Below are 72,089 nucleotides of genomic sequence, written 5' to 3'. Positions count from 1 at the left end.
AAGTTAGACAACATTTTAAACCGATTTATAATAAAAAATTAGAGAAGGGCATTGTTACACAAGTGGCCGTGATATACCATTGAACACGATGTACATAAAAATATTGTTATATTTTTGTATAGGGTAAATGGACTGCATTTATATAGCGGTTTATCAGTAACTGAGGACTTCCAAAATGCTTTACAATACACTTTGCCCATTCACACACACACACACACACACACACCGATAGCAGGGTCAGCCATGCAAGGCGGCAACTACCTGCATATCAGGGGGTTCAATGTCTTGCACAAGGACACTTTGACATTTAACCCGGAAGAGTCACAAATCAAACTTGCCAAAAGGACCACTTATAAATAAATAAATGTTTATGAGAATCTGAGCAATTAAACCCGATGACCCGCCAGAATCTATTCTAGAGGAAAGACTGCAATTCCACTCTGGCCCTTCACTAAGACATACCGGACTACAATTGCTCTCATCTGAGAGATTTCTGATTTTGGTACCCTGTGACGGTCCTAAAGCAAGTGCCGATAGTGCACAACCTCAAGATTGGCCCGACGGGGAGCGGTTGACTTTCTTCTAATGGGGGGGAGCATCGGGGGCTTTAAGGCTGTTAGCGGTAGAGAGATACAACATTACACGCTGACTGAGCATATGTCATCCAATCATCCGACCAGAGCTCAGCTAATAAAAAGGTATAATCCATGTTAGCGAGAACAGTGTGGGGTGGGGGCGGCTGCCCAAAATCGATCGGTGTCGACCCTTCCGCCGACCCATCGATCGAACGAACCTCCGCTATGTTCTTTAGAAGTGAGTTCGGATAAACTCGATGTCGAGGACATCATCATCGTGTGTGGGATTGAAAACGCTTGTGATCATCAGAGGGTGGATTGTTAACTGGTGGTGCAGTCACACTTGAGGCCAGAGGTGGCAGTTGTGAGTAAATGTAATGCGTCTTCATTATGTGGAGAACATAAATCATCATAAATTGGTAACTTTCTAATACTATTTAAAGCACATTGCACATGTTGAATATACAGGGTTCAGGTTATAGAGTTAGGGGGTTGGGTTAAGGTTATATGAGTTAGAGTATTAGAGGTCTGGGTTACGGTTACAGGGTTTAGGATTAAGGGGTTTAAGGTTAAGGTAAAGTAAGAGTAGGATTAGGAGGGTTAAGGTTAAGTAGTTTGAGAGTTTAGGGGTTTAGGTTAGAGGGTTAGGCACTTAGCAAGTTACGGCGTTGGGTAGGAGGTTGAGAGGTTAGAATCAATTGGTTTGTGGTTAGGATTAAGGAGTGAGGGTAGGAGTTAGGGTAGAGTAAGAATAGGTTTAGGAGGGTCAGGGTTAAGGGAACAGAGGGTTTAGGGTAAGAGGGTAAAGGGGTTAGGGTTAATGGGTTAGAGTTATAGAGTTAGCTTGTTAGGGGGTTAGGTTAAGGTTAGATAGTTAGAAGATTAGGGGGTCGGGTTAAGATTAAGGAGGTTAGGGTAGGGGTCAGGGTAGAATATGAGTAGGGTTAGGGCAAGGTTGGATTAGGGAAGGGTTAGTGTTAGAGGATTGGGGATAAGGGGTTAAGGTTTAGGGTTGAAGAGTTAGTTATTTAAGGGGTTAAAGGGTTGGGCTGGGGTTAGAGTTAGGGTGTTGTGGTAGGGTAAGAGAGATAGTTTAAATTGGGGTTAGAAGGGTTAAGTTAGGGAAGGGTCTAGGGATAGAGGGTTACAAAGTAGGATTTGTGGGTTAGGGCAGGGGTCGGTAACCTATGGCTCTTATCATAAGTACATCTGACTCAGTGTTAAAGTATAATTTACGCATTGATTTACTGTGTTGTTTTCATGAGGAGCAGATATATCATTTGCGAAGTCAAGGAAAATACAGTCAAAAGGAGCCTCAACACTTAAGTAACTAAGGGAGGGAGACAAATTGTAAGTGGGATATTCATATTGATATGGGACACAGGCTATGGCATTATCATTTTTATATAGACTTTATTAAATCAGTAAATGTCACACAGTGAAATAAAATGAAACGTTCTGAAAAATTAGCTTTTGTCTGGAGAGCAGTTTGGCATTTTTTGTTAAATTTTGTCTTAAAATATCTAGTGGGGCTCTCAAAGTAAATAAATAAAAATAGATATTTTTCCTTTTATGGCTCTTTGGGTCAAAAAGGTTCCCGACCCCTAGGTTAGGGGGTAGGGTTTCATGTTTATTTTTCAACCTTTTTTTTTTTTGCCAAAAATTGATGGTACAGTACTGTTTTTATTATTCTAACAATCATAGTAGAATTTTTCTTCCTTGTAAAATAAAAAAAAAACATTTTGCCATATTTTTAAAACCAGTGGTCAAATGAATTGATTCGATTGCCTGCTAGTGCTTCTCACTTCCAGACACAGATAAAAAAAATTGTCAAAGTACTTGATTACAACAGCCGTCAAAAGTCAATTTCATCCCTCCTTGAGCCATCGACCAGCGCTCGTGCCCTACGGCAAAACGCGGGGGGGCTAAAACGCTTCCGTGCAGGAAGCTAAGCCACTGCATGTGTACCCGGAATCATTTCCCTTCTTCTTGCCTTAGGCGCTAACTACAAGCACAACCTTCCCAAATAAATGCACACGCTCAAGCTGTTATGAAATTTCTCTGGTTGGAAGTGGGTTTTAAGAACACAATATATATTTTTCATACAGTAGACCCTCTTTTTACAAAATTGCTCTATAGCAGGGGATATAAACCTATGCTAATTACTTCCAAACCAGGTACGTTAGTTAAAAATAAGAAAATAGAAAACTAGTACATAGTCAGTACTACTTATATGTGATATATCCATCCATACATCCATTATCTGCACCGCTTATCCTCAGTAGGGTCACGGGGGGTGCTGGAGCCCATCCCAGCTATCTTCAGGCAGAGGGCAGGGGACACCCTGAACTGGTTGCCAGCCGGTTGCAGGGCATATATGTGATAAACGTGTCCTGTAATCCTTACTTCGCGCTTCGTACTTTGGAGCCTCAGTGCTAACGGGTTGTAAAATACTCCACGATCGATTATCCCCCATTACATATTGCTGCCAGCGGGAACAGACAGAGCACACTTCTGTTGTGATTGGCGGCGTTTTTTTAACATTCTGTTCAAAAATAAATGAAGTAAATTCATGCAGCTGAAATCCATTATCCCGAATAAACTATTGCTACAAGCCAGGACAGGCAGAGCACTTTTATTAAGCCTGATGGCTTGTTTTTTGTTTTTGTTCTGTTTTTTCCGTTACTGCATTACAACCAAAAATGAACTGCACTCATGTGGCCGTGATCCATTATCCCCAATCCCATACTACTGCAAGGGGGACCAACCGAAGGCACCTTTGTCGGGAGGCATGCCTTTCTGCCCCTCCTATAATAAAATGCACACCTATTATTTTCTTTTATTGATGTTCACCATGTTCTGTGTACTGTTACCCAATGCTAAATCTATTGCACCCTAGTCATCCTGGAAAGGCCCCTTCTCAAAGCTTCTTATTTTCCTTGTGCTGAGGTTTTGTGATTTTCCTTGCTCACATGTTGGTTCAAGATCAGGGGATGGTGTAATTGTAACCCCTTTGACACTTCTTGTGGTTAAGAGCTATACAAATAAATGTTACTTGACTTTACTATTTTTTTTACCAGTTCAGGGTGCTGAAGTTTACTACTGATGTCCACCCAAAATGGGCTGCACTGTTATAGTTGTGATCCATTATCCCCAGGGTATTGTTACTGAAAGCTGGTGCAAAACAGGCAAATTTGTGTAATGAGTCGTAGTTGTTTATCCCCTTAATTTCTACCCAAAATGAACAGCGCCAAAGCGGCTGCGATCCATTATCCTTTGTTGACTATTATTACGAGCAGGGGAAAGCAGAACCCTGGTTAAAAATAGGGGTGGGGGCGGGCACGGGCAGGGATGGGTGTAGTTTGTTTTTTTCACATGTCACAGTGGGTTCTGGTCCCCATGGAACACAGCAGACAAGGGACTACAGTATATGTTTAAATCTCAATATAATAAATATATATGTAAAAAGAAAAGAAAAATCCATGTACTTTTGGTGTAATGTACTCTTAGCGGTTACATTAGACCAGCTAAAATGATTAATATGAAAACTACCACTTGTGAGGATTGTCATGTCCTCGTAAGATTTCCTTGCTTTACTCGCCTCATTATATTTGATAAGAGTCCTGATCGCGATTGGTTACATGCCATTTAGCGACATTAGCAATTTGTGTGTCGTCTTTGTTTTTTTTTTTGTTTTTTTTTCCATGGTTATCATGTTTTTAATTCTCTATTTAGCATTGGAGCTAGCTACTAAATAGATCATAAATAGAATACGAAAACTAAAGTAATGCTAGTATTGTATCGCTTATTCACAAAGTCTTTACGAAGCTCATAAGATTCTGAAGCAAATGAAAAAAGGCATTATGAGAGGTATTTTAGCCAAAAGAAACTCAGCATTTGCCATGTTTTTGCTTCTCCCAGCGGACATTGGGCAGTGGGTAGTGGGTGATTCTGGATTGATTGCCAGACAATCACAGGGCACACATAAACACACATACAGCCTCTGCTACTGAGTAGGAAACTGAGATGGGAGTTAGCTCACACCTTGTAGAATGGATTACTGATGGGTGTAGTATGTGAAACAGGGGGGCTGTACATCGGACACTGTGGTTAGCAGCACAGGATCTCCGCAGGGGACCGTTCTCTCTCCGTTCCTATTCACTCTATATACATCGGACTTTAAGTACAACTCTGAGTCCTGCCATGTGCAAAAGTTTGCCGACGACACTGCGATCGTGGGATGTATCAGAAACGGGCAGGAGGAGGAGTACAGGACATTGATTCAGGACTTTGTCCGATGGAGCGACGCAAACCACCTGCACCTAAACACCACCAAGACCAGAGAGATGGTGGTGGACTTCAGGAGAACCAGAACTCACCCGGTTCCTGTAACCATCAAGGGAGAATGTGTAGAATTTGTCCAGACCTACAAATACCTGGGTGTGCAGCTAGACAACAAACTGGACTGGACTGCCAACACAGAAGCTTTATGTAGGAAAGGGCAAAGCCGACTTTACTTCCTCAGAAGGCTGGCCTCCTTCAACATCTGCCAAAAGCTCCTGAAAATATTCTATGAGACAGTAGTGGCAAGCGCCCTCTTCTGTGCGGCAGCGTGTTGGGGAGGCAGCGTCAAGAAGAAGGATGCCTCTCGTCTTAATAAACTGGCTAGGAAAGCGAGCTCTGTTGTGGGCAAAGAGCTGGACAGCCTAACAACAGTAGCTGAGCACTGAAAAAGCTGAGGTCAATCATGGACAATCCATCGCATCCACTACACAGCATTATCTCCAGACAGAAGAGCAGTTTCAGCGACAGACTGCTGTCACTGTCTTGTACTACGGACAGACTGAAGAGATCTTTTCTTCCTCATGCCATGAGGCTCTTTAACTCTACCCGGCAGAGTAAAAGCCCACATTAAACCACACCACCTACATTGGATATTACCGAATCTTACTGCAATATGTATTCTGTGTAGCACTATTTAGTTACTCTATATAACACGCTACAGTGGGCATTTGCACGTCACACTGGGTATTTGTATATTGTATTCTTTTGGCTTTATTATTGTACTGTTCTCAGCTCAGGGATGCTGCTGGAAATGTGAATTTCCCTTAGGGGATGAATAAAGTATCTATCTATCTATCTATCTATCTATCAATCATTCACACACCCAGGGACAATTTGGAATTACCAATTAACATTCCCTGGATGTTTTGGGAATTTAGGAGAAAACCGGACTGCTGATATTGAACAACATAGGAAGAAAAACGTTAGCATTATTTTTCAACTCAATACATCTATTTTAGGACGAGAAACTAAAGCAAAAGTTAACTTTATAGCACGCTCTAAAATTGAAAAAATAAATAAATAAATAAAATTGTCGGAAACATCCTCATCCAAATCTCCTTCTTCCATTAGCGAGTGATGGAAATTGTAGCGGAATTTTTGTCCGACAAAGAAGCTGTCCAGAGAAACCTTTGAGGTTGGATTGAACATACAAAAACGAGAGAGAAAAATGTCGCCGATTCCATCCGAAATCGAGTCTGACAATCAAAGTAGATGAAAGCGAGATGAGGACCCCGCCGTCTTCAAAAGGGTTATTAGATAGATGAATATTGACCGATTTCTCTCTCCTAGCTCCGAAGATATCTCGGCTAGCGCACTTCAGCCTCAAATGTTTAATTCAATATTTCAACGAAAATCGGACCTCGTTCCTGATCGGCTCAACCAGGAGAGGTTATATTTGCTTTAGCCTTCGAAAAAAAACATCCTTGGCTTTGTGTACGTATATGACCTGATATAAATGAAGAAATCCGCTAATAAATGTGGCGCAAAGAAAGGGGATGTACACATTTAATTGACAGTGATCAACAGCATTGAGTTATGAGTATAAACCAGGGGTGGGAAAACTACATCCTGTGGGCCATAAACGAACTACCAAGCTCATAAACCTGGCCTGCCAAACTAAAATGGAAGTCATTTATTTACCATTTAATACATAAGATATTCGTAATTTACCATTTTATATACATTAAATTGTAAATACAGAACTAATACTACACAAATTGTTGATCGTTTTTGTTTTTTCGTTTTTTTGCAGAATGGCCCGGGCATTCTACTTGGCCGAGATTGTCGGGGCCGTGGTTTGTTGGAAAAGCCCTCGGGAGCCACTTGGAATGCCAAAGAGCCACTTGGCCGCATGCACCACCTGAAAAAAGTGGGTTAAAAAATCAATACCTATTAGCAAAATTACCAGCAAATAAAAGGAAAACATTTCACTGAGTATTTGAATTATTTTACCTTTACTTTTTTAAGCTGGATAATTAAGAATTGCATGATGCCAAATGGACTTTTACATATATTTAAAAATTGTATTCTCTTGTAAATAGATTTTACTGAGTTTTGGTGATATAGAATAAAATAGAATAGAATAGACTTTAAAAAGAAAAAAAGAGAAAAGACTATCAGGATAAAAAGCAGAACAACATACAGTGGAACCTCGGTTTTCGAACGCCTCCCAGTTCGAACAAATCAGTGTTCGACCAAAAATTTTGAGAAATTCTTGCTTCGCTGTTCGGTCAAAAATTCGGAGTTCGAACGCCGGTAATGCGTGAGTGCGTACGCTAGAGTGCGATGCTGAGCGGCGTACGGGTGTAGATCATGTAGATCGCCCCCACCCCTCGTGACCAACTGTTATCACGTGCGCACTTGCCTCTTTTTGCTTTCGCTTTTAATATCGGTGAACAGAGTGTTTTAGCCCCTAATTATGCTTCCGAAGAAGGTCGGTGCAAGCAGGACAGGTGAAAAAAGAAAAGTTGTTCGTACAACTATTGCCTTTAAGAAAGACATAATAGCTAAATATGAAAGAGGTGTGCGAGTTTCCGATCTTGCTAGGGGGAATACAGCATGCGCCTTCTGCTGACCACCACAAAGGTAAGAAATCCTATTCATAATTCTTTTCTTTATCTTTTTTTTTACACGTTCGTGTTAGCGTAATCTTTCGTACGGAAGATTACGATAACGCGAACGTACGATTAGCCTGGGTTAGCTTTATGATTCGAGGTAAACATTCAGGGTGTTGGAACTGAGCCCAAAATTCAGGGTGTTGGAACGGAGCCCCCTTTCCAATAAAGCGCTAGCCACTTGTGGTGCTAAATGACTTGTAAACGACCTGATTTTTTTATTTTTACACGTTCATGTTAGCGTAATCTTTCCTACGGAAGATTACGACAACGCGAACGTCCGATTAGCCTGGGTTAGCTTCATGTTTACAATAAACGTTCATGGTAAACATTCAGGGTGTTGAAACGAAATAAAACGATTTACAATATTTTTAATGGAAAAAATGATTTCGGTGATTGAACAAATCGGTTCTCGAACAGGGTTCTGGAACGGATTATGGTCGAGAACCGAGGTTCCACTGTATTTACAATATAATGCTTAGAGTGTGGATTAAGTTGTAAAAGTGCTAGCCAATAAAATATTCAAAAATGAGAAAAATTCTGCAATTATTTTAAGCAAAAATAGGATTTTAGTGTTTATTTAAAGAGTGACTCTGAAAATAGCAAAATTATTTAATCTATTTTAATTATTTTGTATTATTTTTTCATTTTAAAATAAAAAATGTCTTCACTAAATTTAACTGATTATTGAAGTATTTCACTACATTTGATAACCTTAATTTCAATGCAATGCATATAGAAAACTTCACTTTTTATGATAGCATTTTGCTAACCAGACTGTATGTTTTTCCTCATTTTTATTGTCTTATAAATAATTATTCTACTCCCTCAGCTTTGGTGACCATTAGCAATTCATACAGCACACACACACACATAGACAAAGCCCTTTGTACCATCTTCCAACCCCCCGTGGCCCCCCATTCCTCCTCCGGGGCCCAATCCAAAGCCCTTAAGAGGGGCAGCAAGCCGGAAAATGAGCCCACGCTGTGAGCGCCGGCCGGGACCCAGCCCGTTTCCCAGGGACCGGCCGAGGGCCCCGAGGCCTCCCTCTCACGCCACGCTACCTCCTAGGGCCAAACGTTAAAGGACCCGGAACAATAGGGGCCGGGGAACGTGGGAAAGAAATGTCACGGGGGCTCTCTGACAAGCTGGTTCCGACCCGATGACCCCAGGACCCGGTCCCGCGGGGCCCCTTTATGTAAACATTAAACAAAGGCCTACTGCGCCTTAATCAGATTCATAACCCGGCTGATGATAACCCGTTCCTGACTCCCCAAAATTCTAAAACGGTCCTAAGCTGAATCAAGACAACAAAACGATTGAAATTCTTTCTAATAAACTGTCCTGGTCATGTAACCTTTGACCTACCGTCTTGTCCGGGGTCCGCAACAATTGGGGCGACATGTCCGCTGAGGTCAAGGGCCAGGGCACCCCTGACGGGCTCTAGCAATTTGTTACGAAGTAAGAGCTTAACGAGGTTACGATTAGCACGGAGCAACAAGTAGTTGACCTGAGCACTTGACTTGACCTGAGCACTTCTCTTGGTCAGTTTAACTCAAATCTCGTCTGAATTGTGTTTAAATCCAAAATGGTGACATGGAAGAAATCAAGTAAAGTTGAACAAACATCAGATTTTGCGGCGCTTTACAAGGTTACGATTAGCACGGAGCAACAAGTTGTTGACCCCGGCACTTATCTTGACCCGTCAGTTGGTCAGTTTAGCTCACATGTTGTCGTAATTGTGATAAATTCCCAATTTGTTAACAATAAAAATTAGGTAAAATTTTAAAGAAAACTCAGACTTTGTGGTACTAGCTACACTCTTCTTTGTAATTTGGTCAGAACCATAATCAATATGGTAATATTTTTGTGACCAATTTCCAATTACCGTAAATTTTGGACTATAAGGCGCACCTGATTATTAGCCGCACCCAGTACATTTTTCAAAGAAAAAACAGTTTGTTCCTACATAAACCGCACCTGGTTATAAGCCGGAGGTACCCACATTGAAACATAAGATATTTCAAAGAAATATTGTACACAGAAAGTTTTAATGATATACGGTACCTTAACCCCTTAAAACAAATACGTGTCTGTACAATGTCACTTTTTACTGAAATTCGTCATAACTACCATACTGGGAATAATTTTATCAGTTTGTCTATTTGTAAAAAGAAATAATGTGGCGAAAAAAACAGATTACAAGAAGCAACATCCAACAAAGCAGGAATATTTTAAACGGTTTTCTATTTATCTGTTGGCCTTATCGTGTGTTTTGAAGTAAATATTTTACACGATTGGATTCTATGATTTGTCCTTGATGTAACAAAGCTATTTTTGCAGTTATTCAAAGAAGTTGAAGAAGGCCAGGGGACGTTATGCTGGCTTTACAGTTTTTGGGTTACTTGTTTCCGACTGATCGTGATGTTTCTGTGATGGTCAGCATATTTTGAATCTCAAGAGTTTAAGCTTTCCAATGATAGGTTGCTCGATGTATTTCAGTGACAGGTGATATCGTACAGACACGTATGTGTTTACCTAAAGTCTGGCGGCCTGTCAGGATGTTAAGGAGTTAAGGTAACGTATACAGACGCTAACCTACTTACGAACGAGATAGGTTCCGGACGATCGTTCGGAATTTGTTTGTAAGTTGCTTCAGTGCTATATTTTGTATAGAATGCATGTCTAAGGTTTATAAGTATGTTTGAGGCTTGTATAAGTACCTGTATTGTTTTGTGCTAAAAACAACATAAACATTCTATAAATAATATGATCTATAAAGATAAATAAAGTACAGTTTAACTTACTTTTGGAAGATGAGCCTCAAGATGTCCTCCGTGGTACAGAGTGGCTGGAAAATAGCGATCCAACCATTTTCTCAACCGCATCAATATTTCAAAACTGCATTTTGTATTTCCTTGGGTTTTCGCTGTATCCCATTGCATACAAATATTCAAAATGTTGATATCCAAGACAATAAAGAAAATTTAGTTCCATTAAATTAAATATGAATTTTCATATATTTAATATTGTTTTGATTTTTACATTTTTTTTAAATTTGAATCAAAATATATACTAAATAAATTGAAATTGTATATATTTGATATTTTTATATTGAATTGATATTAAATATTTATTATGTATCTAAAATATGTTTTAAATATGTTGACATAATCTCTAATTCTTCTTAATACATTGAAATTCATTGTAGTTAATGTTGATATATACTGGACTGTCTCAGAAAATTAGAATATTGTGATAAAGTTCTTTATTTTCTGTAATGCAATTAAAAAAACAAAAATGTCATACATTCTGAATTCATTACACATCAACTGAACTATTTCAAGCCTTTTATTATTTGAATATTGCTGAATTTGGCTTACAGCTTAAGAAAACTCAAAAATCCTATCTCAAAATATTAGAATATCATGAAAAAGTATACAAGTAGGCTATTCAACTAATCACCTGAATCATCTAATTAACTCGAAACACCTTGCGAGGGTTTCCTGAGCCTTAAAAACACTCAGCTTGGTTCAGTAAACTAAATCACAAGTATGGGGAAGACTGCTGATCTGTCTGCTGTCCAGAGGACCATCATTGATACCCTCCATCAGGAGGGTAAGACACAAAAAGAAATTTCTCAAAGAGCAGGCTGTTCACAGAGTGCAGTTTCAAAGCATATCCACAAAAAGTCTGTTGGAAGGGAAAAATGTGGCCGGAAACGCTGCACAACCAAGAGAGATGACCGCAGCCTTAACAAAATTGTGAAGAAGAGCCGCTTCCAGAATTTGGGGGAGCTTCAAAGACAGTGGGCTGAAGCTGGAGTCCAGGTATCAAAATCCACAGTTCACAGACGTGTCAAGTCCAGAGTAAATGCAACTGTGTACCAAGAGATTTTAGAGCACTACATGCTTCCATCTGCTGAAAAGCTCTATGGAGATGAGGATTTCATTTTCCAGCATGATACGGCACCTGCCCACAGTGCCAAAACCACCAGTAACTGGTGCACTGACCATGGCATCACTGTCCTTGATTGGCCTGCTAATTCCCCTGACCTGAACCCAATCGAGAATTTGTGGGGTATAGTTAAGAAGAAGATGAAAGACACCAGACCTACAAATGCAAATGAGCTGAAGGCCGCTATCGAAGCATCCTGGGCATCAATAACACCTCAGCAATGCCACAGTCTGATTGCCTCCATGCCACGCCGGATTGATGCAGTAATCCGTGCAAAAGGATTCCCAACCAAGTACTGAGTGCATCAATGGACATTTTCAAATGTTTGATTTAGTTTTGCTGTTATAAAATTATTTTTTTTACTTGGTCTGAGGAAGTATTCTAATATTTTGAGATAGGATTTTTGAGTTTTTTTCAGCTGTAAGCCAAAATCAGCAATATTCAAACAATAAAAGGCTTGAAATAGTTCAGTGGATGTTTAATGAATCCAGAATGTATGACATTTTTGTTTTTTTAGTTGTATTACAGAAAATAAAGAACTTTATCACAATATTCTAATTTTCTGAGACAGTCCAGTATATATATATATATATATATATATATATATATATATATATATATATTACTGGATGATTAATTTAAAATATTGAATGAACACTATGAATTTATTTGTATATAACATCAATTTTATTATTATATATTTTATATTATTTATCTAAAATATTTATTAAACACTTTAAAACTCCTTGTATCCAATATTGTTTTTATATATCATTCAATTAGTCATTTTAAAAATTCATTTAATAAATTGAAATTATTTATTTTATTAACGATAAACTTAATTAATTAAACATTTTCATTTAATATGTTAAACTTCTATAATATTGATTTAATATTATTATTGCATAGTATGACATTGTTTGTACTTAGTATGGATTTGATTATTTATATATTTTTAAATAAAATGTTAATGGTAAATGGTCTGCATTTATTGATTTAGAATATAAATAATGAGGTTGCAAATTCTCATTATTTTTCCATTGATTTGATATTCAATTTTCAAAAAGTTCTCAATGCATTGAAATTATTATTTATTTTTTTAATTATTTATGTGTATCAATTAAATTAAATGTTATTTTGGTTGGTAGGATATTTTCAAATATCTTCTCACTAACAGTTTTTTTAAATTATAAAACATTTTTTTGCGATTTGACTGGAAACGTGTTTGAGCAATTACAATGTTTATCATGCGAGGAGTCCATCAGTGGCATCCCTCTGGGAACGAGGTCGTGCCCCCGGGTCGGCGAACTTTGACCTTGAGTGACCACAACGCTTTGACCCTCGCATGTCGCCCGTTTAGTCGTGAGGTCATCAAACCATTAAGTGCATTATTTGCTCAATGGGATGACCGTTATTAGGTCCATGCGTGACCGAGGGGGGAACCTCACGCTAGACCCTGCTAGCCTAAAAACATCAATAATCACTTCAAGTCAAGTCAAGTCATGCTTATTTGTATAGCCTTTAATCTCAAGGAGTCTCAAAGGGTTGCACAGACTATTGCAAAATTACAGACTATTATTACACCATCCCCTGATCTAAAACCTACGTGAGGGCAAGGAAAAACTCAAAAACATCAGAATGAGGAAAATGAAGAGCGTCAGGGAGCAACTAGGGATCGCCAAATACCAAGTTTAGCTAGTTGAGAAGTCCAACTTTGTTGGTGATAGATAGCATCTTCCCCTGCCTTTAGGGCCAAGCTGCGGTGTGTCTGAGCGTTTTGTGGAACTGATGGCTTTTACAGAAATTTAAAGTTGAAAAGATTTGAGTATGCATAATGCGGTCAAGCTGTTTTGCGTACGTGTGCAACTCAGACTGCAGCATCATTGACACGCAGCCAGACACAAGCAGAACAGGGGCGGGGCGAGTGTTTGGCCAATCAGGATGCAGAACACAATGCAGCATGAAAATTCGGTAAGTATCAAAACCGTAATAAGTAAACCACAATACAGCAAGGGATTGCTGTAATTTTTCTGTTGATGTTACAGTCTTCTACCTAAATTTAAATAATTTGTTATATTATGAAATAATAAAATTGTTTTATCTAATAAACAAATTCAAATTTTAAAAACTTCCAAATAATTTGACAGTAATCATTAAAATAGTATTTCCTTTTTATTAGAGTAATTTCAACGTTAAACTGCTGCCTCGCTACGGCAACATCATTAAAATGATGTAGACCGACTCTCTGTCACCTTTACATTTTCCTGCTCATTGCCAGGGTGACCATTGCCACGGTTACCATCGCCGGGCAACCCAAGCCTGTTTATGTGAGTTCAGATGAGATGCTCCCCACATCTCCTCTCTCATAAATCGGTCCTTTATGAGCACTTTGCATGAAGATGGTGCTCACAAACAACGCCCTTCAGGATGCTCCTCAAAGGCGCTCTAGAACATCAAAAAGGAAAACCGGTGTGATGCGAACAGCCGACACGAAGAAGAAAATACAAAAAAATCCAAGATGGAGTCCTAATATTATGGCCCTACCAATTATATATACATCCAAATGAGATTTTTTTACACAAATATTTAGAATGATGCTGAAATGCCACTAGGAAAAAGTAGAGTTTATCTTAATTAATTGTTCAAATTATCAATATATGCTATTTGAAAGAACTAGAACTCTGGCATGTTTCTTTATTTTAATTCAATTTCATAGATTTTTTTGCAAGAATTTTGTATTTATTTTAAGTATTAGGGAACTCAGTATGTTTGCATAAATATTTTAGAAATATTTAAAATTAAAAAGTATTTTACTTGATTCGTTAATCTGTTCATTTTCTTGAATATGGGATGTAAAAATAAATTGTGTATCGTTATTATTTTGTGATCAAGAAAAATCCAGAAAACATGAAATACCATTCAGTATAATAACCACAAGATTTTATTACATAGAAAGATTAACATTTGTTTTTACTTTTGGTTTTTATTTATAATACAATTCTTATTTTACAAAAATACTAATTAAAAAAAGAATTCAATATATTTTATCTCATGAGAAAAACATCTGAATCATGAAATTTTATATATATATATATATATATATATATATATATATATATATATATATATATATATATAATGTGTGTGTACTGTAAATATATGTGTACTGTATATATATATATATATATATATATATATATATATATATACATACACATCTTGTTTTTGACTTAATAGAGAGCCAAGATTTAATACCTAGCCGGTACCAGCACAGATCAACCAACCGGCCCCAGAATAAATCTTGTCACCGCTTTCATCTCCAGCCAGCACTCCAGGGGGGCCCCAGGGTGGCATTCAGGGACAAACTCGGTACCCTCCCCCCACCACTACCCCGTCCCCCGTCATTCCCTAAAAAAGTGGGAAGAAAAGAAGAAACGCAGATTGTACTTTTCAAATGGATGGGAAATGATTCGCTGGGATTTGCCGACAATTATACGGTGGGTTTTAATCAATTGGGCGCCATTCACAGCGTGGAGAGCCTGATCCCCCCGCCACAAAGAAAAGGACGGTAGGGGGGCGCTACCTGAGAAAGCAAAGGCCTGGTGTAAGTAACATGAGGCAACATTCCCCTCCCAACACATTGGACCAAGGCATATGGCCCCTTTCTCCACTTATTATCTGGCGGATTAAGGCCAATTGCAGGGACCTGAGGGCCCGGGGCCGCCTCCAAGGCCCCCCCAGGACCGGCCCTGACTGACAAGGGCCATTGTGGTCCCGCCCCGCCCCTCACTTACCCTGTCATGCCGCATAGCGTGATGAGGTTATTTGCTAGCCGGAACACGATCCGACCGTAGCGACAGAACTACAGTACACTGCACAGGTTATATCTTAACTCGGAATTTTTCAGTGCTGAATTTTAGCAACACTGTGGGTGTGACTTTTAATCTAGTGTAAGGATCGGTATCCAGATATGCCTCTTTTCATGGGCAGATCTGGCTCGTTGATATCTGGGGGGCCAAAGTAATCTCTTCTTTGAGTTTTCCTTTTTAGTGTATGCGAAGCTGAAGCAACTCAGTAGGATTGTTGTTCAGTCTGAAATATACTGTATAGGGAAACATTTCAATTTCAGTTTACACAAACGGTATTACAGATGCTGCCCTACTTACGAACGAGACATGTTCCAGACGATCATTCGTCAGTTGAATTTGTTCGTAAGTTGCTTCAGTGCTATATTTTGTATGGTTAAGGTTTATATAAGTATGTTTAAGGCTTGTATAAGTAACCTGTATTGTTTTGTACTAAAAAAATAAGCATTTCATAAAATAATATGCTCTATAAAGATAAATAAAGTTGAGTTTAACTTACATTAGGAAGATGCGCTTCAAGAGGTCCTCCGTGGTAAAAAGTGGCCGAAAAAAAGCGTTACGACCATTTTTTCGACCGCATCAAGCTTTCTTATTCCACTTTCATTTCAAAATTAACGGCTCGCCTCCACTTTACACTTCACATCAACCATGTTGAATGGATGCACGAGATATTAAACAATAGAAATGTTCTTAGCGCGCTGGAGACACAGTATAGAATGTTTACACACGAACTAAGAAGAGGATACAGATTTTTTTTTTCTTCGGGGTGGATGCTGGGTGATCTCTTACAGCGCCCTATAGCGGCGGAAAGTAGCACTACAGTAATATCCTGTCCTCGGAAAATGGTGCACTCAATACAAAATCTAACTTACAGCAACATTTTCCGACATCCCGAAAATATTTTTTGTATCTACCGTTTTGCATGAGTCGAATGGTCGTAAGCTTATTAAAGTATGTCTGTTCGCTGTTCAGACACTTTTTACTACTTGTGTGAAATGCACTTGTATATGTCCAATTAAAATTATCCCTAAATGTACATGAAAAGTAAAAATGGAATTTTATTTACCTTTAGTGTGACGTGATGTGAGCTGGTCGCGTGGAGTAATGGGGAGAAGGGGACTGCGGTTTAAAATTAAAACCAAATTCAAGACTTCTACTTGCGAAGATTCTCATGCCCTTTCCCTTGCTTTAGTTGACTATTTCACAATAGTCTCGATTGTCAATTGGCAATGGTTACGGACATACAACCTTGCAAGGTTAGCAATTTGTGTACTACCTTTGAATTATTTTGATAATCACAAGCTTCATTTCCATGGTTGACATGTTTTCGCTTCTCCCTTAGGGATTACTGCATGCCTTGGAACCCATTGTGAATAAATACAGTACAACAAAATACATTATTGTATCAATAAGTCTTTACAGACCACAGGATTGTTGGTCTGTTCAGCCCCTGGAGACTTTTTCTGATTTTGGGCTTTCAAAATAAACATGACATGACAAGATTCTGAACTGAATAAAAATATTGGGAAGGCATTGTGGGATGTACTTCAGCCAAGAGCATATCTGTGTTTTCATGATACTGTGATACAAACCAAAAGCAGACCAGAATTTTACATGACCAATAGCAGACAGGCTTCTTAGAGACATAATCCTCCATATGAATGAACGCCAAGTTTTAATTTTAGCCCAAGGGTCTATTGTACCGATGCCCAAAACATTTAGATTTTGAGCACGTGAGATAGTTTGCTGTTTATGTTGAATTGAGGGGCAAATGCCACAAACAGGGGCCGATTTTTTTTACTTCATACCATATCGTGTAAAGGTCCTAAGGCCATATCCCAAGGGTATACTGTACCGTTGTCCAAAACCTTTCAACCTGGTTTTGGGCACGTGGATTAAGTTGTAGCATATGTAGTATAGTGTCCAAAATTCCGTGGAGATGGGCTGAGGTCCATACTGTAAAGTAAAAATGTTGTTAGGCGGGGTTGCCGTATCTCAGTGGTCTACTGTACTGATGTCCAAAACCTTTCAATGAAGTCTTTTGGGCATGCAAAACAATTTGTTGTTTATGTTGTATAAAGGGGAAAATGCAGTAAAAATGCCCATAAAGTGGGGTCAACATAACCTGAGGTCTTACTGTACACATACGTAAAACAGTTTGTAAATTTTTGTTACATACCTGCAAATACTCTTGCAATTTTAAGTGTCTCTAAAACTCAAAAATGAAATACTAATTGTAAAAAACAATCAACGGTTTCTACTTCACTGATTGATCTGTTGGAAAGTAACCCACACGATAAACAAGGGTATACTCTCTACGAAACGGTTCAGAAAACCTCAACAACAATCGCGGTTTGCTAGCGTACGACCTTGCCGACTAAAATGGTTAATCCCAGGAAGAAGACCATGACGCGGGGCATAATAGCCGCAAATTAGCACGACGTTCAGCCGTGGAGTGGATTAAAAGCACCTGAATGCGAACACGCAGATTAGGCGCTAGGATACAAGGGCTAATTAGCATATCATTGCCACTCCGGTGCGGACATGCTGGGGGTAAGAACTCCAATGGTTGATTATGGAGCCATTATGCACACAGTGCTTGGCGAGGGGCTGAGAGTATGAATTAAGATCTTGATGACCACTGTGAAGGGGCCGAGGCAGGACTTGAGAATAAGCTCAGGGGTCCGCAGGAGGGCCTGCAGGCGTTCGTGGCCGTCCCGAGGGGTCGGACAAGAGGAGAGCCCCTCGTTAAGCTCTCATTTGATCCGGCGATGGGCAGGTGATCCTCCGCTTCCTTTTGTGAGCCACCGCAGGTGTCTGTCCACCCCTTGTGACCTGGCGTACCTGGCACCCTTCAGGGCAAGGGCTAAATTAGGCTTGGCCTCTGTCACCTGGTCCATCTGATCATAGGCCAGTAGGGAATCCTGCTGGGTCAGCAGAAAGGCCCGACACCTGTTTTGCTAATCCTTTCACATATTGGGAGGTGTTGGAGGGACAAAGTTCAGAGATGGAGCAGTGAAGCCATCTCCCAGGTCCTTTTAGACAAGATTAGCTGGCACAGTAGGGGTTTGTCCTCAGAGGTGATGTCTCTGGTCATTTTGAAACTAGTATTGCGAGGATGGATCTTACTTTGTCGTGTACCCACCGTTTTTGCACTTAGTACCAAAACGAAGATGGTACAGAAGACCTGATTGGCTAAAAGAATGGTAACCCCAAATAAGGTTTATGGCAGGATTGACAAAATGGTTCAAGCTTGCCTCGCCTCGACTTGTTTGGTTATCCATTATGAAAAAGTACCTGGTCCTTGGTACTTGGCAGCACCTTTTTTGTACCACCTCTGTCGGCATTCCAAAACACCGGGACTAAATCGTGACGTCAGTTACTCCCGACCACTGATTGGTCAGAGTGGATTGTCCCAAGAGCTGGAGCTAACACAAAGCCGCTTTCATCAAAAATTAACGAATTAACTAAACAAAAAACTATTTTTTCAAGTTCTGGCGACCTCTAACTATGCCCTGTGGTCAGTTCAGTTGACTAGTGCAGTTGAACGAATCCAGCAGCTCACCTTGAGAAACACATGAAAAGTTGTAGTTCAAAGAGTAAAAATGGAAGTGGTTCGACTAGCTGTATGGTAAATTTTATATACTTAAAAGTTTACAACTTTGTGCTTTTTACCTGAAAGCTTCCTTTTATGTAGTTGGATGTATATGTCAAAGTACATTTTTTTAAAAGAAAAGCTTCAGGCAGCAAGGCAAAATTATGAATCCGCTCAGACAACGCGACGGCTCCAATTGCTAGGCAACCCAATAGCTAACCTGGTAGCAAGTATGTTCATGGTTAACGAACACAAAAAGCAAATAGCTAAGAATTCATTTGTCGTTAAATGTTTGCCAGATGTTTTATTAATGTTTTTAAAGCGTATGTGTTGTGATGCAGTGTAAACTATTTTCCGTGGATAAATGGCCATTATATCTATAGTATGTGAGTGCTTATTATTAGATTAAATTTGCTAGAGTACTGTGACAATATTAGTCATCTACACTTGCAGTCTGTTACCAGAAACTGAGACTATGTGGATTTGAAAACATTTTAAAATCTATACAGAAAATGTTACACTGTGCACACAATTTGAAATGATCGAAAAACGTATAAAATAGGGGGGGGGACAATTTTTGTAGGACAAAACAGATGGGATATTGGGTCAAAAATAAGTATTGGTTTAGTTCATTTTTTTAACCAAACATGGGTTATTTTAACCCAATTTATTTTAGAGTGTATCGGTTTGAGAAGGCCTTAAAAGCCAAAGTGTGTTTCGAATGAAAATGAGTACTTTAATAATATTACAATTTGGTTGAAATGTAAAATACCACTCATACTAAAATGTGATTAGTTAATTACATTCAGCTCCTATGATTGTATATTAAAATGTTTATGCTATTTATGTATATTTCAGGTCTTTCATTCTTTGCACTGCTGCCGTAGAACTTAAGTCTGGCAACAGAGTAGCAGAACAATGTCCTGTGTTGTTTTGTGGTGTACAAAAACATTTTTACTCCGTTTTTTGATCATTTCAAATTGTGTACGCCATGTTTGTGACACAGAAAATATTTATGGTCACAGGTTTTTAATGTATTATTTTTTGTGTTGTTTTTATGAAAAATAAGCCAATTTGATGTCGTGTAGGTCCTGGATTTTACCAAATGTCGTCGGTGCATGGTGATGATGTCAAGTAACAGTACTATGTAGTATGACCTAGTAATAGAAAACAAAACTCGAAAAGGTACCTAGTAATTGTGGCGAGGCGAAGCGAGCTGGAACCATGTAGTGGAAAAGCGCCATTAGTGTAGAGTTTGAATGAATCCTCCAGATTCGCCCTCGGAGTTGAGGGTCAGGTCACTTTATAACTACAATCGCGAAGACTTTGCTGTAGGACCATCGGTTTAGGACGTACCAAAACATAAAGGTCAACAAGATGGCACAGAAGACTTTGATTGAAGGGTGGTAAACCAGAATCAAGAGTAGTTTAGTCTAGATTGTGTTGGCATAATGGATCATGCCGCCCGGTAGCGGTTTGTCCTCAGAGAAGATTTATCTGGTCATTTTAAAGCTACAATTGCAAGGACCGATTTCACTTTGCAGTAAAACTTCCGGTTTAAAACGTAGTACCTAAACATAAATGTCAGCAAGGTGGTACAAAAGACTTTAATTGGAGATAGGAACTGTAATCCCAAATCGAGTTGGTTTGGTCTAGAGTATGTTGGGGGAATGGATTATCCGGCCAGGTAAGGGTTCGTCCTGAGAGTTCAGGTCTCTGGTCATTTTGAAGCTACAATTGCGAGGACAAATCTTACTTTGCTGTAGAACCATCGGTTTAGGATTTGGTACCAAAACCAAAATCTCAACAAAGTGGTACAGAAAAGTTCAGTTTGCCACAGGTACAGCTCCATTAACATGAATCAAGTCTGAGCTTAAGAGTCTTTTGGAAGAATGGATCATCCAGACTGATATGGGTCAAACCTCAAAGGTCTTCCTTAAGCCAAACCTTTGTGGACAGATCCGTGGAAGTCTCAGTCTGATAATATACCACCAGTTCAGGACCTAAAACTTAAACCCAAATGTCGACTAGGTGATACAGAAGAGTTTGGCTGGTCAAAAGAATAATGAACCCGAATCAAGAGTAGGTGCAAAGTTTGTGGGGACACGGACCTGTCCGAGTTAGAGTTCACCCTCAGTTGTGAGTTATTTGGTCTTCGTGAAGCCACAATGTGGAGGAAACATCTGTGGAGGCCTGAATCTGATTTTAGACAAGCAGGTTAGGACCCACAACCGAAAACAACATGCCAACAAATTGCTAAAGAAGACTGGTCGGCCACAGGTAAGAATGGTAAACCTGAATTGAGAACGGGTTTAGAGTTCTTTAGGGCAATGGATCTTCCAGCCTGTTTGGGGAACCCCCTCAGAGCTGACGTCTGTTCTGGCATTGCGGCCAGACCACCAGTTAAGGTCCGAGCACTAAAATCAATATATCAACAAAGTGGTCCAGGAAAATTTGGTTAGACACAGGTTCCCTGTGGTAAATTTGTTGCACATTGGATGAGCCAAGTACAATCCAATTTTGGGGCAAAATCATGTCTAAAACACAGTTGACCAGATTTAGCCCTAAATCCAACATCCAAAAGACATCTTTTGGGGGTTTTAAAGCAAAACTCGAGAAACATTTTCAAAAACATTGTAAATATGAGTTTTTGGGGTCTAAATTTCAACCACATGGACCGGCTTACTACAACCTAAGATTTTACGTCTATATTTTTGACAAAATCATGTCACGGAGAGACCAGATTTAGCACAAAATCCAACGTCCTAAGGTTTACAAGATGTCGGAAAGAGGATTTTTTTCCCAATAAGCTCTTCCTATTTTTATTTCATATTAATTTCCTTGTATCATTTAAACACTTATTCATCCATTGTATTTGTTTCCGAAAATATCCCAGATGTATTTATTTTAAGATCTGCTCAGAGAGCTGGATCCTATTCAACGAAAACCTTATTTTAGACTGAAGCCGATACTACTTACTCAGTCCGACACCACTGGAATAAAAAATCCTCTAATGAAAAAGGAATACAAACGGTTTTTTTCTCTGAATCTCGGAAACAATTTACTTCCGAAAATAGAAGAACCAGCGTCCTTGTTAAAAATATTTTTTAGTGAAGACAGTCTGACATATCATTCCAGTTGCTTTTATTTCCTTTGGGGAATAAAGAAAGAGTCTCTCCATTCAACCTTAAACGTTCTCCGGTAAAAAAAAAAGATGGAGGCCGACACTCCGGCGCCGTTCTTTGTTCGGTATTCAATAAACGCCGTCTCCGAAGACTTGCTAATAAGCTCCCGTCGGTAAAAAAACATATCGAGGATTTTTTCCCTGCTCAATTCTGCAGAATTTCCGTCGCACAAGACAATTACCATCTCCTGCGAGAAGTGAGAACGAAGGTCAGCCTGACTCTTTGACGCCGGGGGGCGGAGTCTAAATGTGTAAGTGGGTGGAGCCTAATTGGATTTCGGAAAGTCAAAAAGTCGAGTTGGCACGGTGAACGGATGGTTAGCGTGCAGCCTCGCGGTGCGGAGGTAAGTCCAGTTCCCTCAGCCGTGTGCAGTTTGCATGTTCTCCCCGTGCCTGCGTGGGTTTCCTCTAGGTACTCTGGTTTCCTCCCACATTCCCCAAAAACATGCATTTCAGGTTATTTGCCGGTTCAAATTGTCCCTAGGAGTGAGTGGTCTGTCTCTATATGCCCTGCATCTGGCTGGCTCCAGCACCCCTGTGATCCTACTGTGGATAAGCGGTGGAGATAAAGTCAAGTTTTCGCTCTTCGTTCGTGTTTTCGTTGTTACTATTACAAAGGTTAATTTACTTGTATTCTACTATTTAATATTGCGCTGTATACACTACTGTTCAAAAGTTTAGGGTCGCTTAGAAATTTCCATTTTTGGTGAAAGCAAAGTTTGAAGGATACAATTAATGTTATTTTTTAAATAAAACTCATTATTTGTAACCTTCTCAATGTCTCGACTTTCATTTCTATTTATTCAACAGTTTGATTAATAAAAAAACTTTCATGCTTTTTTTCTTTTGTCCTTTCTTATGTACTTTCTTTAATACATCCTTTCCCTTTCTTTCGTACTTTCTTTCGTACTTTCTCTTTTGTTCTTTCATACTTTCCTTTTCGTTCATACTTTTCTCTTTCTTTTCTTCTTTCTTTCATATTTTCTCTCTCTCTTGTTCTTTCCTTTATCACTTCCTCTCACTTTAATTTAATTTAATTCTTCCTCTATTTTGTACTTTATCTCTCTTTTGTTCTTTATTTTATACTTTCTCTTTAGTTAGGACAAGTATCCGTGACTGGTATCATTCTCCTCAAAAACTGCCATCAAAAATCCCTCCTTGGACCCTCCCGTTTTCTTTTTTCTTTTGGACGGGAAATCCTTCTCCCGCTAACTCATTAACTCATTTGCTGTGTTGTGAGAGAACCGACCCGATCCGAACGTGCCGCGCTGCGCCAACACCAAGGAGGCGGACCGGGCTGGGCTACATTTTTCCTGTGTTTTCAATGCCCCCACTCTATTTTTGTCTATTCTCCCCGAAAGAGAGCCAATAGGGCCCAGCAGGTGAATGTAAAGAAACGCGCTCGGCGCCCCCGAACCGTTCGGGCCTTTGAGGTGCGGACAATGGTTCGGCCCACCTCTCGCACAGATGCATTAGAGGCCTGATTGAAGCTCCATTGATTGAGGACGGCTAGCTTAAACCAACAAAACGCGAAGGATAATGGTGCCGTCCCTCCCATCATTAGCGGCCCTTTGTTGTCTTTAGTGTGAGCGTGGGGGAGGGGGTCTGGGCGAGGCCTCCGAGCAGATTGCTCCAATTAAAGGCGGCTTAGATCTAAACTGCTTCCGTCCTGGCTTCCAATTAGGAGACTGGAATCCCTCACTACTTTGCGCTTCAAGGTCTCAGTGGAAAATATTCCGCAATCCATTATCTGGAAGAGTGCACTGTTGTCAGGCCTGGCATCTCTTTTTGGCCGTTTTGTCCACCAGAAAGTGAACTGCACTTGTGCATCCATTATCCTTGTTCGCATATTGCTGCAAGCAGGAACTCTCAGAGTGCGTTTTTGTTGGGCATTGGGCAACTTTTTTGCCATGCTGTTAACCAAATACTGAACTGAACTCAAGCGGCCGCGGTCCAATATTTCGTTCGCATAATGCTGTGGGCAGACCAGAAGAACGCATTTTTGTCAGGCCTGGCAGCTCTTTTTGCCATTCTGTCCACCTAGAAGGAGACTGCAATTGTTAGGCCAGTATCCATTATCCCGATCACACATTGCTTTAAGCGGGACCCGGCTGAGCGCATTTTTTTGTCATGCCTGGCAGCTCTTGTTTTTCCATTCTGTCCACCAAAAAGTGAACTGTACCTGTGTGGCCACGATACATTATCTTTGCTTTTTTTCCTTTCTTTTTCTTTCTCTTTCGTTCTGTCATTCATTTGCAAAGTCTGGAAAATGTTCATGAAGCACCATTCTCCAAACTGGGATTTCCAGTCCACAACAAAAAAGAGATATAACAAGATGGGAGTGCCCAACCTGAGATTTTTTATGGTCTTTTTTGTGGGGGGGAGAAGGACACTAGTCACCTATACTTGTCCTAATTACTAACAGCGCTAGAACATATGACCTCTACTTTCTATTTCATTTATCAATTTTTTGGGCCTTGTTTTTATCAAAAATAATCAATACATTTATATAGATTTGATTTTTAAATATATTGGATCGGTTTAACCACCAGGGTTATGGAGGCACCGTTTCCTGTGGTGCGTCTTGGGCAACCACAGCCTGGTGGCACCTATACCTATGATAAACTCACGTATATGTATATAATACATGTATTTACAGTACATATAGGATAAACTGGTATCGGTAATCGCCCATCCCTAATAATAATGATAATAATAATTGGATTTTTTTCACAAAAGAGGAAATACTAACATATTTTCCATACATGCTTTATACCCAGAACACAATACATTGATCAATTATTTTTGTGCTGAAACATTAGAAACATGTTAAAAATAAAAATAAAAAATAAGAATCATGATTTTGTGGAATAGAGGAAATAAAAAAACAAAGCCAAATTCAAACATCCTACACAATGATCTTCTTACTCCATCTAGTGAAGAAGCCGAGAAGTCCATGAGTGTGTGCGTGTGTGTGTGTGTGTGTTTGTGTGTGTGTGTGTGCGTGCGTCTGAGACCACTTCAAAATAAAATAGAAAAATAAGAAGTTATATCATTTTAGTCAAAACCTTAATATTCTCCTCGATTTCAATTTCACTTTAGAATATAATGATTCAAATTTTTGAAATCTATTTTCACTGTTGTTATTTTTTTACATTTAAAAATAGTGTCACAATGATCAGACCATGAAACATAATGCAGGTCCACTGACTAGTTATAACTGGTCCAAAACATAAAAGGAGGACACCAAAGGATATGTTAGAACAATAACTGAACAAAACATGAAAGGAATCTAAACGGTATCTGTAAGAATACTCATTCACTCCAACTAAAAATTGGGGGAAAATAGATAACTCAACAAAACATGAAAGTAAGACGCCACATGATGTGTTGGACAACTAACTCTAACTGAACATAAACATCAAAGGAAATCTACATGGGATATGTGAGAACAATCACTAACTTAACAAAACATGATAGGTGGGGAAAATAGGATAAGTTGAAAAACGTACTGTAACTTAACAGAACATGAAAGGCAACACGAGACATGTTGGAACAATAACAGAACAGAAACATTACAGAACACTGGCGAAATAACTGAACAAAACATTTAAGGAAAAATAACATGGTGTATGACGGAACAATAATTAACTCTTACTAGCAAAACATAAAAGTAAATACAGGTTATATTGGAACACTACTCAACCGTTACTGAACAAAACATGTAAGAGAAAATGCAGGATATCATGGAATGATAAACAAATCGAACTGAGCATAATAAGAAAATAAATCTACATGGAATATGTTAGAACACTCACTAACTCGAACTGAATAAAACATGAAATGAGACAGTAAAGAATATTTTGTGACACCGATTGCTCTAACTAAACAAAACGCATGATATGTTGGAACATTAACAAACTCTAACTGGAAAAAACATGAAGGGAAAGCAGGACATGTTTGAACACTAAATAACTGGACCTGAACAAAAACATGAAAGACACAACCCAAGATATGCCGCAACACTAATGTGCTCCAATTTAACAAAACATGAGAGAAAGCCAACATGGGATATGTTGTATTACCAACTCCAAATGAATTAAATGTGAAAAAAGTCAGCATGGGATGTTCAATTAGAACTAACTAACTGAACAAAACATGAAAATGACTCAAGAGGATATGTACTCGGGTGAGGATATAACAATAAAAAGAGTGCCAAGACGGGGAGACCAGAAACTGAATCTTGGAATGGACAACTAACCAACTGAATACAAAATGAAAGGAAAAAGACATTCAACAGGTCGATTCAAATGAAAGCATTAAAAAAAAAAATTGATTGTTCCATTACGTTCGTGCGTAATTAATTTTTCCTAGCTTGAATAAACTCTTCCTCTTTCATCTTTTTGGGCCTATGGGTTGGCACTTGGATTCTACTAGCAGCAGAGCTTTTCTTACTTTCACCATTTTCATGCTACACTGACAACTAAAAACAAATAATCTTCAGGGACGAACATGGCGTCACTCTTCAGCACTCCCGCCAGACCCCATTCTTCCGCTCCAAACAGCTTTTCTAAAAGTCCGATAAAAGCAACCAGGCACAATGAAAGATAAAGCATAAGGGCTCTTTGAACTCTGTTAGGCGTTGTTAAAACATACTTAATAGAGGAAATTTTCGACTTTTTTAGGGATGGCTAAAAACCCCGGCGGAGCCCCCTTTTAAGTTAATGAAATAAATGTCGTTTTTTTTGTTCCATTGTTCCTTTCTAGGAAACGTTGAAAGGACTGTTTAGTATTCGTCAGGCGTAAAGTGGGTCTCTGTTCCTCGTTTGGTTCCCTACTGTAGGGCTGGGGAGGGGGGGTTTATGTAAATGAGTCTGTGTTTGAATAGAGATGGAGCTAGACACAAAGCTCAATTAGAGAGTGGGGGTCTTGCGTTAAGTGTCTGCAGAGGAAGGGGGGGGTGGCGAAATAAAAAAAAAGATGCCAACCAGAGGAAAACAAAAGCACTCTGAAATCCTTATTTTGTGTGTGTGTATCAAATCAACACGCACTTCCTGCTTTGTTTCAAGCTCAAGTTAACATCCCCCCATGCGTCAAAATACACGAGGGCGTGGGCAAGGGAGGGTGGCAAGATGGCCACCGATGCCAGTGTCCTTGGAGGCGGTTGCTACGGTAACCGCAAAAAAGGGGGGTGGCAGGTGTTATCATAAAAGGAAGTAGAATTAATATGCACATGGGAGAAGTAAGGGGGGGTGATTCCAGCCTAAATTGTATTTGTTGGTGCGTGAAATCACAAGGACAAAATGATTTGCATGGCAGACAAGGTTATTTCTGAATGATTTGAGATTTGGACAAAAGAGTGAGGGGATCCCCCTAAATATGGTATATTGTGTCCACAAATTGTCTTTTTATTTTGGGTGGCACGTCTAATTGAGTGTTTCTCACAAAGCAACCTTTTCCTCGAAATTAAGAAAGTTCAATAAATGTCATTGCACAGCGTCGTAGGGAGACTCAGAAAGCAGACGGTAATGATAATAATAGTCATATATTCTTTATCCTCTGCGTCAGGCGATTTTCGGTTGAGAGCTTTGAGGGTGCTGAGGGGTGGATAAACTAGGGCCCGCCAAACAAAAAATGGTCAAAATACAATGAAGATATAAATATAATAGCAAACATAGAACTAGTCATTTTTATCTTGTGCCAACACTCCCATTTGTGTGTCTGCAGACAAATAATACAAAATACTACAAAATTACTACAAACCTAAGTGCTTAAAACAGGGTTATTTTTTCTTCATTGTAATTGTACAAAAATCCTACAAAAATATTACCTCAGTAATACTATTATATAGAAATACTAATACAAAATATTACAGTAGAAATACTACAAAAATCCCCCAAAAAGTAATATTAAATACACTTAAGAAATACTACAATGATTTTAGTACGGAAATACTCTAAAGTACGTCTAAAGAAATATTGTACTACAAAAATACCACAACAGTATCACTATAATACAGTTCTGAGGTAATGGGTTCAAATCCAGCTACCAACCTTCCTGTGCGGAGTTTGCATGTTCTCCCCGTGCTTGCGTGGGTTTCCTCTGGGCACTCCGGGTTCCTCCCACTTTCCAAATACATGCATGTCAGGGTTAATTGGCCAGTCCAAATTGTCCCTAGGTGTGAATGAGCAAGCGAATTGTCTGTCCCTGTGTGCCCTGCGACTGTCTGGCAACCAGTTCAGGGTGTCCCCTGCCCACTGCCCGTAGATGGCTCGGATGGGCTCCAGCGCTCCCGCGACCCTACTGAGGATAAGCGGTACAGATAATGGATAGATGGATGAATATTACGACAGAAATAGTACAAAAAATACACTATGGAAATACTGTACTACAAAAACAGTACTGTAAAAATACTACCAAATAATATAAAATAAAAGGACAGTAATACTTGAAAAATACTAGAAAAATACTACAAAAATTGTACTGTAGATGAAAATACCACCAAAAAGTACCTCAAGTAATAATACAAAAATACTGCTACATAAATATTACAACAGAAATACTAAAAAAAAATACTATGGAAATACTACAAAAACACTACTATAGAAATCCTACAAAAATACAACTTCAATAATACTATGATACAAAAATACTACTACAAACATATTACAGTAGAAATAACCAAAACAAACCAACAACAGTAATATTAAATATAGTTAAGAAATACTACAAAGATTTTAGTATGGAAATACTTTAAAATATGTTTAAAGAAATACTACAAAAGTACAACTACAGTAACACTATAATACAGAAATACTGCTACACAAATGTTACGACAGATACACGACAAAAAAATACACTATGGAAATACTACGAAAACACTGGTGGTGAAATACAACAAAATAAAATTACAGTAATACTACAGAAATACTACAAAAATCGTACTGTAGATGCATTACAAAAATACCACCAAAAAGTACCTCAAGTAAAAATACAGTTACATAAATCTTGCGACATCAATACTACAAAAAATACACTATGGAAAGACTACAAAAACACTACTGTAGGAATACAACAAAATACAAGCACAGTAATAATGTAAAAATTTAACAGAAATACTACAAAAATTGCACTGTAAAAATACTACAAAAATACCACCAAAAAGGTACCTCAAGTAGTAATACAAATCATACCACAAAGATTCTATGGAAATACTACAAAACTCATCTCATCTCATCAGCTGCACCGCTTATCCTCAGTAGGGTCGCGGGGGTGCTGGAGCCCATCCCAGCAATCATCGGGCAATGGGCAGGAGACACCCTGGACTGGTTGCCAGCCAATCGCAGGGCACACGGGGACAGACAACTCACTCGCTCAGTCACATCTAGGGACAATTTGGACCGGCCAATCCACCTGAAATGCATGTTTTTGGAATGTGGGAGGAAACCGGAGTGCCCGGAAACCGGAGTGCCCGGAGGAAACCCACGCTAGCACGGGGAGAACATACAAACTCCGCACAGTAAGGCCGGGAGCTGGATTGGAACCCACTCAGGAGGTTCCCACGACCTCAGAACTGTGCCGCACACGCGCTAACCACTGCGCCGCCATGCTGCCCTACTACAAAACTACAACTGCAAAAATACTAAAAAAATAAAACTACAGTAATTTTACACCAATACTACAAAATTATGATGACAGAAATACAATCAAAGTAAAACTACAGTAATACTACAGGTAGACTACAAACGTTTTACTATAGAAAATACTACAAAAATACTGTAGCAGAAAATCGACAATGCAGTGCTAGGAAAAATATGGACTCAACCATCTTAAGGCAGTGGAATATTTCCAACGCTTGAGCACCCCCCAAATGGTGGAGAGGGATGAGCGCCACCAGGCTGTACATGCTCAAGACACACCACAGGTGTCCCTACGACCCGAGTGGTTAAGGGATCCAACCAACCAGTAAGTGCTACGTTTATATCTGTAAGTCAGGTTTTTATAATGCCCCCAGGTGGCCATGGCACACACACACAAACACACCACAAGTATCTAAAAGCTTTAAAAAATGTGGGCAAATAAATAGATAAAATATCGTGTGGAAATAATTCAAACCGTTATAAGTATCACAGACAGACATAAAAAATTAAAAAACGGGGAAAATATCAATAGCCCCAGTCATGTATTCCTTATCCTCTGCATAGATTACAAAATACCAGCGAGGTTTACAAGAAGCAGAAGATTCCACGTTTTTATTGTATCTATATGTCAGGTTCCTATACTGCCCCCAGGTGGCCGTACCTCACACATACACCACAAGACTAATTTGTAAACTTTACATACATGGGTAAATATATCAAACAAATGTCGTGTGAAAATAAATTTGCATCGATATAAAAATTATAGAGCCTGGTGGGATAGATAACTCAAAAAAATGCAACAGTGTAGAATAATAATCACAGTAATCTATTCTTTATCTTCTGTAAAGATTACACAAGCACTGAGGTTTACAAGAAAAGACGCTGCTACTTCACATGGTCCTTATAATGCCCCCTGGTGGCCACGAGACGCCACAAAATATAGTTAACTCTAATCTCCACAAGCACAGTCTGAATTAGGTCAAAAATGGACCTGCACATGACTTATATCCATTTCAGAGTGTTTTGGTGTACAGAATAACATTTTTTTTTGTTTTATTCAACAGAAATATTCAGTTTAAGGGAGTTGCTTTAAAAAAATATTGTTCACTCTGTAGAAATGAAAACTGCAAACTAATAAATGGATAAATAATACCCTTTTGTTTGCATTCACTATATATTATATTTATCTCTATACTAGCTATCTAAATATTATACATCTATATACAGGGTTGGGTAGGGTTACTTTAACTGGATTACTTTCAATTACTTTTGGATTACTCCAATACCAAACATGCTAATAAAAGACAAAAAAAACTAAATATGAATAAAATTACTCAATTTTGTGCAGGCTTGAGGAGTAACGGAATACATGGAACGGCAAAAATGATGTTGGCAAGCTGTTTGGATTTATTTTCATTTTGTTTGTGTCGAATTTTATGTTAGTTTTGCCGGAGATCAAAGAGATCAAAGCCAGGAGAGAAAGCCTACCACGTGTTGTGAGTCATTATTTTATTCATATTTAGTTTCTTTTGTCTTTTATTAGCATATTTGGTATTGGAGTAATCCAAAAGTAATTGAAAGTAATCAAGTTAAAATAACCCTACCCAACCCTGTCTACATATATATATCTCACTGTAAATTTCTCTCTATCTTTCTCCTTCATGGGTACTACACCCCTATTTTGAGACCACGTAAAGAAAAAAAAGAGAAATGCAAGTATAGTTTCTAATTATTCTTTATAAATCAAACCTAATATGGAGCAAAAGGGGATAAGCTACAAACCAGCAAAATGGATCATTACAACAAATAAAACTACAGAAAAAAAACATTTTTAAAAAGCCCCAATACATTTCACTCAGTGATATGATAACAATAAACAACAGTTTCATCTTTTATTGTTTTCCCTCCGGCCCTATTTTTTTTACAATCCAAAATGGGTCCTAAACCAGGTTGTGAGCATTACCTCCCCCAATATGAATAATCCAAGACACTATATCATAACTCCGTTTATCACCCGAGATATTTTCCGTCCAGCAAAGTGATGACCCGCAATCATACTGTGCTTTCCCGTAAAACTTTGCCACGAATATAAAACACCCCTGAGCGAGGCCAGTTGGAGACACTGAGATTTCCAAGGCTTCCCAAACGCCTCGTAAAAAAAAACTGATGAGCAATTTCGTCTTTGACTGGGAGCAATAATTATCGTTTTTAATTTACATGCCTGCAATGGACAACACTTTCTTTCAGAGGTTGGTAAAGTAAAAAAAATGGCGTGGTTTGCAATTAAATCTATGATTTTTTTTATGCATGTATGACGCTCATGTTTCCTTTGGGTCACTGTGTCTTCTTTGTCTCATATCCTGCATTATCCTCTTTTAGCTTTTCCTCCAATACTTACCGTATTTTCCGCACTATAAGGTGCACCTAAAAGTCTTATTTTTTTTTCAAAAGCTGACCATGCGCCTTATAATACAGTGCGCCTTATATATGGATAAATATTAAGTCGCAAAGTCTTGCAACTAATGAAAGCAGTCACCGACTAGATTTTCCCCCGAACGCGAAGTAGTCCGCGGTGTATGCTGGGATTTATATACTGGCGTTTCATTGGCTAACCAATGTGTCAAGCATCATTTGAATCCATCACTATTGGCTAAAGTTATTCGGAGGTAAAGGGGGCGGATCCTTTTTATCATTTACAGGCTCGTATAGGCTAAAGGGGCAAAACAAACCCTGCAATTGGCCGAAAAAGATGTGTCAATCATCAGTTGAATTGATCACTATTGGCTAAAGTTATTCTGAGGTAAAGAGGGCGGATCCTTTTAATCATTTACAGGCTGGCATAGGCTAAATTGGCAAAACAAAGCCTGCAATTGGACGAAAAAGATGAATGTGAATAGCATATTGGGTTGACGGCATAAAGAAAACAGTATTTTACTTTTCTGTACTGTATTTGTAAATATTTTACTCTCCTGGATTTACTACACTCACGGATATAAGAGGACCATGGTTGCACCTTATTATTGAACATAACGACTTCGGTGAGCTACTCCGGCTATATATTTTCCCAGTATCTTGTTTCAGAGTGATATCGATGTTTCTGTGATGGGTCTTTTTTTAAATTAAACTCAATTCCAAGTGTTTATTGTCATATGCACAATAAAGTTGCGAGCGAAAAAGAAAATAGAAACTAAGGAATGGTTGGCATTTCTTGAATCCCAAGACTTTAACCCTCCGAACGATATTTGGAACGATGCATTTGAGTGACATCGTACGGACACTGCATCCGCACGTGTCTACGACACGTATTTGATTCTTTGCAAGCTTTCGGAATGTTAAGGGGGTAATAAGTTTGACTGAACTATCTGACTGTTTTGTCGACGTTCCCATTGTAGCGCCTTATAATCCGGTGCGCCTTATGTATGGAAAATTTAGGACCAAAAAATATTTTTTGGGGGTGCGCCCTATAACCCGGTGCGCCCTATAGTGCGGAAAATACGGTACTTATTTCATAACCAAACCATTTAAATCCTAATCCAGAATGCCAAACTCAGAGTAGGGAAGCAATATTGTAAATCTTAGGTATGACTCGGCTGAGATTCGAACCTGTGACCCCCCAGTCTTGGGGCAGGCGCCCAACCCTAATCCCACCTAGCTGCCTATTTTGTTTATTTCCTGTTGGTGTCTCAACATACCCTGCATTTATTCCTATGTTGGGGTTAGTGTCCCAACATATCGTGCATTGCTTTCTTTATGTTTTGTTCAGTTACTCCAACATATCCTGCTATATTTAGCTGTCAGATTTTGTTCAGTTAGAACTAGTGTTCCCACATAGCCCATGTTCTCTTCCTTTCATGTCATTTTCACTCAGAACAACTTGGTGTTTCCAATAAACCAGTGTTGTTTTATTTCATGTTTTGTTCAGTCGGTGTTAGTTTCCCAACATATCTCGTGTTTTCTTAGTTTTATGTTTGGTTCAGTCAGAATTAGTCAGCGTTACAACAGAGCCTGGATTGTTTCATTCATTATTTGTTCCACTGGAGTCAGTGAATTTTCCTTTTTACATTTTGTTCGGTTAAAACTAGTGTTCCAACATATTCTGTGTTTTCTTTCGTTCCTGTTTTGTTCAGTCCAAATTAGTTATTGTTCAAACACAGCATGCAATATTCCTTCCATGTTTTGTTCAAAGTTAGTGTTCCAACATATCCTCTGTTCTCTTCCTTTCGTATTTTCTTCAGTCAGAACAGTATGGTGTTTCCAATTAGCCAGTGTCACTCTATTTCATGTTTTGTTCAGTAGGAGTTAGTTTCCCAACATATCCCGTGTTTTCTTCCTTTTATGTTTTGTTCAGTCAGAATTGGTTACCGTTCAAACATAGCCTGCATTATTCCTTCCATGTTTTGTTTGAAGTTAGTTTCCCAACATATCCCCTGTTTTCTTCCTTTTATGTTTTGTTCAGTCAGAATTAGTAATCGTTCGAACCTAGCCATGTTTTGTTCAAAATTAATGTCCCAACATTTGCTGTGCTGTCTACTTTTGTGTTTTGCCCAGTTAGTGTTTTAATATATCCTGCATTATCATTATTTCATGTTTTGTTCTTTTAGAATTAGTTGGTGTTCCAACATGTCTTGCTTTATCCTACCTTTATGTTTTGTTCAGTTAGTTAATGCAGGTGGTATCTTTCCCTTATGTAATTTTCAGTTATATTCAGTGTTTCAACATATACTGTCATGTTACTTTCACGTTCTTTTAAGTTAGAGCTTGTTAGTGTCAGACTGTTGGTGTATGTCTGGGGGGAATTTTTTTCATGTAGGAATGGTGTAGTGGCTGTCCATGAGACTCTGTTGAGACTTTTTGGGATTAAGGGCTATTCAAATAAACATGACTTGACTTAGAGCTAGTCAGTGTTCCAACACATCCTTTGTTGTATTACTTTCAGCTTTTGTTTGGTTAGAACTTGTTAGTGTACCATAACATCCTGCGTTATCTTGAGTTCATGTTTTGTTAAGTCAGAATTGATAACAAATATAATTAATGTTACAAAATATCCTGAGTTGTATTGCTTTCGAGTTTTAGTTAGTTAGATTTTGTTAGTTTTAGCCAATTTCCAGCATTGTCTTCTTTCATGTTTTTGCTCAGTTACAGCGACTTAAGTTGTGGCTTCTTTATATTTAATAATCTAAACATCTTTTCACCCTTTGTCGTTGTTCCGTCCTCGTGTGACGATGTTCTTTCATGTTCTCTCTCTTTCATGTTTTGTTGTTAGAGCTGGTTGGTGTTGGAGCATTATGTAATTGTTTGATTCACAAGTGAGTATGTTCCCTGCGTCCTCATTTGTTTGTGTTTTGTTCAGTTAGAATCAGTTCAGCCTTCCTTCTTACATGTTTTGTTTATTTAGATCTAGTTAGTGTTATAACATGATATAGCAGGGATGTTTAGTCAACCCTGTGTATGAGTAGCTTGATAATGTTTTTGAATTCTGAAGATCCGAGTAAACTTGCTTTGATTATTTAAAATACCCGATACCGATTATTTTCCTGTTTAAGAAATCATATTTTGTGTCTGTTTACGGGATCCGCTTCTTCTACCAGTATAAAACCTGACAGGTAATAATGCATTTTGTGCATTACCCTAGAGAGGCTAGCACATGGCAGTAGGCTCACAAAAGAGCATATGTAAAAAATCTTATCCTCAAATATGGGGGGCCCAATGAGTGGGTTTGCCTGAAACACTCTCACACACTGCACCAACGTCATCAATATTGCATAGTGCCTTATGTTTATGCAATGACACAAGCTGACAATACTCACACAAATACGCAAATCACAGACCGGCTTAACTTGTAATAGAAGAATACATGCGCCCTACTGGAGTTGTTATTTATGTTCTCTCTCTATTTTTTTTTTATTCCCCAGAAGCACGGACGTCCCTGTTCAAGAGCTCAAATTCCTTATGCAGGCAGGCATCACCGAGTCAGGAAAAAATATCAAATCCTATCTGTGCTGATATGCAAATGCAATGTATTCATTATTCATAAACGACTCCCGTTTATGCAAATTCCGTGTCCGAAAACACAGGCGGATGTCGAGAGGCGAAGTGCCAAACGAAGTCTGTGCAAAATGGATTTAAGGAACAATAGTGAACAAACAAAACAATAAAACGCGCAGCAAAATACATCATAAATAAAAATGGTATATTCCTGCAAAAACATTCACATGTGTTGCAATCACTAAACATAACACGATTTGAATGTAACATGAGCAAAATATCTGCTGTAAAAATTCATAACGTTTATCATTCCAGCAATTTCAAAATCATGACAATTTGAATGCGCAGTGTAGGTAACATTACGGTAAACGTCTTTAGGATGCGACGTTATTTTGACGTCACTAACACGCGACCAATATTTAATTCTAGCCGGTTCGTGGGATTCACTGACATACATTGTGGTCGTAAACGATAAATATAAGTTTTCTTCAATAATCTACATTAAAATGACATATAATGTGCACTAACTGTTTTATCACAGCCTTTTAAAACCGAAACATACGAACAGAGTGAGTACACGATGTAGATTATAAACTATAATAACGTGATGTCTTTCTGTTTTGATAAAAACAAATTACAGTAATGGCTTTTTTGGACAATTTTCAATTCTTTTTGCAGAAATGTTCCACGACAGCTCACAAATCAAACACTGGACCTTTAACAACGAGGACGAGTTAGAACAGTTGAGATATGAAGCTAACAAAAGATTCAGAAAGAAGATAAGAGAGAGTGGCAAGGTTTATCCCAAAAGTGTTATGCTTATTTTTACCTTGTGCACTTTCCAGGAGGAAGTATAACACGATTTGTTTTCCTGTAATTCCACAGCACGAGGTGAGTGACTCCATGTTCCTGGATCGTCATGAGGAAGATGTCATATTCAGGAGCTACGAGAGGAGACTGCTGGATATCTGCAGCGCTTTCAAACCTACCATGCCCAAATCTGTTGTTGTATGTATAATCGGTCATGGAAATTAACCCTAAAGTACTTTTTGGACTCTCGTAACTTTCTAGAAACAAAATGCATGATGAAAACACTATTGTCCAAATAAATAGACCATTAGTTGCTTTGTGTGCAGGGTACGGCCCTCATGTACTTCAGAAGATTCTACATGAATAATTCTGTGATGGAGCACCACCCGAGAATTATCATGTGTGTACAAGTTGGTATTTATATTTAGAATAGAGCCTTACGTTTTTTCCTTACGTTGTTCAATAAGTTCTTATTACGGCATTTCTCCTATATGACATGAATTATTTAGCGTGCCCGAAAACAGGAAATTTAAAACATTTGTGATGTTGGTGCGTATGATGAGTTACGTCGCTAAGGTCTGCTATTTGTCAATGCTTGGTTTGGCTGAACTACTTCCCAACATGCCTTTCTTAAATTTTGTGTTCTCTGTAAAGACTGAGTCAGTGAAATACTGTTATCTTTGTTTTCTATGGGTTCTAAGACTAGAAGGCTAAAGGAAGAAGCAAAACCGCATGGCCATGAAAATGAAGCTTGCGATTATCAAGAAATGAAAAAGTTCCCCTCGCTAAGTTGCTAGCCCATAACCAATCTAAATTTATTAAAAATAAGGAGGCGATTAAATCAAGGAAATTGTGTAAGGGCATGACAATCCTCGCAAGTAAGTTTTTAAATCGGTTTCATTTTAATGGCGTCCCTTCCCCATTCTGCATCTGCCCACTAACTCCACTGAACCAGTTTGTCACATAACACCAAAGGAAAAATGATTTTCCTTTGTGTGTATTTATTTGTAATTTAGTTCGATTTTACACAGAATTAGTACTTACTGTATTCTATTGATATTTTAATGTTTTTATCTGGGTACTGGTGGTTTGGAAGGCACAAGCCAAATAGCATCAGTTTCCATGTTCTGTTATACAGCAATTTCACTTTGCAATAACAAGCTTAGAACAGATTGTTGTATCCAGGGTCTACTGTAGATTAAAGTTTTACTCCAACTATATGTCCACAATGTGTACTATTTTTCTTAGAATTTGTAACATTATCTCTCCATGATTTAGGCTGACTTGTGGATTTATAGCCTGCAAGGTGGACGAGTTTAACGTGTCCTGTTGCGAATTTGTGGGCAACCTTGAGCAAGAGAACCTGGCAGAACAGGAAGAGACCAAGGAGCAGATCTTGGAGTACGAGCTTCTGGTTGTCCAGCAACTCAACTGCCACCTGGTGGTCCACAACCCTTACAGACCTCTGGAAGGGCTGCTGATTGACCTCAAGGTGGGACACTCAGTTCAAAATCTAAAATAAAAATAAAAATCAAATTTCTTATTTCAGACCAGATATCCTATGCTAGAGAACCCAGAGTCTCTGAGGAAAAACGTGGATGATTTTCTGGCATTTGCAGCTATGACAGACGCCGGGCTGCTCTTCTCGCCTGCACAAATTGCGCTCACTGCTATCATGAGCAGCGCCTCCAGAGCGGGCCTCCATATAGAGAGGTATACATGAAACGGCATCTTAGCTTATAATGGAAAACATTTACAGTGTGTTTTCTTTTTAGTTATCTGACTGAATGTTTGGGACTGAAGGGCAATCAAGAAACGCTGTCTAAATTGTACGACACCATGAGACGTGAGTGACCCACCACAAGGGGTGGGGTAATGATTGGTCCCCTGCCAGTCTGTAAACCTAATCTTTTTGTCGCAGGGATCAAAAACCTCCTGAAACGATACGAACTTCCACAGCCCGACGAGGTGAATGCTTGCAAGCAGAAGATGGCGAGGATCCATGCAGAATTTGGTGCAGGCTCAAGCAAGTAAGGATCACCTAAATTGGTTATTATGTGCGAAAACAGCTTTGTTGCATTACTGACTTATCACATAACTAAAAATTGCACAATGTGTAGGACAGGGCTTAACCTTTTTGTGATGGAGAGCAATTGTTTTGGTTACTGATTAGTTATTATCATGCTGTAATTTTCATAACTAGGGTTAAAATAGGCCGTTAACCACAAAAAAATCTGTCTCATACAAGGGGCACTGAGTGACTTGTACATATCAGGGTTTGCACACCCTTTTCATGGCAAAATTCAAGCACTTTTTAAGGACTTGCAAAGCTAATTTTCATATTTCTCCTGTACCATTTAAAAAATAAATCTGGTGCAAATCAACTATTCTACAGTTCCACAAATATATCTGCGATTACTTTTGTGGCATATAGTTTTTAGATTCAGAGTAAACTGCTAATGTTTGTGGATCTGAACAACACGTGTAAATATTTTTGTGACAAATATCTCCCTATATAGGTGTTGAGTAAAATGGCGCTAAATGTAAAGTCGCTTACATTTTCAGTTGCTCATCGGACAATGACATACAAACAAATGCCAGCCGACATTAATCAAGAGGGAAGAAATTAACGGCAAAGCGGAGCCACCAGAGAGCAGTGCCGGTGTTAATTTTAAGCAGACTTGTGAAACATGGCAACAATTTCAAGCATTTACAAGCACTTCTTTCAAAATTCAAGTACTTTTCAATCCAATAATTTAAGGATTTCAAGCACCAGTACAAACCCTGATACATTGTAGGGTAACTTTAAGGAATAGTGCATTATTTTATATTATTAAGCAAAAATACAGTACATGTACTATCATGTAAAAAGTCCTCAAAAATACTTGTATATAAAAAAAAAAACATCTAGCATGAGCCTTACCTAAAATGAACTGATATGATTGTCTGCCATCTTTCTGCTACGAGTGCTTAAAAACTTTAAAAAGGCTGGGCAAATAAATAAACAAAAAAAGTGCATTTTGCTCACTTGTTCCTGTAGCTTGAATTCTTCCTTGTGCTTTTTAGCACTTGTTTTCGGTTGCACTACATCATACAGTGACAGAGTGGTCAATTAATACACACTATCCCTTTAAAAAAATAATTTTTGAACAATTTAAAGACTCGTATCATGTCAATGACTTCTCGAGCCAGTTAGAAATCAAAGTTCCTCAAAAATCACCATGACCCCCATAACTGGTGAGCTCCTCGGTTGTTTCTAAGGGACTACCTGGTGTAGAAGTTTCCACCTACTGCAGCCGAGTGAACCACTCCGCGTTTGTGTCATGTTCCAACAGTCGTTTTTATTTTTGCCACGTTGTTGTATCTAAGATGCAAAAGGGTTCAGAATCAGGTAGAAAAATAAAAAGGAGCAAGTCATCGAGCTTATGAAATAAGACAGTTACAGCACACCACAGCCGCCTGCTTTGGTGTCTTCGGTTAAACAGTGAGACTTGGTGAGGTCTTGTGGTATCGAGCTACATGACATAGATTCAGACAAGGACGTTTGGGAGCAACGAGGTGAAATTCTGCAAAATTTCTGCTTTTAGCTTAGCATGGCATGCTAGCTTGTTTGGAAGAGAACAGTCAAGACTGCAGAAGCAGGCTACACGCATACTTAGATTTATATCAAATGTGAAACTGGTGTTATTTAACGGTATTTACATGTTATCAGTCAATCTTACATGAGAAAATGTGTAAAATGCTTAGGGCAGAGCTTTTAAATGGTAGGAGTGTTCCCTCTAGTGGTACTTGAAAGTATGTTATGATCTAGCTCAGGGCTCACAAAGCTTCTTTAAAGCAGAGGGCTATTTTGTTAGGCTTTCAGTTTGATATGCATTTCTTAAATAACAACTTAAAAAAATTATCATCATGTTTTATAATTATATGATTAAAATCTCGGTTAAAATTGGCTCAACCACCAAATTATTCCAGTTAGGAGTCACATTTCCTAGACAATCACAATGATCCATCACCAGTTCAGAACCAGTCCACGAGAAACTTAGTTACTCTTTGGCAGCTACCTGGTGTAGCAGTTTTATGGTTTTTCATTTTCACAGTGCAGTCAGCAGACTATTGTTTTGTAAAGAAAAAATAAATTAGAACGGACCTCGATTTTTGAAAATAATTATTCTAAATTACAATTGCATTTTTAGTATGAATGAGCAAAAATGATTTACCATAGTTTCTTTTATATTTGCTATGATTTTTAGTCAAAACAGTCAGTTGATTGCCATAATTTGTTAAATGGTTCAAAATCAGTCTGCTTGTCCCCTACATAAGAGAATGCTTTTTAGTCAAACACATGCACTAGACAAGTTTCACACTCCCATTTAAAACAAAACTACCTTTCTGCTGATATGAGATACGCCGTACAAACAAAACATTTTGACTCACTGTCGATAACATTGTGAAAAAAGTGGGGTAGATGCTGTATAAAGGGGACTTAAGGCTTGTGTCGTCTCGCGTTCGAATCCCTGATGACTGCAGATGATGCTACCTCAGTGCTTTGGTTGCTTCCCATCCGTCCATAGAAGGGGAGTGCCTACAGCTCTGGTAGCTCAGGTCCATCATCATTAATTAGTTCCAACACCATGTCTAATAAAGCATATTTGGGAAAGGCTTTGGAAGGTTCACATTTGCCGACTCCCCCCCACCACCATATTGCATTTGAATCAGGGAGATACTAGGCCACGTGATGAGGAAAAAGCCAGGGCCGGACATGGCCTCACTCTTTCATGCTGTGGAAATCACATGACCTGGATGGCAGCTGCCAGTGACATGATGGTGCACTCGGTCCTGAAAATGTAAAGTGGGCCTGTTAGGAAAGGTACACATCGTCAACAAGTGTGAATCTATGTATACTTACTTTAGATGAGGTGATATGGGATGGGAGGAACAACTATTCCGAATGAAAACTATCTACAGTTGCGTCAATGAAAATGGAATCATAGGGATCAACAAATCCACAACTGACTTTTTTTCTGACAGTAAACAAAAGCGTGGGTATGAGGAGGAAGGCCATGTGGCAAAAGAGCTGCGAATACAAGAAGAGGTGAGAACATGTTTGACACTTGACACAACACAGTAGAACCCCAGGATACGGCGTCCCCACTCTACAGTGTGGAATGAAACTGTTTTTGCCCACTCTTTACAGCGTTTTTTCCACCAGACGTCATCGGCAAGAGATAATTTTGCGTGGTCAAAAAAATTACAAAACTCAAACTTTGCGATTTTTGTGTGTATAAAGAGAGACTCTCATCTTTAAGATACCCGTCTGCTATTGGTGGACGTCTTACAAAATACTGGTCTGCTATTGGTTGGCCTCAAGTTATCATGAAAATGCCTACCTTATTTTACAGACTATTTAAAAAAAAACTGAATTTTAGTCCGTAAAATATGTATTGTGATATTGACTGAACTACAAAACAAAATGCCTTTCCCTTCAATTCAGAATCTAGTGTTTTCTGTAAACACTCCATGTCGGCGATAGAAAATTGTATTTTCTGTAAAGAATCAATTATGGGGCCCAAGGCTTGCAGTGATGCAAATACATGAATGCCATTATCAAAAAATAGGAGGAATACATACAAGGTACCCTCACTACATTGCAACTCTGTAATCAACAGAGGAAAGGGAAGAAATTTAGGGCATGATAAGTGGAAGTTTTAAAAATGTGTTGAAGTGTTAATTTGCCGCCTCTTCACCCTTGACATCCACCCCGAAACTCCACTGTACCAGCGAAGATGTTTTTCATTTACATGTATTTTTATTTAGTCTTTTACACATATTACACAAAAGTAATACTGTATAACAATAAAATGTTTATGTTTTTATCTGGGCTACAGAGTTCGAGATTTGTAATTACCAGAGGTTTCTATCCCATGCCATACTGCAATTTTCTTTTACAATCTTCACCTGTCGATTTTAAATCCTGGGGGTCTACTGTAGATTTTTTTGTTTGTTTTTTAATTTGTTTTGTTTTTTTTATCACAGGATTGGACTGATGAAGACCTGGAATGAGCAATCTTCCTTAAAGTGATCAATATGAAATTGTGACATCAAATGTATTGAGTACAGTTCACATTACCAATAAAGCTTTTTTTTTTACATGTCTTGTATAATAAAAACCACAAGTCCATCAACTACTTTACAAAAACTGTTTAATAAGTGCATGCATTTCTGATACAGTCTGTACTAGTTTCCACAAAAAAAAGTCTGCTGTAAACATTTTTGCATCATACTTGGATTTTCGGATTAAGCATTTTGTCTCGGTTTCAAAATTTGGAGGAAAAATACAAAACTTAACCAAATAATCAAATAAAAACTGCCATATAATGACGATTCCAGCAGGAGAATTTATTTTTATATGAAACAACCAGGCTTTTGTTTAATCTTAAAATCTTACAGCACTTTACCTTACACTTAAAAAGAAGTCAGTCATTACTTACAGTATAAAAGCATCCTTGCTCGTGATCCAGTTTTAACAAAAGACTTAACTAGCTTCTTCATGTCAGTTTCCTCATTCGAAGCGGGTCAGGGGTACGCTTTGGCAATTTGTGCTAAAGTGTATTGGGTACTAAAAAAACACATTTTTGTCCCTTATGTGCAAGGGAAATGTACCCAAAGTTGGAATCAATTACACAGTTCAAAAAACAGTTCCTGTGCAATCTGTCAGTCACTGGTGCCAGATAAGTACTGCATTGGTTGCACTCAGCTGTATTTGCATAGCTCTCATGGAGAATGGGACAACATGGATGGTGGGTGTGGGCGGGACTACCGGATGGGGCGTAAGGTGGCCATGGAGATGAGTAGAACATGCGAGGTCTTCCCAGTGGAGACTTGGAGGGAAGGGGGGATGAGAGTAAAAGGGGTAGGGGGTTTTGTAATACTACCTGTTGCTGTTGGTCATGGCATACTGAGCCTGCTTCTGTTGGAGGAGCTCTGTGATGGCCAGCAGCTTTTTTAACACGTGCTGCACAAAAAGACAAAATACAGCATTGCCTCTTCATTTGGCGGTTCAGCTATCGCATCCTGGATACATCGTAATTGTTTTCTATTCCTGTTATCCCATGCTAATTGACACTTCGAAATATGCAGCCTCAGTATATCACAGGTTGAAAAATATTCTGCGATCCATTATCCCTGATTGCATATCGTAGCGAGCAGGGGCAAGCGACGAGCATTTATGTCTGGCCTGGTTTCCCTTTTTTTCCCCTGTTCTGCCCTACAAAAAAAGGGAAATGCACTCGTGCCATTATCCCTAATCGTATTTGCTTCAAGTGGGGACTGGCAAAGGGCCATTTTGTGGAGGGGTGTACCATTCTGGTGGGGCCTAAAATAAAATACACTTTTGAGGTCACAATCCAATATCCCCAATTGCATATTGCTTGGAGCGGTGGCTATCAGAGCCAGACCATAACCCTATGTAGGCTATCAATGAGAGCGGGGGCCCGCCAGAACATTATGGCGCTAAGGACATCTCAAATGATGCACTCCCCACCTTTAAATATTGTGAAAATGGAGAAAGTTTTACTTTGAACGTATCCGCTGGATAAAATATATTTCGTACTTGGTGGGAATTTCTTTAATGGAGCGGATTAACCTGGAAAATAATGGGGTACTGCACAAGATGAGTCATCGCTTACCTGCTGAGCTCCTCTCTCGTTACTGAGTGTCCGAAGCTCGTCTGAGTGTGCGGCGCAGAGCTCGTGCAGTGCAGCCAGGTCTCGGGACAGATCTGTCCTAAAGTGCTCTGTGGTTTCTGGAAGATCACGAACGTTCTGCAAAAATAGTGCAAAAAGCAACCTTTTATTGCTTAGTTTTCACAAACAGCGACGTGACCTTACTCACCCCCAGCTCATCCAGAAACATGATCATCCTATGCTTATTGTTTTTGATAAAAGGATTCACGCCCTCCATGTAAGGCTCCTGTGTGCGGGGACACAATGACGCATTGTCAGACGATCGCATGATCGCCTTCCGGGTAAATGTCTCATACCTTAGCACCGAATTCCACCAGGTTGGCGAGGTTCTGGACAGACTTTGCCACCAGTGTGAGGGTTCTACCGGCTGTTGATGACGGGGGGTCTGCAAAAGGACAGAAACAGAATATTTGGGAATTATGTTAAAAGCAGCAAAGCACTCAGGCATTTGGAATATTTTTTACCTCCAATAATATTTTTGGGATGTATGAATTTGTTGTGGTAGACACTGAATTAAGTTTGTGAGATATGCCCCCCCCAAAATATATTTTCTCTTCTTTCAGTTATCATGGGTCAATCTAATTATGATAAAAACATTTTTCTTTTCTTGCCTGTTTTTTTTTAATGCAATCAATTGCCTGCAAAAGAGTGTAGGATGGGCATCTTAGCTGGAAAACAGGTGAGACGATTGCTTGAAGCCTAAATTGATACCTTATCAAATTTGATTACAATCTGAAAAAAACATTGTATTTCACACATTAGGAGACAACTAGTTTACAGTTATAAAACACCTGCAACTGTGTATTTTATTTTGGTCATTTTTTAGGCATTTAGAATTACTTATCAATGTTTGACTTTTCAGAATTTCATTGGCCAACCAATGTGTCAAACATGATTTATATTGGTTACTACTGGCTAAGGTTATTAAGAGCTAACAGAAGCGATAGCCCTTTTATCAATACAGGCAGGGCCTCTTAGGCTAAAGCGTACTGAGGACAGTTAAAAAATAGCCTGCTTTGGAAATAATTTTTCGAGCCTGTTCATTTGCTAACGAGAATTATGTGGTGAAACAGACGATTTGCAACAAGGAATGTTCAACGATGCAGAAATGCTTGTAAGCAAATTTTTTTTTTATCTGTCGGCATTTATTGTGCGTTTTGGAGTAAATATTTTACACGTTTGGATTCACTTGACGGTCCTGGAATGACTCCATGTTTGCAAAGCATCATCTCATCTCTCTTATTGTAACATTAAGGAGTTAACATAAATTAAAGTTCAGAACAGTATAGTAAGTTATTTTATCAAATAAATGTCTCCCAAAAATAAGACTTGTACACCTGCGCAACTAGTATGACTTTACTTCGTTTTTTTGTCTTTTATGGGTACTGCGACTTTTAGTCCCAAACATACAGTAATATATTTATATAACTTATTTTATAGTTTTTAGTCATAGCTCACCTGCAATGATGTTGAACATTCTTGGATTAAGGATCGCAGGACCAATGAGTCTTAGAAAGACAAAACCACTGGAAGACAAAAAGAGATGCATAAAAACAAGAACAAAAATTTAGACTAGCTCTGAAAAATGTATATAAAATAAATAAATAAGATGTAATGCCATAACCTGTGCCTCCTGTATTATATTTCTGATGGATTTACAATTTAAGTTAGTCTACAAGGACTACGTTGAATTGATTACTTTGGTATCCTAATAGAGTGGAACCTCTTTATAGAAGCATTTGTATAAGTTATTTTCTTCTTCACAAAGATCTACCTCACTATAACAAGGAAAAAATGTTCACGAGCAGTCCCAGACAGAAAGAGACCCCTAAGTTTGTAATTACTTCTAATTAAATCTATACTTTCCCACACATCTCCGTTTGAAGTTGCTATGTGTATTGTGGGATGACCTAAAACATGCGTCTGCTCTGAAAGAACTGAAGCCATATCACTGTTTTGATAGTTCCATTATGGTGTTCATGCGATGTTGCCGTGAAAGTAAATCAGTGAAATATATAAAAAAGAAAGAAAAACAAGAAAAATAGGCAATTGATCGTTTTAGTTCAAACAAATATGAATCTTTTTAATGTGTTAAATTTCATAAAGTCTTGAAAATGTTAAGACATTTTAATGTCAATTAAGGCCTTGTTATGGGAATAATAAATGCATTGCCTTTTAAGACTTTAAGGATCCGCGGAACCCTGTATTAGCTATGACTTTATCGTCTGCAACCTGTGACAGAGACGATACGTATTGTAACTCGAATGGGCAAGACAAGATCAATCTTTTTTCTTCTTCTTCTTCGTATTAAAAAATGTTATACAGCGTACACAAGGTTAAATGCTCAAAGTTTACAGGTATGCGGGTACTGAAAAACACATTTTAGCCTCAGGAAACGAACTCTTTTTCGTTTTTCGGAACAGCGCGGCTTGACACCCAGGGGCGTGACCAGGGCCGAATTTTAATCGTTACATTAATATATTTTCACGTGTTAAATTGAAAATTATAACGCATTTCGTTAACGTGTCATCTTTCACAGCCCTAGTTTTTAGTGATCAGGAAGATGTTTCATATAGCTATTTAGAATTCACTTGTATACATTTGGGAGGATGGGAGTGGAGCGATTAGTTTTTAATTATTTCATTTTGGGAAAATGTCCGCATTACAATAACAATTTGAGCCACGAGCATGATCCTGGAGCAAACTAAGCTCAGAAGAAGAGGTACCACTGTATTCTTTAATATTGTTCTTTCGTCTCGTCTTATTTCTTTTCTTCTATTACATGTCTAACCTGGAGTGCCACATCTGATCTTTTATAAACAATGTACACTATGTTGTTATCAATGACAATACGATTAAAATGTATAATGATACGGAGCAAATAAGAGTAAGAAATAGCTTTCAGATTCCTTAAACAAAAACCATCAATAGTCTCCCCTTTTCATCAACAATAATTTAATGAAACAAATGTTTTTTGTTTTGTTTTTTTACCTTACAACTCTGGTCCTCATGGTTGTATTGGTTGGCCATTTCTGTTGCACTGATTTTTGCAAACAGCCATAAATAAATCTTAGCGTCCTGAAACAAGAAACAAAACTAGCTTTATTTGACGCCCTGGGGACATTCTCTCTCCGTACTATTGAAGCTCAACTCAACCATGAAAACGCTGCACTCTACAAAATTATCTGCATGCTTACGGTGGGAGGATCTCAGCAGCCTTGAAGATCTTTTCTACCAGTTCTGACAGGATATTGAGAAGATGAGCCAGGTTTAGATTGACATCCTCGTTCTTTTCCAGTTTGGAGGGGTTCAACTTGAACACAAATAACAATAGCCACTTTTATTGCTCATTCTTTTAGCTTGATCTTATTATTTCTCAATCTCTATTTACCTCACATGACTGTTTGCTTTCCATAATCTTGAGAATGGTGTCTTTCAAAGCGTGATGGACGAAGGGTGTCGCAGTGGCCTTCATGTACTGCTCCATCAGTGTGCTGGCCAGAGTGGTTGCCCGGAACAAAGTTGTGGCTTCATCTATCCATTAAAAAAAAAAAGAGCGTATAGATTATTTCCCTGTAGTCATTTCTAAGATCAAGTGCTGTTTAAATGACGAATTCAGATTTAATATAAACTGCTGCATCTCAAAACATCCTGTAAAAGTTAGTTTACGAAATCTCAGTGGACTCCACATCAAGTTAGGGATGCATTACTCTTACTTTGGCAAAAATGCAGATGTGACTCATGTTTCATTAGATGGCAGCAACTACATAACCATCATCAATTCTCTCATACTCCAGTTACCTTGTTACTACTCGTCTGTTCATTAAAAGCTCTAATGCCCCAGAAAATTCTACTTAAGGGAGTCTGTTCAATGTAGCAGTTACAAGCCATTTATTTTTCCTTATAACATCACTCAAAGTTGAATGAACTTGCTCATTTTATTTGAATTCTAGATGTTTCAGCAGTTTTACTTCTTCTGTAATACTTTGCTGTCCGACAAGCTTTCTTTTGCGCTCTCTTTCCTTTTTATGTACTAGTAAAATAAAAATACTGAAAATCAGCATCTTTTAATAGGCTAGTTGGGTATTTAAATAAAAAAAAATGGTTTTAATTTTTTTAATAGTTTTTGTTATTTTCGTTTCTCTGTCAAGCGTTTCACAATTTTCGGTTAAGCCGTGACGACTCAATTTCTCACCCTCCACGCTTATCTCTCGATCATTGAGTGTTCTGAGAAGAGGTGCTTCAGCATTCTCATGTCTGAAGATCCTCAGGAGGAGGCTCGCCAGTAAGGTGCGATCCTGACCACAAACGTGGGCCAGGGCATAGATGACGTGGAACTCTTTCTGCAGTATCATCTACACAACGTAACAGAAACCGTGCTGTGATTGCAGATTGTGTTTGGATAAATCAGTGTGCACCGCAGTGGAACAGACCTCTTTAAACTCACTATACTCCTCTTCCGGCATGATCTTCTCCATCGAGTAGCGTGCACGTACGCGCAAGGACCCTGGCTCGATGCCCTTCAGAGGCACGTGGGAGCTGAGAGGAAACCACTCGTCAATCATCTGGCCCTTATGTAGACGGCTCAGTTGGCACCGCATGAATACTAGAAGGGAAAGAAGAACAGAATAGGAAACGTCAGAAGCATGAGAAGACAAAATAGACACGACAAGGTTAGTATGAAATACACATACAAATGTCACTTTCTTTGCTCTTTTTGGTTTTGTTGCTCAGGCTGATTTCAAATCTGTTGATTTCACTCGAAAGGTCACTGCAAATAGACAAACATGATTCAGCGATTGGTAAATCGAGTTTATTGTAAAATGCAAAGTAGGCTTACTCAAAAATGAACTCCTCTGTGAAGACGGGATTCGGGCCCTCTCTTGGGTGCGTTTTGGCCACCTGGACGTTGTTGAGGTGGATGTTGCAGTAAGGATTGGTGAAATACTTCACCGGTAGCTTATGGGCCTCCTCCACGTACAGCACCAGGCTGCTCACCTATTATAGAGGGATCATTTGAAATAACAATCTTGAGCTTTTTGTCCCAAACAAAAAAAAGAAAAAAAAGAAAATAAGGATGACTAATACTGCACTAAGTCTAAAATTTCTCCTAAGGTGTGAATTTCACATAATAGTGAGCAAAAACGACTCATATTTCAAAATGTTAAGTTAGAAAATGAGGGGGAAACTTTGTATTAAAATAAGAAAAATAGGTGTTTTTTCAAGTAAAATTATCTGGCGTCAGCGCAAATATTTTTATTACTATAAGATTTTTTTAGCACATTAGGAAAAAAAGGCTGAACAAAACGATGTGCCACATAAGATAATTTGAATTGTTTTTGTTTAAAAAAAAAATAAAATAAAACGAGAAGTTTTAAAAATCAGCAATATTTTTAGCATGTGTAACAAACAAAATCCTTCCAATGATACCAATATTTTGTTGAGCAGTTACGATTAACAATTTGATTAAAAAAAAAAACTTTTTTCCAAACTATTGAAACAGAAACATATATACCTGTCTCAACCTTTTGTTGGAGGTAGGCTGAGTCGTCTTTCTTAAGTTGCTACAAAATGTCTGAAGGCATTTCATCCAATCCTGAAAAAAAGTCATGCAGAAACAAACAGTAAAAAAAAGAAAAAAGAACGTCGTCCCAAAAAAGTAATCTAATATTTTAGCACCGCTTGTCCTTGAAGATATGGCCGACTTGAGGTTTATGTCACTGCTTTTCATTACCTGCGCTTGCTCTGGAGCCTCTCCGGCAAAGTAGAAAATGTATTGCTCCTCACTAAAGTGCTGGACAACAATCTGGAAACAGTTTGGCCTGGAAATAAACAATAAAAAATAGAAAAATAAGAACATCGCATGACCTGCTAGTTTTTTCAAATGGCCCACTAAATCATGGCAAAGAATAATGTACAGTAGAGCCGAGAGATAAAACATTTTACTATTCTGAGGTGGGGATCAAAAAGTAAAATTGCTGTATAGGAGGGGATTGGAACCTTCAGTAATGCATAGCTACTGCATTCCGGAACCCATTGTTCCCAAGATACAACAATAAGGTAACAAATTAGTGTGTATTAAGTACTACTTGTGTAAATGCATGAAAAATGAAAATTGTATTTAACCTTGGTGTGATGTGACTTGAGCTGGTTGAGTGGAGTAGATACAGAGGAGGGGGAGGAGGGAAGTGGCGGTGGATTAAAAATGAAACCAATGTACGCCTTTTTTTGGATTTCTTTGTTTCCAATGTTATCATGTTTTTGCTTCTCCATTAGGGATCACTGCAAGCCTTGGCACCCGTCGCAAATACAGTACAAAAAATACAGTATTGTATGGCCAATTTGCAAAGTCACATGAGATTCTGAACTGACAAAAGACTAAAACATTTTGAGATGTAGTTCAGCCAATGGCATGGTCAGTTTTTTCATGACGCCGAGACACAAACCAATCGCCGACCAGAATTTTACATGACATCATCAGATAGCATACAGGCATCTTAGAAACCTGTCATACGCACAAAGCAAAGTTTGAATTTTGTAAGTTTTGGGGCATGCAAAATAATATGTGGTTGATTTCGTAAAGTGGGGAAAAAACATCTTATTCCTCAACGCAAAGTGAAAACATCCTGAGGTGGGTCGCACATTACCTGCCAAAAAGGCTGTCATGAACACCATACACGGAGCATACACTGAGGTCGATTAACCCTTTGGGCTTGGTGGCTCTTTTCTCGCTCTCAAAGTAAATGAGTTGGGCGTCATTTCCCTCCAGGATAAAGTAGAGGTTCTTCCACCGCTTGCCTTTGCCTGGAAGCATTTCAATTGGAGAGATTAGACAACAATATAAGTACAGTATAAGAGGCGAGATTGACACTTTTGGCCTGACTTACCTTTGTTGAAGAGGAGGTAGCCTTTCTTGACAATATTTTTGTAGAACGCATCTTTTGGTTTTCGTTTGATTGTGTTGTAAATTTCTCTTCCGTCCACCGTATCAGAGATGACTTGTTCTTGGTGCTAATCCATTACAGCGAAACAATCAGTGAATAAAAACAGTCTTAAACATTCTAAATTCATGCATCTACCTGAACTGAAACCGGATCTTTCAAGTTGTAACCCTCCACGATCTGTTCTTTCTTGTAATGGTCGATGATGTCGTCAACACTTAAAAATGAGGGCGCCGATGAAATAAGCATTTGTATGATGATTGTGAGCGTATGTCAATACAGACCTGTTATAGTACCGCCCTCCCATCATGTACTGGTTGTTGGGGGTGGGAGAGATCTTAAATCTCTGGATGTTTTCATTGGTGCGAAAAAAGAGGGAGTAGTCCCCGGGTGTGTTGTCTGATGGGCGTACCAGGAAACTGCACACCTGGCCAACTATATATATATAAGTGAAAGGTAAGAGAGGTGGTCAAATATAAAACTATGCATTAATCTAAAAATCGATTTTGCAGCAAAAAAAAACTTGACAGAAGAAGTTAATTAATAGCGATGCACTGAATTTTCGGCACTACTAATCTTCAGGCTGGAAATGACCAAAAAAATGCTTTCGGGTTTTCCCCCCCAAAAATAAAACAAACCCGGAAAAAAAAGCTCCCACTAGAGTAGTGATTCACTTCACCACTATTCTGCACACGAGAAAGAAGTCAAACAATACACATTTTCAAAAGTTCATGCATCCATCTGCTCCAGAACTTTCAATAGCCATGAGCGAGCTAATGTTTACAAGCCAGCAGTAGAGCGACACCTTAAGTTCAGCCTTTATCATTTGTAAACTTTTGGGTACATCCCTCGAAAAATATTGGCAAGTGATAGTTGAAGTACATTACCAGTCATTAGCAGGTTGTAGGCCTCCTGTTTAGTGATCTTTCCATGATACCAGCTGTAGAAGAACCAGCATGAATACTATTAGTCAATTTCATTACTTGTGGTAAAAAAAAGATCAGAAAAGTAATAATAAAAGCACCTACATTTTTCCCTCATGTGGATCTTCTTCCCGGCACTAGAAATGTGTTATCAGAAAGATAGATTTTATTTGGAAATGTACTATATTTCGAATTGACACAATATATTTGATGTTCTGATCAGAAAATATACATCCTGACGAGAGATCGGCTGAATATCGGGCGGGCCGATTATCGGCATCGATATTTGTGAATTTGACGGATATTGATTTAGGCATTTTTATTTGTTCGAGGGCCGATTAAATATTCTCAAAACTGATTTATTTAGGCTCAGATGTAGCTGAATCTCGCTCCCTTTATCTCTCTTTTATGTGCGCCTTACGACTGTGAAAATACAGTATTTATTATAATAAAATCAAGGAGCGATTTTTTATGAGTTGCAACTAAACCTAATTTAATTCCCTACACTGTCAGTTTTTGTTTTAAAGTAATTACTAAAGGCTTTTTTAATTAGGCAGGGTGGGTCGTGTTCCTTCCCACAATCATGCAGATATTTTCCAAAACATGGATCTTGAGAATTTATTTCTTAACGTTGACAGTTTGACCTCATGTTCGCTGGAGCTGTGACATAAACGGATGACAACCAGGACTCAAAACAATGGTGCATCTCGCTTAAAAACAGATGGCAATTGTAGTAAGCGGCGAACATAGCGCTCATTTCCACTTGGAGTAAATGGAACTTTGCTTAATATGTCGCTGGGGATCTTCTGACTATTTAGTCAGAGTTGCGTGCTTTGATCATCAAAAGCTGCGTTGGGTAAGTTTAACCTGCCGTGCGTTCCCTTTTTTGCCGTCGCCTACTTTTAGGTATGTGATTGTGACTTATCCTTTTGTGTCCTTCGCCATGTGTCTAGCAGTTAAAATAACATTGTCCAGATAGCTCCTTGTTAGCGTGCGGGCTCCTGAAGTCTTCCAGTTCTGTTTGGTCTAGGTTAGCCCCGTTAGCAGTTGCCTAGCCTGACGTTCACATTAATTTTTCTCCTGGCTGGGTTTGTTGCTGTGGTAATTTTTTGTTGTTGGCTCCCGGTTATCTGCAATGCCCACTGCATGTTTTTGGTCAGCCAGCCTCCCGTCTTTTTACGCCGATTGGTCCCGGTTCGTCCTTTTTAACAGATGGCTAGCCTGCCATGTCCCAGCTGGTTAAACCACTGTAAGCTCTTTCTGTTTCATTTTTGCCAGTTCGCCCCATTTTGGCTGCTTCTCGCCATTTGTTGTACCTTAGCTGCCTGCAACCCCACGCCTAGCCATTCTCAACAATAACTACCAAAACTTTGCTTAAAACGCTCAAAACCTTTTCGACTAATTAACATGTGAATAAATATGGTGACTGGCTTGCTAGGGTGCTGGTGTTCTTGATGTCAGGGCTCAAGAAGTCAAAGATGAGACAGATTGTCTTCAAAATGCATTATCTCGGAAAATAATTGGAATATATTAATAAAAAAATATATAGATTCTATGCAATAAAACATGTAATTTTTTTCTCACACTTCGTATGTTTTAGAAGTTGGGTATCCCTTTAAGTTAAAGATTAATCATGTTACTTGTGTTGAAATTCATATTCATTTATTGAAAAAGTTTTAGGGAGCTAGTTATATTTTTGTCTACCTTTTTACAAGTTATTACTCAGCCCTATTCCTGCAGAGTTAGTTTTTGATTTAAGTGAAAGATTAGTCATGTTAGTTGTGTTGAAATTCTTATTTATTGAATGTAAAAGGTTTAAGAGAGCTATTAAAGTTTTATTTGAATTTAAAACAAAAATTATTTGTTTATTTTTATATTATTCAACATGTCTAACATTTCTTTTCCAATCTTTTACAACAATTGAATATTGTCTCCAAATATTGCCTATCTGCCTTATCTTAATGCTAATAATTGGTATTATCACTGGAAAAACTCATGTTGGTTGATCCTTAATTCTGACACCAATATTTAGCAAAGAACAAATACATTCCCTATTTACAGTAAAATAACATAAAAACCTTAAGTAAACTTGACATTTAAGGTGCAAAACAATAAAATACATTAGCTGTAGTAATTTGGGATTCCCTTACCACTTCCTCCACCAGATCCTCTACAATTAGGCCCTGCTCCTCCGTCCGGACGTTGGTCACCCACATCCAGCCGTCGTCCAGTTCATTATGAACGATGAACATGTCTCCCTTCAGGAAGCTGGAGATACATTTGGCCAACACAATATGACGTTTTAAGAGGGGGCTATAGAAGTTAATGTTATTGTAAACGTCTGATCGCTGATCGCCTTGCATTGGTGACGTACTACGAACTAACCAGCAGGGGTCAGGCTTCTGCAATATTTTCATGGGTCGGTCATTAAACTAGGTACTAGGTACATTTCACAAGTTCATGCTTACCTTATCTCATCAGTATCTGGCACTTTGGTGTATGGCAATATGGCCCTGACTCGCCTCCTGTCTTCTACAGGCTAAGCAAACAGACAGAATCACGAGACAACCTTAAAATCTGACATTTAAGTTACAGTTTTCCCTAATCATTATGTAAACAAATGGCATTGTTCTTCCAGATGAAGTATTTTAATGCAGTTAATGTAAAATTATCTTTTATGCTATTCTTGTAAGAGGTCAACTAAATTCCAGGCAAACCTCTGGAGGGGCCACTGGCCACTGTAGCTTCTCTCCTTTAAGCAGGCAAGACACGTAGCTGTAATAACCAATTAGGTCTGATAGGGAAGAGAACCTCCTCCCGCCGATGTAATAATCCCCACACATGGCAATTATCCTGAAGCAAAAACACAAAACAAGGACATGGTTCAATGGAGCAGTTTTGGTATAGTAGCAAAGGTGATATGATTTACTGAAAATAGTAAACTATATATTTAAAATGGCATACTAAAGAAATCCATCATAAAGCAAGCTCAACAACATCTTGAAGTGCCATGCAATCCACGTGAACTAAGGTTCATGAAACCTTTCGATGTGGCTTTTCAGCACCAATTGTGGGAACATATGAATGCAGCAGCAGGTTAATACATTCATGAAGTCATTGGTATTCAATTAGAACAGAATACATTCTTCAACGCAATAAGTAAATTCTCTCTCATGCAGGATCAAATAGTACATATCACAAAGTCCTTGCTGTTTAGTTTACAAATCTGCGGAAAGTCTATCTTGGTTTATTGAACAAAGAACATTTCAAGTTTTCCTCTCCTGGGATTCCTTCATATAGCTAAACACTGTGGACTAGTACGGGAAAATATGCACGCAAACCTTGGCTTGCTCACTAAAAAACCTTGTGTATGTTGGATGTTTTGTCCAGGACATTTCCATTTTATTTACCTAAATCCACTGCAATAATGCCACAGGTGTATCCGTCCATATATATTGTAAAGCAATGCTTTTGACAAGCCACAAAGGAGCACAACTTGTAAACAGATGGGAAAGTGTTGGAGCGAGGCAAACAGGCATTGTACTTGGTTGATTTTGGTGAGTGACATGAAAAAAGCATCCTTTACTTAATGTAAAAAGTTAAATGCAGAAATGCAGTATATTTTCGTAATGATGTCACTCATCCCTGCCACACCTATTGGATTACATTTATATGGGGTTATTATAAAGGTTTATCACATGTAAACAATTCATTTGGATAGCTCTAAAAAGCTGTATTCTGATTCTAGCAGGACTATTCTCTGCATCGAAATGTAGTCAATGATCATGTACGTGTATAAGGTAATAAACATCAAGCAAGGGGGGAAGCTGCTTCCTAAATGCCAAATAGCATCCAGGAAAATAAGGCAGTTCTTTGGCGACATCAAATTGACCCACTGAGTATGCGGAACCGATAGAGAAAATCTGTGATTCACCAAAGGTGCAAAAGTGGATCCTTGAAATGCCAGGGGGAATACTGTATTGCACCAATAAAATGTAATGGATAGATTAAGTGGAATAACAAACTGAAGTATTAAAATTCTCAAATGAAAAAAAAAATGGACCCAGGTACTGCGTGATTACACAATCCTATTTACCTTTTGAGTGGCCACAGTTGCAAAGATGATATTGCTGAATGTATGTATTATAATGTCAGTTTCAGTATTTTGGGGCAGTTTTGTCTTTCTTAGCTTGCTTTTTAACTGAATCCTACTTGACCAAATGCAAAAAAAAAACGTTTTCATGAAATAGAGTAAACACGTTAAACAATGACGCGGTGAATTAACTGGATCAAAGTGGTGTCACTAGCGCTTTCCAAAATGACTGGAAGACTAAACTATTTGTTAAATATCTACTGCGTGTAGTAATTCATTAAGCAGGATGCTAAAAAAGATGTATGATTAAATTGCTATATGCATTGCCAGTACTACAGTATTTTCCAAACTATGAGGCGCATTAAAAACTCTAAATTGGCCAGAAATTTGAAAGTTAGTCTTATAACCCCCTGCGGCATATGTAGCGCAAAATACGGTGGATAAGATTGTAAATGCATACAGTATTTAAACGTGTGTTACTTCAAGAGGTTTTATGATTTACTACAGTATCTGTACAATGATTGATTTGAATGAAAAACAGTGTTGAACATAATCGCAAGCATTCTATATGCTAAGGGAACATAGCAGTGAAAGCATCAATATTAACCACTTGACCACCAGTGATGCATATGACATTCAAAAACAGCATTTTTTTTTCTCATTATCACACTATTCTTACCGTGCCAAGAACAAACGTTGGAGAATGCAGAAAACAGAAATTTCAAAATTTTGAAAGATATAGACAAACGCAAAGTCAAACTCATCATCAGAGACACCAAAGTTTTTTAAATTTTCTAAATATATTTTGTTTTGTCCATACTCTAACACTCGTTCCTGACACGTGAGTAAAATTAGTGCAAGAATGAGATCAAAAGTAATGCGTTGTCATATGTCATCTGTATCACTAGTGGTCTATTGGTTAGGTTTTGGTGTTCTCACTGCTGCAACCTGAGTTTGATTCCCGTTACATACAATGCTTTGCGATTTTGGTCAGCAACATTTTTCGACTGATCGATTGTAGCACACATTTATAATAATCAATCACTGCACCAATATATACCAAAATTACAGTAGCTCTTACTGTAGTTTTAATTCCATGTGCCTTATAGTCCAGTGCACTTTATGAAAACTGTATGACGCGACAATATTTTTGGCCGGGAAATACGGTCAATTGAATTATTCCTTCACTAATAATTTTTAATCTTTAATGTTATGGTATTAGAAGATTTTCAATAACTGCTATAACAGAATTTGTTTCTACCTAAACTGGTGGATAGTGTTAAAAATTGTTAATTGTCTCAATAGCCATTTTTGGGGGAACTACAGAAGAAGGAAGATTCTGCTTGTATGGTTTTGTTTACCTGAAGTGGTTGACCACATTGGTCATGCTGAGGAAAGACAGGACAAAGGAACCAGGCCGGCGGTCACTCTCCCTGATGAGGTAGCTGCCATGGGTACGGGCCTGGCGCAGTCGCTCCTCAGCAATGGTTCTGTCTAGCTTACCATGGTACCACCTGGACAAAAACACACCACATCATAAGGAAATGGCTTGCATACAATAACTTGCAACCACAAAGTAACAGAAGTATTTTCTTAATCACTCAACATGACCTAAAACACAAATGATTTTATGACAATAAAAAATAGTAAACATTGGTGTAAAAAGCAGTAACCTGTTCCTAGAAAACAAATACTTTTCTCTGTACCGAGTACTGTAACAGGTTATTGGTATACAATTACAGTGGCGCCGTTTGAAGCACAGAGTATGTGAACACGTAATTTCTCCCTGCTGATATTCGTCCTACTGTATATACTTGCATCCAAGCCGTATTTACGACAATAAAATAAAATACTAATATCAGGGGGTCAGTTTATATGCACATATTTTATTGTGTGTCATCAGTAACAAATGGTAGGCCGTGCGTGGGGAGAGGGCTTGGTTTATAAAGGAGCAACTAAAGTAAAAATTGTGAACAAATAATTTACAGTAAAACAAGTGCTGAATTTGTGTATTTTTATTTGTAAAAATATTTTTGCAGTACACCGTGCCTGGGGGAAAACAAGAAAACGCCTAGAACATGTTAATGTTAATTTGCAAGCTTTCAAGATTGCACAAGCCAAGAAATATGAAGGCTTCATCCGTTCCACAGGTTGGTGTGTATATATTTTTCTGTTTTTTAATTATGAGGCCACAAAGCAAGTTAAGGGGTTTGGCTTCAATGTGAGTATATACAGTATTTGTAACTACATAGTTACTTTCAGAGTAACGCGCTACTGTTAGTAATCTTGGGGGGGGGGGGGGGGGGGGGGGTTAAGGCAATTACTTTTTAAATGAAGTAACTAGTAATTAAGGCTGCATGATTTGGGGAATTGTGATTTTCAGACCAGTATTGCAATTTTGATGAAATTTTCAATTTAAAAAGAAAAGTGCATTTTCTGTGCTAGTTTTTTTTTTTGCGAGTACTTAATCTTAGTGGCATGCCTTAACCTGAAGGAAACAGTGCCCTTTCCTGGGGATCTTTGTTGGGGTTGCTGTCTCCTGACACACTGTGGGTGTGCAGCATAACATGTTGCTGGCAAACTTTGCTCCGCCTTTATTGCATAGTGCCATTAAAACCTACCTCTGATTGGCCGGCGCCGTTAAAACCAGAACTGTCACAGTTCTGGTTGGCTGAACCCTTCATCACTCAAAAAACAAGGCGAAAGAGAAAACAAGAGCATAGAATTATAAATACTTGGGGGCAAAAACCGCAGTGTCTTGTGATTACACAATCTCCCTACATCACATTGCAATATTGATCAGATTTTGGTTCATCGTGCAGCCTAACTAGTAACGTATGTATTTTACAATGACGCATGCAACACTGGTAAAAAGGTTCAGAAAGACTATTTTTAACGCAGGGTTTAAAAGTTTTAAAAGATCACTTGCGCTCTTGCTTTTTGAAGTCTTGTTTAATTTTTTATCAGGTGAGGCTGAAGATTGCAGCCCTTGCCCAGCCAGGTTAAAAAATTAACATGCTTTATCCAAATTTAGGCCACTAGTGCCTCAAAGCTCACCTACTTGGAGGAGAAATGACGGCAGTACAACAGCGAGAGAAGTAAAAGCACTCCCATGTTGTAAAGAACTAGCAAGTATTTTGGGGGAACAAAAGCATGATGAAGCCAAGCCTGCTACCAAGGAGAGTTAGCGGCGAAAAAAACAGGAGAAGGAAAGTGAAGTGTCTGTGAACAGGGATTTGGATGGATTTGTGTGATAAAAGTATTGAGGAGGGCGATTGAGTGCAACTTGAGAGGTACGCCAAGCTCATCTAAGAGCCAAGACAGCGGTGGGAAATAGTGCTGAGAAAAGATATACAGTACGAATAAAGAGAGAAAAGAAAAATGGAAGCGTCAGAAAGTGTAACTCAGCCCATTGTTTTATAAGCCAAAGTCATTTGGCTTGATTTATAGTTGTTTTTAAATATTTGGGAACCTTTCAGTCAAAACTGTGCAATGTGCAAAATCTGCCAAGTATAAGTTCTCTTGATTTGAACTGCCCATATTAAGGGAATTTTCACTAAGTAAATTTTGAATAGTCACTACAGTATTGACAAGTTTCATTCATTCATTTTACAAAATCAAAATATATAGCAATGCACTTGACTGACGGATCCCTGTAAAATAGCAGAAAGCACATTGTGAGATTCTTTTTTTAACCCTAAAAATGACAAACGTTATAATTGTCACTTCAAAATATTCCTTAATCTTTCTGCACACTTAGACTGAACTGGAAATTTGTGAACAAGTGACTTATAATACATCAAATTAATTTACCTAGGTTATCGAGATCAGAAAACTGTAGGCTAGCAACTTGCGCCTGGCAGGAAGTTGATGTGCATTATTTGCGGTTACTATCCATGGAGTATGATTGAGATAGCAAATAGGTATATGATTTCGTATACAAACCATAATCTCATATGATATGGCAGATATAAAGTGAAGCGACAACACAAGTCACAGTTATAGTAGGCGCAATCAACGTAAAGAATGCCCTGTCATGTCTGAACATGAACACAGAGCAGCAAAGTGACATCCTTTTTCTCTCCCTGACTGATACCCAATTTATATTTTGTACATCACAGTAAGATAATGCATGTGGAATGGTCTGCGATGTCATGTTATCACACACAATGAAAAGCCTAGATAATTTGAGCGTTTCCTGTGAGCAGAAGGTTTGATTGACAGTCGGCTGTCAAGATTGTTGAAATTGAATATGTTGGAATAATAAGAGTGGAGCCTGGGCCCCCAAAAAGCAGATTTTTATTATGTTTTACAGATTTCAGATGGGGACCAAGATGTGATACTCACATCTTGCAAGCCAACTTGACCTAAAAACATTTTAAAAAGATAATTTAAGCAAATGTTTCCTACTGTATTCAACTTGCCACTGCATTGTCATATAAGCAATTTAAATGTTGTATCAAGCATGTTATTCTATTTGACCGTGTGAGTATTAAAACTGTACACCACTCATGAACGGGTATTTTAGGGATTACAGTCAAATTGTGTTCCACACCACAGAGTGATTAAGCAATTGTTAATAAAAGGATTAACTCAGAACGGAATTGTCTACTTGCATAATTAGGCACATAAAAAAAAACAATGATGGTAGGGAGTGTAAATATTTTAGGTTAATCATTGCGAATAAATGGACATCTAATAGACATTTAAACACAGTGCAAAGATTGACCACAGCAACTTAAAAAGAAAACAAAGTGACAGTTTTAATCACAAATCATCTAAAGAAATGAATGTTATTTAATCATTAAGAGGATTCAATACATATAGACATACCAAAAAAAGATTAACAGAAACTGGAATTGAATAGTGTACAGCATTAGAACAACAAAGTTTACCATAGTCTTCAGAAATCAAAAACGTCAAAGCTAAGAATTCAGACTAAGAATCCAGGCAATATAATTAGAACTTAGAATTGTTAGAATTTATTGTCATACATAATAACATAGTGAACATTGTTCACAACGAGATTATACGTGGCATTCCAGGATAAACACTTAAGACTTGAGAGAAATAAGAAAAATAAAAACTAAGATTAACAGGCAAAATTATTTCCAAGATAGTGTTGGACACTGACCAAAGTTGTAAGTTGTAATGTTGAAACACTGACTAGATCTAAAATGAACAAAACATGAAGAAGGCACAGGCAAAACTAACTAGCTGTAACTGATCCGAAACACAAACTCTGACTGAACATATAAGAAAGACAATGCAGAACACGTTGGCACACAAACTAGCTCTAACAAAACGTGAAAAAAAAAAAGATTACGCAGGACACATTGTACGATAACGCGACAACTGTGGAAGCAGTGGGTGCCCTTATTCATGCCTAAAAACTCTTTGTGACAGTATATAATTAAGACATCAAAGACTAAATTTCCACTGAAAAAACAAAACAAAATATAGAACGGTACAGTGGAGAAAGCTGTTCAGAGTTGAGTCCTCATTGAAGCCCGACAACCCAGCCAGTTAAGGTATTTGTGAACTGTGAACAGAGGGTACATAACATGCAGGGTTCTTAAACCTTTTTGGGGCCATATTTAAGAACTTTTTAAGAACTTTCAAAGAAATGTTTTAAATTTTTCTAACACCGTTAAAAGACTTCCGGTTTGAATAATGTATTTTGTAGATCCACAAATATATCTGCAATTTACATATGGGATTTATTAGTATTGCGTGTGCATTTATCAAGACAAGTTTCATATGATTCTGATGTTATTTACATATCTTCCCCACCAGAGACTCAGAAAAAGTGGAAATGACAAAACTCATTTCATAAATTTAATTATTGGAGCACTCATTGTACATCATCTATATACTGCTATCTCTCACAAATCTAAATTAATTTCAATGTAGTTAGTAAGGGGCTTCAGACTTACTCATGAATCGTCAACATTTTGCACCAACCCTTACAAGAATAGCGCCTTTTGACACCTTAATGCCATAGATATAACTGCATAATGTAATTGGCCCCTTTCACTGACTTTTGAGAAGTTTGCATAATCCGGAAGAAATTATACGGGCGATGCTACCAGGAATATCGACTAAAGAGTCGCTCGATGTTGTGGTTGGTGCCGTTTTGGCCACCGTATTTGCTCTATTTGGGATACATGGATTCTGTTACATTGGTGGGCGTGGCTTAGCGCTCTCTGTCGGATCTATGAATTGATACATAGTCCTAGAATGCACCTGTAGGTGGTGATGACACTTCATAGGACTATCTCCTAATAACTAATGCCAGCAGCCGTTAAACACGAGAGAAAAATTAATGTAATGCCAGAGAGCAGTGTCTGCATCATTTTTAAGCAGATTTGTTGAGGAACATGGAAACAATTTCGGGCATTCACAAGCACTTCTCCCAAAATTCAAGCTCTTTAATCCTTAAAAACACAACATTAAAGTTCAAGCATATTCAAGGATTTCAAGCAACCGCACTAACCCTGAAAAGGACAGAAGCTGAATGTTGAGACAAAATTTGCAGTTACGGTCTACCTGCACCAGCTAAGGAATTGAAGTAAGGGTTGTTAATATAATAGACGCCCCACTTACGATGAGTTCACCCTCTGCTGCATCTCCCTGCACTTGTTCCTGTGCTCTCAAAAGCTTGGCCCCCTCGCTCCACTGATGCGGCTACCGCATGGCCAAACGCGAGCTCAGACTTGGGAAGCTGAGCCCGGGCGGCTTGAAATCCCAACGAGCCATGATGATGCGATGCTGCTGTCACCTCCATGCATTCATCCCCGTCAACATCAACAAAAATAGGACAAGGGCGCAAAGACTAAGACCAACGCAGCACGTGCGTTTATTTTTACTAACGACGTCTGTTATCCAATAGTGGTATAATTGAGTTGGTCTTTCGCACGAAGGCGACCATGGTCAAGTGTAGCCCTGCAGTGGCTGCTCGTACTTTGCGCCTACTTCTCTTGTTCTGTCTTGGAAAAAAAAAATGACGAGCGTGCAGCCGATTGGTTTGTGGGACAAAAATGGTCGGGGTGTCGGTTAAGCACTCTATTCTGCTGTATGAATTTGCTACACATGGAAAGATCGTCGCCATATCGTGAATGTGCAATGGTATTCAGACAACCAAACTTTTAGAATTAAAATGAAAGGGATAGTTTTAACCAGTCTACTGACCACGTTCTTTCAAACTATAGTATGAAAGAATGCTTTGTTAACAATATTGAAAATGTCATCTTTTCTAATTCAATCACTTTTCATGGACTTTCAAAGACAATTTTTCAATGTATTCAGTACCATTAAAAGAAAAGAAAGCGAGTGTGAAGCGTGCCTTTTGCAGAGCCACAAATATAGCTGCAATTTAGGTATGCGATTTTTAATCTTGTGTGTGCATTTATCAAGAAAAAATATTTTGAGATCTTGAGTAAATCCCCAATATGTTTGTGGATCTGAAAAATGTGTGTAAATATTTTTCAGACAAATCTCTAGCACCTGGACTTTTATTTTAAAAATATGTGTCTGTACGATATCAGCAGTATCTGAAATGTGTCATGCCACATGTCAATGGAAAGCTTTAGAGAAACATTACGATTAGTCTGAAACAAGATACCCGAAAACTATAAAGCCAGTGTAACTAACCAGTACGTCCCTTGGGCAGTCTTCAAAGTCTTTGAATGTCACTGAAAATGGCTTCGTAACATCAAGGACAATCCATAGAATCTAACTGTGTTAAATATTTTCTTGAAAACACACGATAATCCCGACAGATAAATAGGAATCCACCTTAAACTTTTCTGATTTGTTAGACGTTGCAATGCCTCTTGTAATCCGTTTGTCACCCCAATTTCAGCAGTTCGCAATACACTAAGCCTTAACATCTTTGTGCAGAAAAGACATATCCATAGGCTTTGGCTTGCATAGTTGACAGGCAGGACAAGCCAAAAGAGATGGCAAAGTGAAAGAAAATGAAAGAAAGGGCACCAAAACCGCTAGCTGACTGACTGAACAGCAAAGTTGAAAGAGCAACCAGGTGGCACATGTGACAAACTTAAAATCAACTTAAAGAACATCTAAAGAATCTATTATATTGTGGCAAGCGCCCTAATGGTTGCATTAAATGATGCAATGTGGCTGTTTGTAGAACAACAGTCATATCCAAACAAAACAATTATTGACGGATTTTTAAATACTCTAAAATGGCTTTTTTAACCTAATGAAACACGATGGAACTTCTAAGATAACCACAATAAAGAATCATTCTTCCTAATAAAGCAGACACCCAGGAAATGGCATCACTGCCTGATGACGCTTTGGTTTTTCCAGCCTGGCCTAACAGCATTTCACCCATTAAACGATGCTAATAATAAATTATTAAACGTGCCCAAAAATTTATAAAATTGAACCTTAAAAGATACCCGTCAACATCATATAAAAACGTCATATAAAACAGGCATCCTGAAAATGCCAATATGTTATTGGCTAAACTCCCTTCCACAATGCATTCTCTTCATTCCGTTCAGAATCTTGTGTGCTCTGTAAAAAACTAAGCAAGTCGTGGTACAATATTGTATTTATTTGCTATGTGTCCCGAGGCTTGCAGTGATGCTAAGGGGGAAGCAAAAACGTGGTAACTATGGAAGTGAAGCTTGTAATTAACAGGGAATAAAAAGAAGGCACATGAATGATATAGCATGACCGTAACAAGTAAAATACATACTATTGTTATTTTAATGCTTTTACTTGAGGTACCATTGTTTGGGAAGGTATTATCTATTTACAATAGGTTTCTACACATTAATTTCACTTTGTGATCCCCAACTCAGAATTCCCAGGTCTACTGTACATTGAACGTTTACAAATTCAGCACTCTTATTGCTTATGTAAACAATTCCTAATGGTCAGCCACAAAGTTTTCAATGTTCAGTTAGAAATCTAAGTTACTCATTCCAACTTCTGCCAATTATCTATAACCCCCTTTTCTCCTTGACCAACAGCTCTGGGAAACCCTTTCGGACTTAGGCAGTCTCTAATCTTCGTGGAAACTCGAAATCTACAACTCATTTCCCAGAGTTGTTTGTTTAAGCTCAAGCATTAAGCTTACACTTTCTCCAGGCAGAAGCAATGAACTCTTATGGGGGCAATTGTAGCTCAATTTTGTTAACCATCTGTGTGATATTCATATAAACTGCATTTTCACCATGTTTTAGCTGGCACATCAAGTGCATATGATTTTTTTTTTTTTTTATAAAAAACTCATTTCTCACTTGTACAAAGACTGGAGCCTTTGTGTTCAATGTGCCATATTCAGCTTTTCCGGTCCTCGTGCAAAATACAGTGAAAACCACTTCTATCAAGGCAAATATTTTCCGCTGTCCACTCAAATCAGATGCACTTGACGAGCTGCTAACTCAGTGTTGCTCAATCATACAGTCTGTGGTGATTAATGGGGCTACCCTTAGACAAACATTTCTATCCAAAAATAATGGTACAAGTTTATGCAGTCTAAAAGGTGTATGCAGTGATGACAGCTTTTAGGTTTATCCTTAATCGGACTGATTATTCCCTAACTGGTCCTAGGGCCAGACTTTGGCCATGGCTCCTATTGTATTGCATGATTCTGGACATGAAATATCCAAGTAATGGAAAATTGTTAATTGCAGTGAACCCTTAAAGCTCAATAAAAAAAGTTTGAAGCTGGGCTGCTATGCTAATGGACAATTGATATTCACGGTGGCCCCTAAAATAAGAGCTGAATCCACATTTCTTTCCATATTTCATCTCAAGGGGGGAAAAAGGTGAAGTACTGCACTTGGCTAATGAAAGCACTAGTGTCAGGGCTGTAGTAGCATCTGTATCACCATTTCATTCGCTTCTAATCTCACAAATACTCTTAATAATGCTGCTACTATTAGCTCAGGAGGAAAAGCGCTTGTCTTGAGATCAAGAGGTCGCAGGTTCAATTCTCAGCTCCTCCGTGTTATATGTCAGTGTCCTTGGGCAAGACACTGAATCCCTAATGCCCCCGATAAGTAGGTAGTCCTGCATGGCTGACACTGCTATCGGTAGAGTGAGTGTGTGAATGGATGAGTGTTTAAGCGCTTTAGGAGGTCTTCAGTGACTTGAAAAGACTATATAAATGCAGACCAGTTACATTTACTAAATGGAGGCAAAATATAAAAATGTAGAGAAGGTGGCCACAAAAAGAAAACGCCGAAGAAGAGAGCGGGCACGGCAAACAACTTGCCAGTCTTCTACACTATAGCTTGGTAAAAAGTTTCTACGGCACACCAAATACAGAGGAAATACGCCCATTTTACAACCCCTCAAACAATGAGCAGAAAACATATAAAATCCCTGCGCTAGTCAAATTGCCCAGCATTCAAATCCATGATTGTTTGTTTTTTACTGAATGAACGTTTTCGTACCACCAGGAGACACTAAATAAATTCCCTTTTACCAAGCATATGCATTATCAAACTGGTTCAAATGGCAATTAGAAGTGTAAAACGTATTTCCAATACAATTATGTAAAAGTTATTTTTACCACGTTTCAGAAACAACCTCATGAGCGTAAAATTGTTCTGTCAATAAAGAAGCTTACAAGGGTCACATTTTAAGTGTTTACCAATTGGATCACAGAAGACAATGGAAGAACATGCAAGTAAAGTTTGATCCGTGTAACTTTTGGGCTTAGGCAGGGTTTCAAAGCCTGGATACGAGGAAAGTTTAGGGTGACTAGCATACCTGTAATAGACTTGTACTTAATAAAAAATGACAAGTTGTCATTGAATCTTAAGTGTTTTACCTGCAATTTCCAACCCAAACATAAACTACTTGATGTACAAACCACGCCCTTCCGTACACACTTGATGAGCCTTGATCCCATAAAAGCTTCGAAGGGTACAACCATTTTGTTAGTGGCTGGGTGAGAGAACTAAAATTATCTCAGATCAAAGGTCATCATTTAGGCCTTGGACGGGTGGGTAGTTAACAATTTCTGGGTAGGAACATGGCGGGATGCGGATGGATTTGTAGTTGCATCTTCATGCATTTACAGCCATTGTACTGTTCCTAGAACCAGATGTGTGGCATCATCTGGAACCTGCTGCATCAATCAAGATTTTGGGACAGAAAGCTGTCAACTAGACATTCTGTTATTACCTGGATTTCATGTTGAAGGTGTCTGTTTAGTGTCTGTTGCAACATCAATTTCAGCCAGGTCAACCTGGAAGGAAATTACCTAATGTGCAGCCCTTCGACGCGTTTGGTGATTGAGGGAGGAATGTACAAATACATACGACTTGACTCCCATCGTCACTTGTGCTCCAATAAAAAGTCACGTGACCCCTAGGAAAAACTAAGCAGCCTATATGATTTCGTGACACATGTATTTTGCACAAATCCGAGGCTCACGGAAAGGCACCCATGAACAAGGACAACTGGGATTGTTTTACTCACTGGTTGGTTGGTGGCGCAGAGAGGGGGAACACCACCTCTTCCTCTTCGTATTCCGGCCCATCTTGTAGGTCGCTTTCATCCATCGTGCCGCCGAGACCAGGAGGCAGAGGAAGAGGCGGAGGGGGCGGGAGTGGCGGAAAGTCGCTCACCCCGTCCGGCATTGACGAAGTGGGCGAAATCCGACAGGCTGGTGCCTCTGTAGTGGGCGAACCGCACGTGCCGCCCACGTTCCCTGAGCTAATTCCTTGAAACCCCGAATAGCCTGATCCACTCACATCCCCACTTGAGTACATGACGCTCATATCCGGAAGAGAATCCGGCGATGTGATCGAATGTTGACGCGAGACGGGTTCAGGTCCCAAATCCACGACCACCCCTCCTCTGTTTGACCTGGGATAAGCGTAGATCGGGGCCGTCTCCGGGCCTCCTCCGCCAGCAGTGACTGAGCCAGCCTCTTCACTGCTGACCTCCGCCGCCATGGTTCCGAGGGGAACAAGTCCAGAAGGGAGCCCGCCCTTCCCTTCTTTTGTTAAAATGCTCCGTCAGCGTTTTTGGGCTCCAAGATAAAGAGGAAAAAAAAGTTGAGCTTTAGCGTTTTAGCTTGCTAGCATCGGCCAACGAGCTAACCGTGCTAGCACGCGTTAGCTTCGACTCGCATTAGCTTATTTCGTTCTTCGCTACGTCTTCATTGTTAGCCAATATTCAACTTTGCATTTGTTGGGCATTCCGAAACTAACTTTTATGATCTTAAACCTCACCTTCCTTACAATTTCTCTTGTTTTATTGTCCCTGCTTAACGGGTAATCCTCGTCTTCCCTTTTTAAAACCACTGTTGTTGTTTTCTGGTCTCCGGTCGTTGCGTAGTCCACAAGCCACCCGCTCCTGCGGCCTAAACCGGCGACACGGAGCGTTTTTGGACCGGCCCAAACATTTTCTTACGGAAAAGTCGACATTTATTGGCGTTTACGTTGATTTTTGTGGGCTACTGGTGTCTTGCTTGCCAGCTCTCTCCGGCACTCCGCCCTCACCCACTCCCCTACTGACTTCACGCAGACAAAAACAATCGAACACAGAGCTCTCCTTCGATTCGTTCCTTCTGCAATTTTTGGCAGCATGGACTGCATTTTTCTTACATTTTAGGTTGTGGGATACCTGTGGCTGGCTTTCGTCCTCTCTCCACCCTCACAGCGGTATCCATGTCATTTGGCCATTTTCTCTTTACATTTTAGAGGGTATTATAGAACAAATTAACTTAAATTGATGTTGATTTCATGGTTGTCCAGACTTCACACAGTCAAAAGCAATCAAGCACAGAGAGACGACATTCCAAACAGCTCTAACTGCAATTATTGATAGACTCAAGTGCATTTTCACATTTTAGGGAAGATATAAGTGCACCGAAGGAAAGAAGTCTTAATGTAGTTGAAACTAGAGCTCTTGTTGGTGATCGGAATGAGTGAAGAGGTGTTGTGAAAGGATAGTGGGATGTTTGGACGTGTTCTCAGGGATGGGCAGGGCACCTGTATGATGTGGCAGGGGTAAACCAGTGAAAGCTGTCGGGCCCTGCAGAAGAGTGTGTTGTTTCACCCTGACCCGAGTGACATGAACGCTTTCTTGTGTCCCGTTTCATCTGGAGGGATGAACGCATGAGCATCTTGGGTGCCGAGGTGCTTAACTTGTTTGGGTGTTTGGGCATTTGGGTAGGCAATGGTCAATAGTTTTGTGTTTTTGCTACTTTTTCCTTTTTTATTTTCTTTGTTTTTGTGTATGTGTTTGTCTTGCTGTCGGTCACCCCTCTTCAGGTATATGACCAGGGTAGATAGAGAGATTAATGGATGAATAGGGAAGATAAAGGGCTTAGGTTTGGTCTTGGCATTGGTCGGGACATAGCACATTTTAAAAAATGATCTCTGAGGATAAGCGGTGCAGCTAATGAGATGAGATCTCATGATATTGGTTTGGACAAAATAATGACTGCTCAATATTGGTGGCGACACGTCTCATCTATTCATGCCAAAACCATGCAGTAGAGGAGGATTATAAAATATATTGACTTAAACTTATGTTGAGTTGATGGTATGCCTATCTCAGCCCTCACCCTTTTCTTTTGTCAGACGGACAAATGCAATCAAGCACAGAGGAATAGCGCTCCAATTCCATATGTCATTTCCAATTATAGTAAGACTTAACTGCATTATTTAGTACACGTCAGAAAGAGGTATGCTATAAGTTAACATTAAATGTGTTGATTTCCTAGTTTGGGGTTTTTAAGGGTTATTGTTCTATCTTCGTTATTCATTATCCATTATCCGTTATCGGTCAGTTCATAATACGCTACAAAGCCTAGGAGTCGGGACACTTACTCTCAGCCAAAAGGCCAAGCTAAGGTCCTTGCCCTAAATCCTTGCTGCGATCATTGCAAATGCACCGTTCCCGGAGTGGACTTCTAGCGGCTTGTTGGTTCACTCGTCTCCCTTTCCTCCCCTTCTGACAGCACAGTTAAAAACAATCAAGCTCAGTTTTGATCCAGGTCATCTGCAATTATTGGCAGCCTCAACTACATTTTTATTATATCATAGTGAAAATTATGGCATAAATGAATATAATTGTACGTTGTCAACTAGGTTTGTGGGCCACTGGTGGCTTGCTCCCTGCCTCTCAGCCCTCACTCTCTCCCTAACTGACACAGACATAAAGAAAACAATCGAACACAGAGCGATAGCGCTGCACTTCAATCTATATCATCTGTAAATATTTTTTTCACATTTTACAAACGATCCATTTTTTACGTAGAGATTGAAAAGCAATCGAGCACAGAGTGGAAATGCTTTACCCCACTTTTGTCTTCTGTGATAATTGGTCGACTCAAGTGTCAAATCAAGTCATGTGTATTTGTATAGCCCTTAATCACAAAGTTTTTTTGGATATTTTAGAGAGGGTTATTGTAGTAATGAACACACATTTAAGTTGATTTCCCGGTCTGTGGGTTACTATTGGCTTGTCTGATAAGCCTTATCAGTTCTTCTCCACTTTTCCGCTCTGAGCCCCCACCCCCTCCTCATGACAAAGGCAAGAGCAATCAAGCACAGACCAACGGCACTCTGCTTTGATTCGATGTAATTTGCAATTATTAATACGCTCAATTGCATTTTTACATTTTGAAGGGCATTGCAATATAGATTAACATGCATAAATATTGATTTCTCGGTTTGTGGGCTACTAGTGTGTTTTCAGTTCATTCCTCAAACTGTCCGCTCTCAGTCACACCCCTTCTGGTGAGAGGCAGGGAAAAGCAACAGAGCTACTCTTCGATCTATGTCATCTTCAATTATTGGGAGACGCAAATAAATTTTTATCCCATTTTAGGAGGGGAATGTAGTCTGAATTGATTTTCTGGTTTTCCTGACATTACAAAGTCGAATCAACCAAACACAGAACAACTCTGGTAGTAAATCTAATGGAGTCTGCAGGAGACCTGAAAATAGGGTGCAGGTTCATTTTTCAATAGGACAACGGCTGTAAACATAAAGCAACATCAACAACCAAGTGGTTTAAAATGTACATATTAAGTTGTTAGAATGGCCAAGCCAAAGTCCAGATTTCCATTGTGGAAAGATCTGAAAAAATGCTGTGCACCAAGTCTCCCCTTGATGAACTTGAGCTGTTTTGTAAGGAATAATGGACAAATACTTCTGTTCTGTTCTGTTGATGTGCAAAACAAATTGAGATACCCTAAAGACATGTGGCTGTAATAGCAGCAAAAAGAGGTTGTATAAATTATTAACTTAAAGGGGGCCAGTATTTTTGCAACGCGTACTTTTCATTTTTTTTATTTGTTAGCACAAATTAAAACATTGAGTAAATGCTGTTTTAATTCATGATTGTGGACCACATGTTGTTGATTCTTGGAAAATAGTATGAGTTTTTATCTATAAGTTTAAAGCCTGAAATATGGCAATGTGTCAAAAAGTTCTTGGGGGGGCAATACTTTTCCAAGGCACTGTATTACTGCTTTTGTTGTTTTTTCTTAGATATCTTTTAACGATGCTGCCTGAATGTGGCAGCATGCTGTGATTCTTCAAACTGAAAGTAACAAGATTTGAGACGGGATGCGGATAATTGCTTTCCCCTGACTGAGCAGAGAATCTAGAGCGCGAGCTTCACATGAATATATAAAAAAAAATGTCTGATTCGACTCAGACTTCCAGACATCTGAGAAAACCCGTGCATGTATAAACTGGAACCTTTTTGACATAACAGACATATTTATTTGTGTGGTCGGTTTTGACATAACAGAGAGTTTTTTAATGTCTTTTATTTTTTTCCCCCCAACAATTTTTAAAGTAT

General features: G+C 38.7%; 2 protein-coding genes across 2 annotated transcripts; one reads left to right on the top strand and one right to left on the bottom strand.

Moving 5' to 3' along the window:
* The first annotated feature begins 36,154 nt into the window (after positions 1-36,154).
* ccnh (cyclin H) lies at positions 36,155-42,952 on the top strand. The gene is made up of 10 exons (XM_088336365.1): positions 36,155-36,330; positions 36,440-36,558; positions 36,647-36,769; positions 36,898-36,971; positions 37,850-38,063; positions 38,121-38,284; positions 38,347-38,417; positions 38,493-38,601; positions 41,600-41,663; positions 42,605-42,952. The coding sequence occupies exons 2-10, from the start codon at positions 36,442-36,444 to the stop codon at positions 42,629-42,631; spliced, it is 963 nt and encodes a 320-aa protein (XP_088192491.1). The 5' UTR covers positions 36,155-36,330; positions 36,440-36,441; the 3' UTR covers positions 42,632-42,952.
* rasa1a (RAS p21 protein activator (GTPase activating protein) 1a) lies at positions 39,898-68,768 on the bottom strand. The gene is made up of 26 exons (XM_088336364.1): positions 67,743-68,768; positions 57,632-57,784; positions 54,895-55,030; positions 54,646-54,716; positions 54,328-54,445; positions 52,283-52,314; positions 52,142-52,194; positions 51,539-51,689; positions 51,393-51,471; positions 51,201-51,324; positions 50,961-51,117; positions 50,048-50,135; positions 49,829-49,909; positions 49,154-49,311; positions 49,008-49,084; positions 48,747-48,919; positions 48,509-48,668; positions 47,705-47,847; positions 47,511-47,626; positions 47,305-47,391; positions 45,772-45,839; positions 44,610-44,698; positions 44,462-44,539; positions 44,257-44,391; positions 43,504-43,583; positions 39,898-41,407 (listed from the first exon to the last, which is right to left on the bottom strand). The coding sequence occupies exons 1-26, from the start codon at positions 68,219-68,221 to the stop codon at positions 41,359-41,361; spliced, it is 3,135 nt and encodes a 1,044-aa protein (XP_088192490.1). The 5' UTR covers positions 68,222-68,768; the 3' UTR covers positions 39,898-41,358.
* Positions 68,769-72,089: the final 3,321 nt, after the last annotated feature.

The sequence above is a fragment of the Urocampus carinirostris genome, chromosome 5, assembly GCF_059441175.1.
Source record: "Urocampus carinirostris isolate Australia breed hairy pipefish chromosome 5, RoL_Ucar_1.0, whole genome shotgun sequence".
NCBI lineage: Eukaryota > Metazoa > Chordata > Actinopteri > Syngnathiformes > Syngnathidae > Urocampus > Urocampus carinirostris.
This window is presented reverse-complemented; position numbering and strand designations above follow the sequence as displayed.

Coding starts and splice junctions, on each gene's coding strand:
- ccnh (XM_088336365.1), top strand. CDS start 36,442: ATGTTCCACGACAGCTCACAAATCAAACACTGGACCTTTAACAACGAG. Junction 38,285..38,346: donor GCGGGCCTCCATATAGAGAG/GTATACATGAAA, acceptor TTTTCTTTTTAG/TTATCTGACTGAATGTTTGG. Junction 38,602..41,599: donor TTTGGTGCAGGCTCAAGCAA/GTAAGGATCACC, acceptor TTTTTCTGACAG/TAAACAAAAGCGTGGGTATG.
- rasa1a (XM_088336364.1), bottom strand. CDS start 68,221: ATGGCGGCGGAGGTCAGCAGTGAAGAGGCTGGCTCAGTCACTGCTGGC. Junction 50,136..50,960: donor CATGACAGCCTTTTTGGCAG/GTAATGTGCGAC, acceptor GTTTATTTCCAG/GCCAAACTGTTTCCAGATTG. Junction 43,584..44,256: donor ACGAGAGAGGAGCTCAGCAG/GTAAGCGATGAC, acceptor CTTTTTGTGCAG/CACGTGTTAAAAAAGCTGCT.